This window comes from Alosa sapidissima, chromosome 7, assembly GCF_018492685.1.
Source record: "Alosa sapidissima isolate fAloSap1 chromosome 7, fAloSap1.pri, whole genome shotgun sequence".
Classification (NCBI taxonomy): domain Eukaryota; kingdom Metazoa; phylum Chordata; class Actinopteri; order Clupeiformes; family Clupeidae; genus Alosa; species Alosa sapidissima.
This window is the reverse complement of record NC_055963.1, coordinates 34422882-34480173: the sequence shown is the minus strand read 5'-3', so window position 1 is coordinate 34480173 and position 57292 is coordinate 34422882. Positions and strand designations below refer to the sequence as shown.

The window sequence follows — 57292 nt, the reverse complement described above, 5'->3', positions numbered from 1 at the left end:
CCCACCCTGGACTGACATTTGAACTCCAACCACAGTGACTTCAACCGTCACTTTTTGTCATGCATCCGACTGTGTAGCCTAAGCTGTACAAACTCTGCTGTCATCATATCCAAGGTAAGAAAGCCTTTAGTAAACGGGAATTAGTTATAAAATATTGTTTTTATAATGTAATGTTAACCAAATCTGTTTGTTAACAGTCTAACCATCATGTTAGAATTAGCTAAAGTTAATGTTATCAATTAGCTATCGATAATGTTAGCGAGCTAATATTGCTAACGTTAGCGATGTTAGCTGTTAATGTTAACTTTTCCATTAACTAACTTTACCATTAGGTGGAATATCTAGAATGGTAGTTAACATCATATCCAACAACAAGCCTGTCTGAGATGTCGTTATGAATATAAGTTTTAGTTTGAATGAAATATCAGGTGTAAGTTAGCTAACCTAGCTATAGCAGCTAACTTATATTTAAAGTGGCTGCTAATAATCATGCAGGCTAACGTGAATGTTAGTAGGCCTAAATGGATCTTTAGTTTGTGAAGGGTAGTGTTAAGCCATCCTTACAACAGAAGACTTTGAAGATTTGGGAAAGATTCTTGAAAGATAGTCTTTTGAGTAAAGCTTGAATGGGGGGCATTAGTTAAAAGACTCCAATCTTTCAAGAATCTTTCCCAAATCTTGTCAAAGTATTCTGATGTATGGATCATTAAACGTCCCACATACTCGACGCACCCGACCAGTAGCGCGACAATGTGACGTCACAGAAGCGCCGTAACCATTTATACTCGCGCGTGGTGGTCGCAACACTAGTTGCAATATTCTCCTGAACAGAGGTGTCGCTGTTGTGAAAAGACTAACATTAACTACTTACACAGCAGAAGAAGCTGCAGTAAGAAACACCAGTAGCTAGCCTCTGTGATGGTACTTCAGACTGGTTGCTACTATTCACAACTACCATCATCATTATCATGTAGTTTCCAAGGTGTGTGCACAGGTAGATAGATAGATAGATAGATAGATAGATGGATATATAGATAGGTACTTTAGTCATCCCGAGGGAAATTTTAATAATTTAAACAGTTTAGTTAGCTAGCTAGCTAGCTAGCAGCTGGCTGAGTTTGTGTAATTTCCTGAAGTGGAAAGAGATTTTGTTCAGGCCTTAATAGATATCCTTTGTTTGAAAATAAATCGTTTCTATTCTTTCCTCTTAATTCCATGTGTTGCAACTCTCACTGGTAACTTTGTTAACTTATCCAGCAAACTATTAAAAATTCACGACTGTAACAAAACACTGCAACTCGCTTGCCCTCGAACTAGTCCATCTTCCTGTTTCCGCCTTGTCGCGCTCGTCTGAAAAAAAATGAGTGGTGCGCTACCTCGCGCTACACGGCCAAAACCCTGGCGCGCCAGAGAGATCTACGTCATTTTGACGTCACATTGTCGCGCTACCGGTCGGGTGCGTCAGGTATGTAGAAGCCTTTAGGCTACATCAGAGCCATATAAAGGTAGAGTTGCGACAATGGGTGTTCAAAATTCGTTAAGGTCACGTGGTTCATGTAAACTTCAAAAAGTTCCCGGAAGTGATTGACAATGGATTAGAATGCATTAAATAAGCTACTGTTCAATGAGAGACAGAGCCACAATTTTGGGACAGACAATAAATGCATTGATATACAATATTTATAACAGTGTAATTATTGTGTAAACTGTGTAGTTATCCTACCATTACAACAATATTAAATTAAATCCCAGACCGTAGCCTGCTAAATATCGGAAGGTGACCTTTTTTTCTCGCTTTTACGTATGTTAATTTCTGTACAAAACCAAGACGAGAGATTCTTTAGAAAACGCAGTAGCACCCACCCTATGAGTGTAGCCTAGGCCTTTCTAAATTATCGTTATAAAAAAAATGACCTAGTACGTGACTCAAGAGCTGTAAACAGTGTTTTTGAGACTGCGTGTAGCCTACAAAAGCGCATGGAATTTTTAATTTTGCAACGAGAAACTGTAACACAGCTAGTCTAAGTCTAACATTAACTTGTTTGAGTTTTCTCTGGTAGTTCTTCACTGATCTGAGATAATGAGCGAACTACCTTAACTAGCTAGCGTCTCGGGAGAATAAAAAAAAAAAGTTTAAAAGTTTTCTAACATCTCTCCAGTGTAATGGTGGGCATGTTAAGTTAACCGTAGCATTACCTACACAGTAAGCCCATGGTAATGCGAAAGTGATCATAATAACATAGAACGTGATATAGTCCTTGATAAATAACCAGCTATGAATTCATAAACAACAGCATTTTGTCACCGTTTGTCATTCACCGTGCTGTGAATACAGCATTAAGATGCTAGGCTAAAGAATTGAGATTCAGAGAACTTGGTTGTGCTCATCCTGTCAGAAAATAGCAATTTGATCAGTGATCATGCATCATATCAGCGCAAGCTTGGTTTGAAACTGGTTTCTGTGGATGGGCTTACACGATCCTTCACTGGGCTAGTGCCTGCTGTGTTAATATGACCGTGCTGATGCTAAGCTGCAGCTCCTTCAAATCTATATAGGTTCTCATGCATATTAGGCTAGCTTTTGCCAATGAAAATGAATGCAACATGTAAGCAGAAATATTGTTGTGCTGAGTTCTAAGAACAGAGAGTTCAAGTTAAATGTTGTTGTGCTGAGTTCTAAGAACAGAGAGTACAAGTTAAGTGTGCAGACAGACAGGAACTGCACCCATCTCATTCATCTAGCCCGCTTCCTTACGACGAGAATCAGGCTGCACCCACTTCCTTATTTGGGTTGCCAGGTTTTAGCCTGACAAAACGGTTGAAATTGAAACTAAGTGATCGTGTATGTGTAGGGTGTATTTCATACACAATCTGGCAACCTGAATGCATCAATGATTTTAAAATGAAGTTTGATGGCGGGAGTGTGCCCGGGAGATGACCTTGAAATACGGGAGAAACACGGGAAAAACGGGGGTGTTGACAGGTATGCCCTTGAGATTTCTCCTCGGAGTTTTCCGGGAGAAATAACAAAACGGGAGTGTGCTGGGAGATGACCTTGAAATACGGGAGAAACACGGGAAAAACGGGGGTGTTGACAGGTATGCCCTGTCTGTGTGTGTGGGTGGGTGAGATAAGAGTATGTCACAATGAAGTCGCTATGCCTTGCTTTCTATTTTCTGTGTGCATCTGTACAATAAAAGACACAGCTTTTGGGCTGCAGAGTCAGAGACTGATGGTGTGAGGAATTCTTCCTTACATTAGCAGGCTCTCCTCTTGGTACCAGAGTTTGTGGGCAAAGCCATACTACGTGTTGTGGTTCTTGTATGTTGGGGTTAAATTCCCTGACAGTTACCAACAATGTTAACAACAAACTCAGCTTCACTGCTGCAAACAAAGTTGGCTATATGCTTCGCCATATAATGAACCAGCTAGCCTTGTGATAACAAAATCTTTACGTTTTGTTTAGTCCACTGAAAGTTATCCACATATCAAACGATTAAATACACAGTTATGGAGGAATTGTTTTGGGGAAGCAGTTGCACTTTTGCTGCCTTTAAGCCACTTAAATCCATAGCTATGAGCGTTACAACTTCTTCTTCTTCTGTCAGGTTTTATGGCAGTTTACAGGCAAAGTGTATTAAACATAAAACATAACATGAACATAAAAAAATGCGTTGGTCTCGAGGACTCGGTTTGAAATTACGAGTCCTTCTCCTCCCACTGTGGTCCGAGACCGAGTCAAGACCGAGTCTTTGAAGGAACAAGTCCGAGTCGAGTCCGAGAAAGCAGAAATCGGTCTCGAGACCGGACTCGAGTAGCCTACTACATCACTGGCCTTTGCTGCATATCAAATAGGAAGCGCACGCTTAAAACGTCCATGTTAAACAACGAACAAATGAGTGAGGCGGTTCAAACATGGCCAGGCCCAGGCAGACTAGCCTTAAAAGTTTTTTTCAGAGGCCAGACGCAATGGATGATAAATTGGTAACGTCTGAAGCCTCAGATGTCCGGTCAACTCCACCACCACCAGATAAAAAGCAGAAGTGTCGGGCGTATCTTTCGGAATCAGTGACATTGGAAGTGGAGTTGCGGGGGGTGCGGCCGCTCCAAGACACTCATTCTCCGTGTACACTGACTGGACATGCAAAGTGTTCTTTACCCAAAGCATACAGTAGGCCTATGCGTTCTCTGTCGACGAGACGAGATTACTGGTCCGCGGATAATTTCTGCCACAATTAAACGGTATCATTGAACCGCGGCCGAAAGAAAAAGAAACTAAACATCCCAGAATAGGAAACATTTCTTAATTTATTGTTATCAAATAAAGAGTCATAGCATTAGGGGGTATAGTGGTGTGAGCGCTCATTCTTGTGTGTGCGCATAAGTGGAGACAACGTGGGTAGCAGCAACAAACAACTTGGCCTTTTTAAAACAACGAACGAAGCGGACTCTTCTGTCCATGAAAAGATACTGGCTAGATCTTGTTTAAGTTAGGCTAATGAACATGTTGCATTCTATACAGCCTGATTATGTCATTCTTTAAGCTACATAGCCTGTCTCCAGTTTTCCTCAATTTGACTAATTAAGAAGCGATAGCCTAATAGGATATTTGACCGGCATATCATCAAAATGTCCGGTAAAAAACGAAACCTCTGCCCGTCACTTTGACCGGCACCATTTTTTTCTAGCGGAAACTCTGGTATAAACCTTAGTTCACCTAAACTTAAAAAGGCAGTTTGGTACAGCAGGTATTCCAAGTATGTGGTTTAGACCAGTGGTTCTCAAACTGTGGTACGGGTACCACTGGTGGTACGCAAATTCCTTCTAGTGGTACTCTAGGAGTCTCCAAGATTGTTTTTTTTATAAAGATCACATAATAACTTCAACATTTGATCAAAATATATAATTCAAAAGTCCTTAACCACACAATCACTGAAGTTAAATTTAAACTATTTTAGCCTATATTCATTTTTATATCAGTCAGTAGGAGCCAATAGGCTAGTTTAACTGTATGGTGCATTAGCAAATGGTTGCTAAAGCTAAACTGTGATGGCAAGCAAAGAAAAAGGAAGCAAACATTATGGATCAAAAAGATTCATGCAATCATGCCTCCAAACTGGGAGTATTACAAAGAGAAGTGTGGTGAATATGTCAAGTACCCTTGAGCAAGGCACCTTACCCCTCACTGCTCCCCGAGCGCCACTGTAGCAAGGCACACTGCTCCGGGTTAGTGTGTGCTTCACCTCACTGTGTGTTCACTAATTCACGGATAGGATAAATGCAGAGACCAAATTCCTTGTATATGCAAGTATACAGTACTTGGCCTAGAAACCTGATTTACACATTTTTTAATGTCCTAACCGGAGGTGGTGCAACACAGAGCTCTGCAGCGCGATGAGCAGAACTTTTGTCGGAGCACCCCTTTCTATTTCCTTTTTGTCACTCACGTTGTTATTTTGAAAGAGGAAAATGACGCAGCGTCAAAATATAACAGCGTGTTTAACGGATTCTGTGTGGACAGCGAGCACTCAATGCTACACCCGAGTCAGACACTGGCATGCAGTTAGGACAACACCATGCTTGGATTACCTCCGTCAGCAAAAAAAGAATACAAACAAAAACTTAAACAACAAAAAACTTTATTACAAGGAATGTCCAGGGAATAGCAGGGAAGATGGTTACTTTAGATTGTAGTGAGGATGGTACAGGAAAAGGGTGGCCTTGTGTTAAATTAGTATATATAGTATATAACCGTTAGTTAAATAAAAGCCAGAGTTTACTAGAAAAGCTGTTAGAAAAACATCCGCACAATGATGAGCAGAAATCCCCTTCCCTGGTTTTGCTGATCATGGAGAGCCAAGACTGAATAAAACAAAACAAACAAACAAACAAAAATATGACGAATTTCTCGACTTTCAAATTTGTATAAACTTTCAAACATTCCATTATGGAATAATTTGAACACTCCCGTCTGCCTCTCCAGTTTTTGATATGAGAGAGAGAATCCGATCCAAAGGCCTGGAAAGGGACCCATTTTAGGGGTGTGTAAGAGAATGCTATGAGTAACTGGTGACGCTTAAGGCCCAAAGGGAGGTGAACGCACAAACACACACAATCAAAATTTCATACACAAGCAAACGTATTCACACCCACAAATAGATAAACATAAACACACACACACAACAAAGACAATACAAATACACACACATATATACACAGACACACACACACACACACACACACAAGCCCAGGTATACAAAGACACATACATACAAAGAGACACATACACACAGACACACACAAACAAATAAACGCACGCACACACGCAAAAGCCTGTGAATACAAACAGACACACACACATTTATTTACACACACACAACCCCGTGTATACAAACAGACAAACACATACACACAGACATACACACACACACAAACAGATAAACACGCACGCACGCACGCACGCACGCACGCACGCACGCACACACACACACACACACACACACACACACACACACACACACACACACGCCTGTGTATACAAACAGACACACACATACATACACACACACACACACACATCACTCCAGAGTGACTCCCTCAGGGAGCTCCACCACCACTGGGGCACAGTCGTCAAGGTCAGCCTCAAAGTCCCAGCGGAACTTCTTGGTCAGATGAACTTTGAACTTCTCCGCCCTCTTCCGAAGCGTGCTGTCCATCCCAGGCCCAGTGGCGAACTGGAAAAAGTCCTAAAGAAGGGCCAGAGAGGGGGGAGGGGGGGGGGGGGGGGGGGGGGGGTTGCCAGGGTTTAGACACACTGATAATGAAAACAGGAAAATAATAAACCATTTGCCCAGTAAATGAACTCATGCATTTTTATCATCAAAGTTATACTGAGACACGCTTGCCAATGCAGTGCAAGACATGGATGTGGTCAATTGAAACAACACAAGGGACATCGCATTACAAGATAACTGTTTGTGGTTTGTGTCAGTATTCTTTTGCAGACATGGCCCTCTAGTGGCCATTGTGGAAACTGACCACACTAACATGGAGGCGCCAGCTTGCCATAACAACATGGATCACTACTACATCTACGTTCCTTTTTCTTGTCTCCAACACAGCTTCCATTGTCTTCTATATCGGATATCTGTGTTTTCCAGCATCTTTCAAATCATTCCACTGTATGTTGATTTTACTGATGATATCATTACTACCAGAAGTAAATCAGAACTGTACCAGTATAAGTATACAGTGCTGGCCAAAAGTATTGGTACCCATGCTAAAGTTGACTGAAAAGAAAAAAAAAATCATCTTTTGGAAATTGATCTTAATGCCTTAAGTGAAAAATGAGGAAATATCTAACCTTTAAGGACACCAATTTTCTTAGTGAATGAATAATGTATCATAAATAAATAAATGTTCTTCCTTAAAATACAGGGTGTAAAATGCATGGGTGTTATTTCAGTTAGCCTATTAGCTGGTTTGATGCTCATTGAGCTCAATGCCAATCAAACCAGCTAATAGGCTAACTGAAATAACACCCATGCCAATCTCTAGGTATGGTGAAGGGTATGTGATGATGTGGGGCTATTTTAATTCCAAAGGCCAAGGTAACTTTATCAGGATGCACAGTATTCTGGATCCATGAAAAAACTGGCCTTTAAAAATAAAAATCTGCCTGTCTCTATGGGAATTTAACATAGGGGTGAGGTGAAGCACACACTAACCCCGGCGCAGTGAGCTGCCTGCTACAACAGCGGCGCTCGGGGAGCAGTGAGGGGTAAGGTGCCTTGCTCAAGGGCACATCAGTCGTTCCTACTGGTCGGGGTTCGAACCGGCAACCCTCCGGTTACAAGTCCGAAGCGCTAACCAGTAGGCCACGGTTGCCCCATAAGTAACTGACTCAATCAAATGTGTGCAGATTGGTGTACCTGCAGGGTGGTCGTGAGGAAGTTATTCTGGGAGACAATGTCCACAAAGAAGTCTGGAGGGATCTCTCCGAGCTGGTGGTACAGCACGCTGATGAGACCCAGGAACAGCTCCTTGTGCGTGCGCATGGCCTCCTCGGAGCGGCACAGCACCGACAGCAAACTCTTCCAGTGCTCGAAAGCGTCATACACGTTCCCAAGGAGGAAGCAGGCGAAAGCAAACTGCAGCTCACCTGAGGCAGAGCACAGTGGAAGAGAGATGACATGATTAATAAGATCATCGCGGCATGGTCAAACCAAATAAATGAAGCTAGCAGCTGCGGAAAACCTCCAGCAAAGGGCCACTGTTCCTTCAGTGCTCTTTGAACACACAACACCAATGATAGATATGCCCAGGGAAGGTTCCTGTGTCTCTATAGTCATTCTAAGCAGGACAATGTCAGGACTGACTGCAGTGTAGAGGAGAGACCAAGACTCATGTCACTCACTTTTACATCATCCATCTTAGTGAATGCTTTCAAAAAGTATACAGATTAGTTTAAGTGCTGTAAAACCACATTATTTAAGTTGTGCCAATTTCTTAGCAAGAAAACAGCAGAGTAGATGACATACGAGTCTTGTTTAAGATGGAGATAGATAGATAGATAGCTAGATACATACTTTATTCATCCCGAGGGAAATTTTAGGCATCCAGTAGCTTACAACCATAACACAACATACACTATACATCTCACATACATAAAAATCGCTCACAGAAATGTAAAAATTACGGAGCATGTGAAGTGATTACCAAGGTCTGGTATGGACTGACCTGCATTGACCATGATAAGGTGCTATATGGTAGAGTGTGTGCAATGATGGTAGTGCAAAAGTGAACAGTGCAGAGGGGTATTTCACAAAGGCAGAATTAAGACATCCAAGATAAGTGATAAAGCGAGGTTTGACATAGCGTTGTCTGGTCATCCTAGCTCAACTCGTTTCACTAATGCCAATCCAGGATGAGTAGGAGCGACTATGTCAAGCCAGGTGTAAGTAATTCAGGATGTGTGCGAGTTCTCGTTTCTGCTCCAAAATAGCGTCATTTAAAATAGCGTCTCGTTTCTGCGGAAAATAGCGTCATTCACACAAAGTGAACAACCGCTTTTGATATAGACTAACAATGAAGTAAAGTTATCCTTTTTGGAATGGGGAATCATGGCTATTTCTGTAAAACAGCAGAAGTAGGCGTGGTAGACCAACTGAATGCAAATTTACGTATGCACCCACGTGTGAGTGCTTCCTTGTCTCGGCACGCAACATCAGTAAGAAAGCGCTTGCCACTGCAAAGATGCACATAGTATGATATACCTTAATATTATAGTTGAAAATACCTTCGAAAACTTGCCCCTCCACTTCCAATCAACTACAGTAGGCTATTCATCAAACGTCTATCAATAAAATAAGCAAACAATGAGTAGCCTACCTAGGCCTATGTTAATAATTATAAGGCGATCACAATTAAAACTAGACTGCATTTCCGGCGGGAACTGCGAAAGTGTGCTTGCCCTGGTCCGGTCACCAACGTGAGCAGACAGTGACATACGCTATGCTGAACCTGGCTTGATCCAAGCATTCTAACAGTGCCTTTCAGTGTTGGAGCAGTGGCAATACCTCAAAAGCTCTATTCAACTATTGCCTTGCGGGGTGAATGCAGTTCGTTGGATTTTACCTGTGGCCTGCCTTCGAATTTAGCTTCTATGACTAAAATCAAATCAATAAAATAAAACAACAGCAGTGATTGGCTGCAAAAATAAATAATGTCACGCGTCTTGCACCTCTCAAACTGGGCTATCAGGTAACCTAGAGAAAAATGTGAAATTATGAAATATGACTAAGGCATTAAAATGCTGCTTGTTTGTCAGGATACTTTTTCACTGATTTATTTAAAAAATATGAGCTATGAGTGTGAATGTTATATATTCCATCCCCTAATTCTGTTTTACTGGTTTATTTGACAAATAATCTATATAGATTTGCTCTATAAAGACCTTATGTCTGTTTGGGATTGTTTTGAGAGCCTATTGATGTATCTCAGAATAAAGGAATGTCCACAACATTAGTGATGTTTTTTTTGTGTGTGCGCATGTCTCCAATAGCCACAATAGGAATAATTTTAGCAACACCGTATTTTGTGTGGCCCAAAACGACCCAGTGGATCATGAAAATGTGCCAAAATTCACATTCCTTGCTTGTTGTTGGTACATTAATCCCATTCAGATTGCCACTTATCTGAGATGTAAGAGTTCAGTATAGGTTTAAGGTCTGGGGCAGGGATTTGACATTCTGTGACTTCTTCATTGAGGGCTTGCTTAGCAGTACTGTCCGCTTTCTCATTTCCCCTCAGACCAACATGGCCTGGGACCCAGCAAAAAACTACACTCAAGTTCTGGTTCTTTAGACGTTCTAGTTGATCAAGCTCAGCTTTGGTTGTACTTTTTGCGTGACATTAAAGCCTACTGGAAAGATTTTTAATTGCAATTTAATTGAATGCAATTTACTTTTACGATTAAATAAAATTAATTTATCCCTCTCACCCATAGTTTTCTATTTATTTACAAATGTACATAGGCCTACTGTAATTACATTTATACATAGTTATTCTACTGATCTTTATACTATTCATCCTGCACATAAACTTATTCTTACTACTCTTATAATGTTGTTTCTGCACTACAATGACACTGTTTCCACACTGCACATAGCTGTATGTTATGTACATATCTGTTATATATTTGTCATATTGAATATCCATATGTATTCTGTTTTATTATATTCTGTTAATACACTGCATATATCTATATTATTATTTCTACTATTATAATGTTACTACTACATACATTATTCTACTTATTGTATGAGATAACTGCTATATATATATATTTATATTTAATTCATATTACTCTAAACCACCTTCTGTAAATCAACTGTATACTACTGTCTACATTGCACTATATTTCTTGACCTGTCTCTGTATATTTCATCACCTTTCTATACTTTGCATCACATTGTATGCATACTGTAGCTACATGAATCACAGCTAAGATCCTTGGTTGCTATGAAGGCCAGTCGTTCTAAATGGATGGTTGAATGCTATGGCCAAAGGCCAGTTATCTCTGCCGTTGTCAAGCGGGCATATCCTAACTTTATCTTATTTTAAACATCTCTATTTTACTTAGCCTACTTCCATACAGTGACTCCTATTAAGAAGTGGCCACTTCATTCGCGCTTACCGTGATTCACGCAGCAACATTATTAAACTAGAAATGCAATTCCAAGGAATTACCAGTGCATGAAAATGCTAAAGTTGTGATGTAAAATATCATGTATAGTTAAAACAGATAATACAGAGATGGTTACTACGGTGATGCTAGGATAGACATGGTGGTTGCATAGCTTAATAAAAGTTGATAGTTTAAAAGTAGACTGTTTAAAAGCTGAATGTAGATAGTTTAAAAGTTGTTGATAGACAGTAGATAGTTTAAAAGTTGTTGATAGACAGCTAGTTTAATAGATAGTTTAATGATAGTTTAAAAGTAGACCGTTTAAAAGTTGAAGGTAAATAGTTTAAAAGTTGTTGACAGACTGGAAGTTGAATGAATGTTGATATTCAAATAGTTTAATGGCTGTGTATAGGTAGATATTTGACGATAACTGAAAGTTGGAATGGCTCTAATGTTTGCTAGCAGTTATGCTAAGATTTTTAACTATGCTAACCATGGTACTTAGCTAATGTTTTATAGCAGTGCTAGCAATGCTAACCTGCTAACCATGCTACTTAGCTAACGTTTTCTAGCAGTTTAATGAATGTTGATATTCAAATAGTTTAATGGCTGTGTATAGGTAGATATTTGACGATAACTGAAAGTTGGAATGGCTCTAATGTTTGCTAGCAGTTATGCTAAGATTTGAAATTCTGCTAACCATGCTACTTAGCTAATGTTTTATAGTAGTGCTAGCAATGCTAACATGCTAACCATGCTACTTAGCTAACTTAACTAACATGTTCTAGCAGTTTTGCTAAACATTTTCTAGCAGTTTTGCTAAACATGCTAACTATGCTAGCAATGCTAACTATGTTAACCATGTGACTTAGTTAACCAAGCTTATCATTTTTAATAGTTATGCTAACTATGCTAACTATGTTAACCATGTTACTTAGCTAACTTAGCTAATCATTTTTAGTAGTTATGCTAAATATGCTAACCATGTTACTTAGCTAATCATTTTTAGCAGTTTTGCTAAAAATGCTAACTAACATGCTAACTATGCTAACCATGTTACTTAGCTAACTTAGCTAATCATTTTTAGCAGTTTTGCTAAAAATGCTAACTAGCATGTTAACTATGCTAACCATGTGACTTAGCTAACCTAGCTAATCATTTTTAGCAGTTTTGCTAAAAATGCTAACAATGCTAGCAATGCTAACATGCTAACTTTATTAACCATGCTAACTAGCTACAGTGGGTAGGAGTCATAGTTGATGAAAAGTGTTGACAGTTGATGACAAGTTAAAAGTTGTTGATAGACAGCTAGTTTAATAGATAGATAGTTTAATGATAGTTTAAAAGTAGACCGTTTAAAAGTTGAATGTAAAAAGTTCAGTAGTTTAATGGGTTACATTGTTTAACAGTGGATTATTGTAGTGAGGACTTTTATTTTGAAACAGTTTTGGGCAGAGGAAACAGTTGAATAGGATGTGTAGTCTTAATTGACCCAGATTGTATGCTTAAAGCCTGAGGCTGCAGGTGGCCTGAACACCTGCCATAGGATTCTAATTGCTTAACGGCCGTATTATGATGTCACAATAGGCAATGTTAAGTCTATGGGGATTTTTAAAAAGTTTTTCTTTAATAGTTTAAAAAGTATAAAAGTTGAAAAGTTGAAAAGACATAGCAGCTTGGTCCGTTTGAAGACCTACGTTACAAAGTTTGAATGAAGTTTCTAAGTTAAACTGTTCAAGAGAAATTGCATACGGAAAAAGTGGTAAGCGGAAGAAGTTGTTGAAGTTGCCTAGGAAGAACAGTACAGTGCATTTTCATGCACTGTAATTAATCTGTCACCATATGCCTATGCCAACGTTTGCAAAGAGGAGAATCTTTTAATTTGATTCACAATGAAACGTTACATTTAATGTACATGTAAACAATGAGTAGGCTAGTTTTGGTTGTTGTTGGTGGTGTTACTGCATCCCTTAGTTATGCCTACAATGCAAAATTGTTCCCTCGTGATTGTTAGACGCATTTCAAAACATTGCGACGTGAAATGCCACCACAAAACATTGTTTGTGAATCGGTCTTATTAGGAGTCCTCGCTTAAGCTGTCACAGACTCAGGCGCTACTTTTAGGGCTAAAATGCTTCCTGAATTACTCTTAGAAAAAAAATAGGAGTCCTAAAGTTACGAGTGACGAAGTTACGAGTACAAGCATCTCATCAAATGACCATGGCATTACGCTAAGCAACATAAATCTCATAACGTTACAGCAACATCTCCTCCCTATGACCTAACTAGCTAGAAGCTAGCTTCTAGCCACACAAGAAATGAATGATGTTAAAATCTCCGCTTAGCATTCTAATAACAGAAGGGGCACATTTATGTGGACCACTACAACATGACTCATTATGTCTGTAACGTTAACTGTATAAAACACTTACTTTCATAAAGGAAGCACACCATCCGGCACATACACATGGAAACCGATAGGTAGCCTACTTGGCCACGAACTCAAAACGTGTCTCTCTGAAGCTCTGTTCTAGAATCTTTGCTCTGAAGTCTGTCCCCGTTGCTAAGCAACATCAAATAAACGAATAGACAGTCTTCCAGTATTAAATGTGTACATGTGATTACGAATGGATGTGTGTGGTTTGCAATTAGAATAAACAAGAAATAACATTTCCAATAATTTCCCATGATAAATTACATAATATTTGCACCTTCCTTCCTTGTGAAGCTCACACTAATTCCACCGCATTTAGTGAAATGTAATACAACGTTGCCACCTAGCGTTCAGTAGGCTATTTAAGATAAACGTGGCATTTCCTGCTTATTCTTTTGTCAACACCATGCTTTTAGGAAAACAATCTTTTTATCATAGTTCCCTCTTCAATGAGCGATTACCAGCTCGTTTTTGTAACAGAGATAGCTGTTTATTGTCCCTAGGTTTACAGAAACACCTATTCATATTAATACGTAGCCTATGGAGTGCTGCTGACCACTGTTCATTACATGGCCCAGAATGCCTTGCATGTCTTTACAACAAAACAACACAGTAAAACCTAAATGCCCGTAAACATATGCATTTGCATACTTGTAACATTTTTAATAATACTCTCCCATCATGATATTTAACAATAATGAAAAATTTAATTTGAATACCGTCAATGTGAAAACAACTCTATTATGTAAGCTATATATAGCTACTGTTCTCCTTGTTATTTCAGTTCGTAAGTCCATACTATCCCATGGCAGAGCAAGGATTTCATGAGTGGGTAAGGTTGCCCGGAGACATTGTGGCTGCCCAGAGGCATTGAGCATACTTGGAAGGCATTGTGATAGAAGGTGAATGGTGCGAAGGTGAATGGTGCGAGTTACCAAATACCTGTGGGTGGTTTGGAAAAATGATGGAAACTTTTGGAATATTTCTTTTTTTTTTTTAGCTTATGCACCCTCACATTGGAGTCCCCAGATGTGGTATCGATATGAGACAGTGTTCCTGAGATATGGACGACTTCCTGTTTCGGAGATTCGCCGCCGATTTCGTTTGGCTGTGACGGGCAAACGCTTTCAAAAATCAAAAATCCTTCCGGTAACTTTTGTGAGGCTTGGTCCAAGGATAATGTACGTCAAGTTTCGTGGCATTCGGACCAAATTTGTGACCTGTGAAAATTTAGTTTCGCTTTCTGTTCAATCCAATATGACGGACGAACGACACGCCCACCTGACGTCATCTTCGCGACCAACTTACACCGGTACACTTAAATAATTAAGAAGAACTTAAGAAAAACTTAAGAAGAACAATAAGTGTGCTGCTTTGCAAGCACACTTAATAATAAAACTTAAGAAGAACAATAAGTGTGCTTGCAAGCACACTTAATAATATCCATATGGTCGTAGGCAGACAATCGGTTTTGTTTTGCGAGCAAATACATTTAGCAAATAGTTTATAAATGGAATAAAGCTCCTTAAAATTAGCACGGAGGTCTGATGTGAATGACAGCTAACTGAACCAATAAGACCACATAATTAACATTAGAATTAACTTAGCTTGGCAGTTAGGCTAGGTGCAGAGAATAAATCCCCATGGTAATTTATGTGCCATCTCTTTTGTGAAACCAAGTCAAGGCTAAATTCATCCAGGATAACATAAAAATCCCAGCTTAATCCCTTATCTAGGTTTTGTGAAATACCCCTCAGGGATTGAACAGTGGCAATAACTTTGCTTGTTATTAAATATTAAAACAGAGAGCTAGCTCGCTACTACCTCCCCCTCCTTTCCGTGCAATTAAAATTCCTGAACGCGCATCTCGTCGGTTATTGGTTGGAACACATTATTTACCCTTTGAGTGGTTGGCAACACTTGTTGTTAGCAATTGTTTTTGTGTGCAGATCTCAGAGCCTAGGCTGCCTACAGAGACGCGTTTTTTGACGCCTGCTTATGGTGCGGGCAGCTAGCGGATCGTTACAAAAGATTAGATGAATGTGATCATTTATGTTTGGGCCTGCAATCGCTGATACAACCTTTAACTATGACAATACACAGAGGGTGACAAAAAGTAAGCAGACATCCGCATGGCTGTCCCTCATATGTAGGCCACCTTTAAGAAACTGTTTAAAGGGCAGGTGCTACAACTTACCTAGTACGTTAAGCGGCTGCTGAGGGTAGTGCTGCTCCAGAAGGCAGCTGAGGGCGTAGCTGAGATCCATGCTACACTGGGTGATCTGAGCAGGCGTTGCCCCGGGAGGATACATTTGTTTGGGTATGTGAGAGAAGCGCAGCTCGGTACCCTCCCTCTGTTTCATTCGGGGCAGCCTGTCCAACCCTTCTTTCATGTTCTGACAAGCGGTGTCGTTGCGGGGCAGGTTCTGCTCAGCGCGGTCCCGAGTGTGGGTCAACTGCAACTCGGGCACCACGTCGCAAAAGGCGCACACGCGGCCGTTCAAGGGCTGGAGCGCTTCTGCGACCTCCTGGGTGACGCGGTCCGTCAGGGACACCCACTTGCGCAAGGTGTCGTACGGATATGGTCCCAGGAAAGGGTCAAGTTCCCGAAGCCCTGCCTTTACGCGCTCCACTTCCTCCACATTCTGAGTAGCAGAAAAGTCCAAATCCTCCTCATTTCTGTCCCAGTGGGCCAGAACAAGTTCCCGGGGCTTTAAGGAAAGGAAGAGACCCATCTTGGGACCTATTTCACCGCCCATGCTCTTGGGATTTGAGGAGCTGTAATGGAGAAAGTGAAGCCCTGGAGGAATCATCTTTATGCCACGGAAGCGAGGGCCAACCTGCCAACTCTTGTAGTCGATACCCAACTCTGTTCCTTCGGGCACGTCAAGCAGGACAAGTGTAGCCCCCTCTTCAAACAAACCCCGTGCAACCTCCGGGTCCATGTCCACTTCAGCCATATCTGAAATAATTTAAAGTTAACATATCCACACGCAAAACTCATTGAGGCAAATAATCCGTTGTTTCAGGAGTTATAATCCAACAGTAAAAAATATGTTTGTTTTTTTTTCTACATGACGTTACCCACTGACATTTTTCATACGCTTATGGCTACCACACTCCACTACAACAGTCGCCAAATTATTTAAACTAATTATTAAAAACAGCTTAACACAATGAACACTGATTCACTGACATAGTTGCATATTTACCAGGGTATTTCTTAAGACACAATTTGTGTATTTCACGTTGGTGTTGCGTTCATCCCAGACAGTAAAATTCCCCAAGTACCTGACTAATTTTCTTCCGTTGTGAAACGATGCCCATCACAAAGGTTCCGGGTATGCATAATAGGTCACAACCGTTACAATTCACTGTATAGTCCAATTATAATTCTAAACTGAGTAATATAATATATTATATTCTGAAGTTGGTTTTTAAAATATTTATTAAGAAATACAACATATTTTTATGATGCATCAATGCACATTGTGCCAATGCTCTTATTTGGTTTATGCATGCACTTTCGGATAATGGGACACTTTTGAATAGAATGAATAGAGATTGAATACACAGTTCAGCAGATGACATATGAGCAAATACAAGTAGCCTATACAAGTCATATTAGGTCTATGTGTAAATGGTATATGTTGATTTGGTACAAACATATAGGGAATAAAGTAAGCACCCAGCTGATTTTATAAGGCTTCATAGTCATATGTGTGACAAAAAGAATATTGTAAAAACAACATTTATTCAAATACTGACACATTGAATCTAAGATAAATAGGAACCAAGCATCATGGACAGACATGTGTAATGATGGCTTTTACATTCAGTGAGCGGATATAACTGTCAGAGACAGTGTTTCAATTCCCTTCCCCTCACCCTTCCTCAGGGTGTGGCACTCTGCAGTTTTTGCCAGCAAAAAACAAGCATTTGAACCAACTTCATTTTCTCCTCCCTACGGCAATGGTCCCTTCTTCTCTTCTTTCGTTTTAGACACTTTTCTTTTAACTTTTGTAGTTTTGCATCTTTACACGTTGCAGTCCTCTGCTTTACCTGCAAGCACAACATATTTGTGTCAGGAGAGAGAGGAGGCTTAAAGATACAAAAAGGTCTTCATTGAGCGCGGTTCCATGCAACCAATAAACGGTTTCGAATCAGTTTATTGGGAATAAACCGAATATGCGCTTGTAAACACCTTATTCTGTATAAATAAACCGAAAAAGCCATATTCGGCTAACTAATAAACCGTTTGCACACCCTAGCATATGCCTGTTTTAAACGGAATATTGGGTCATTAAAAAAACAACGGAATATGGTCCGTGTAACGCTTTGCAGTGCTATGTTCTATTTGCAGAATTCACATGAAAAAATATAAAAATAGGCTTAAAAATCCGTTATCCATTCTTTAGGACGGCACAGTAAATGGGTTATTGTTGCTTATTTTGATTTTCAATTGAGCACAGTTACGGTTTTCTGTTCAGAAGTTAAAAATTGAAATGATGCGTCAATTTTCTAATTTTCCTTTTTTGCCCTTGTGGTTGGACTGAACCACGAACACCGGGGGGAGAACACCATCTAGCTGGGCCAGGCCGGGGGGAGAACAGCATCTAGCTGGGCCAGGCTAGATGGTGGAAGGGAGCGCCGCCTGAAGTTGTTTGTGATTTTGACTCATTACTTTAGAGATGAATGACAAACTTTTTGGGAGAAGGCACGTTAAACATAAGCCTATGTTGAACATATCTACAGTAGCCTATATTTGAATACCATGGCCATAGCAAATAATTCCCCAAAGCAGAATGCTTTGCCATCGACGTCAGTCTTGGCTATACCGGACTATACAGGCTACCCCGAGCACTGTTTGACATGGTATTTTTGCTTATTTAACGCTTTACGCTAGGTTTCATTAGGCTAAACGAAGACACAACGGTGAGCCTAATTTATCCGTTTATCCATTTATTAATTTCAACAGCAAATAGCCTACATTGGCCTGTAGGCTACTGGGGCTCACGTAGGCCTACTCATAAGTGTCAGGACGCAGCAATGTCTCCCTCTGCATCTGAAGTTCTGATCTCGAGCTGACATTATCAATCGCTTGGCACCTTGATGCAAGCGGAACTGTGTTTGATAGCCCTCCATCTCTACATCTATTTTTTACAGTCTATGCTCTACATCCGCTGATAAAATGTGATCACCAACATCGCGCGCCAATATCAGGTCACCCACCCCTACGCGTGGTTCAGCCCAACAAAAACAGTAAAAAAAGGGGCCAAAATCCAATATTAACTGAATTTTACTTTTGTTTCCAATCCAGTTTCTGTTTTCTTTATCTTGCGTGACTAATGACACATTTAGAAAATAGCAGCAATTATCTATTTGCTGACCAGTTAAAACAAATTGAAAATTGGATTATCGAACACATTTTTTATTTGGACCAGATGGATGGAACAAATAGAACAAAGCACTGCAAAGCGTTACACGGACCGAATATGCTCCCAGAAGGAAGAGTGTTGTAGGCCTCCGCATGCTCAATTCGCACAATTAGCGACGTTTTAAAAAATATTTGTAAACAACTTAATGAGGCTGGCTATGGACATACGCCTGAACAAGTGAAATACAGGTGGAAGACCCTGAAGGCGCTGTATTATTCAACCAAAAGAGGGAATTCCACCAGCGGAGATTTACGTCATGACGTTGAGAGCCTTTTGTGGGCTGCGTCGCTTATTTCGGAATAATGTCTATTGCTATACAGGAATATGCTCAAAACGTGACATTCTTCTTGCATGTAAACAGGTTAAACGGAATATTGACATTAACGGAATTTGGGCAGTAAACTGATTCAAAACGGTTTGCATGAACACACAGAGACACTGACACAGACACAGACATACTGCTGGCATGCTTTTCCATTTTTGTAAGTTACATTTAATTTACTGGATCTTTTGGTTGTCTTAGAATATAAGATTAATTCCAAAGTCATTCCTGAGAGTCTCACCATGCCAACCTTTTTGCACCGTTCCGTGATCAGAAACTCCATCTTCTGCACCACCCGTCCAATTTCTCCCTGCTGCCCTGTATTGTTCAGGTACTGCTTGGTCATCCCACAGATTGAGCGAAATATACGATGCACCTGTAGAGAAAGTGCTCTTGAGTACTTCTGTCTGGCTATACCCGCCATACACACTTCAAAAATGATCATAAGTTGTGAAGATAAAAGTGGCCTAAAAGGGATTTGCACCTTTTCAGAAGGACAGCAATCTTTTCCCTCGGATGCAAAAGAGGCACCGGTTAGATTCTAAAGATACAAAATATGTTTAACGAACAAGTCCCAAAGGAAAAACAGACAACAGTGCAGAATGGCCAACAAGTGACATTTTTGGGAGTTCTTGTTGGAGAAGGCAATTTCACCAGAGGGTGGCAGACTGACTTGACAAAACAGTTGACAGGGTGTTTAACGTACTAGTTGTTGAAGCTCTGGAACAATCAGGTTTCTGTATGTGCTTAAAATGTTGGCGTAGTCGAACCGCCGTTTACTGTAGGCTACTGCACAGAGCAGCGTCACCACAACGATGCAAACAGATGGCCTGTTAACACACTGACAAGTAAAACAAGTGACTAGTAAATGAACGTGACATTATTCACTATTAACGGGTGCACATGTACATTTCCAAATCCCATACTCAATATGTCTTGACTATTTCAGCGTTAGGCCTATCATAAAAACAATTAATAAACAGTTCCAACGAGCTTTCAAGAAGACACTACCTACCATTTATCATAGTATGCTGAATGACCCTTGTGAATCCCATTCTGTCAACCCCAGCCAAGCCAGTGTTCACATACTGCTCGTAGTACGTATCTCACATTTTCCTGGAATAGAATTTTGTTGAATCTCAGGAACACTAGCAAAGACACCAATCGTCTTATATGGCATTCATCGACTTTAAATAGATGTTCGTGAATCAAGCAGCAGATCTGATGTGCTGACACCCAGTGCCCAGTGACACTCTGTTGCGTGCCTTCCACGATCCCCGCATTACCGTCCACGGCTCCAATTTCCTTCGTCATGGACTACTGGCGGTGGGCTTTGGATTACAGGAGCTCGGTTAAAGTAAAAAAACTTCCGCGATCAATCACTTTTTGGTTGCTTTCGGTTTCGATACAAGAGCACGGGTGGATTTGGCGAGGACGCCAAACGCAGACTGTGCGCGCATTTGTTTAAGCTCGTCTTCCAACTTTTAAGAAATGTCTGTAAAAATACATAACACGGTAACAATAACTGTACGTACACACATCTGCAATTTGGACGCGATTTGGACGCGTCTGTAGTTCCTTATAATGAATTATGGGGTCATGACGCATACTGCCAGTCAATGATTGGGCCATGCCTTATACACTGATCCACGTTCATTCAGATTTTCTGTTGAATATTCACAAAAGACCAGTCGTTGAGGAAGCTTAATTGGTTACTTCTCTTACTCAATTTATTGACATTTTCAAGGTTTACAGAACAAGTATCAGCCTTACACAGGGAGGCAAAAGCAGCCGGTGCATTGAGGGGAAACAAAATTCAAAGTCAAATCTTAGAATATATTTCCACAACAAATAGAAAAACAGGTTTTGTCCAATACATCAAACAATTTCTGCAGTCCAATGAAGAGCAAGTATTTAACAGTCCTTGTGAAGCACAGGCAGCTAGATGGATTAAAAGCCTTGGGAGTACCAATTATAATAAAAAAAAAACCATACTGACACTCTTGTTGGTCACAATCCAACAGTCTAAAAAAATACAAGTATAAAGGAACAAATATGATGTGCTGTGGGTCTAACACACATGAATGGATGAATGACTGGATGAATGAATGGATGTATGTTTGCGTCGTCACATTTTTGTCCAGGCGTGGCGTTCGTGCTCAGAAGGTGTTCTTGATCTTAGAGGCCACCAGCACGAGGATCTCCCCGATCTTCTTCTGCCAGTGGAGCACGTGTTTGGAGTCGGCGCACCAGAGCTCCCCGTGCCGCGGCTCAGCGTTCTCGCAGCGCTTCCGCACCTCCTGCTGCTGCTCCTGAGGCACACACACACAGACCACCCAGCAGAGCACACAGTCAGGCTCACACAGCAGCACAAGAAATGTGTGTCTGGGAGTCTCTGTCTCTTTCTGTGTGTGTGTGTGTGTGTGTGTGTGTGTGTGTGTGTGTGTGTGTGTGTGTGTGTGTGTGTGTGTGTGGCCTACTATGTGCAATTTGTTTTACAAACAGCGCATAGATTCAGGGCTGTGTGGCCGGTCAAAATAGTACTGACAGATGCAGTAGTAATTCTAGCTAAGGTCTCCTCTGCACTATAGCTTGAATGCTACGCTTTGGATAGAAGTGTCTGCTAAATGAATCAAAGTGATAAATGTAAATGTTATGGAAACGCTTTTTTTTTTAATGTGTGTGTTTGTGTGACAGTAATAATGCTTGTGTGTAAATGAGCGATTACATGACCTGGTGTGTAAAAGCAGTTTCAGGCAAATATCATTAAAATGCAATTTCAGGCATAATTTCACCACTATCTATTTGACAGACGCTAAATATATTGCCTCCAATTATATATAAATCAAAACCAACAGTGTAGAATCACTACATCAGTATCTCTGCTAATGAGCCATGCGGATTGAATTGGGCTGCTTTGGGAGGGTAAATAGATTTACAGAGGTAGGGACTTTTAAGAGTGTGTTTTGGTTCTGATGATGCTGTGCATGATGCCGTACCTCTGTTCCGTGCTGCAGCTCAAATTTGTAGAAGAGCGCCCAAGCGTCTCCCAGGTCAGGTTCAATCTTTACGGTCCTCAGGAACCACTCTCTGGCCTTCGTTATTTTACGCTCACTCCAAAACAATCTGAAGGCAACACACACACAAAGTCATTAGCCAACACTTAATACACCAATCAATATCAACCACCACACCTTTACTTCCTCAGGTTTATCCAGAGCTAATTTGAACTCTAGCGTGTAGGAGAGAAAAAAAAATTAAAAATAAGACTCTGTGGTCTGAGCTGGGGACTGTTTTTTACACAGTATGAATCCCTTTATCAACCTCAACTGAAAGCTGCCGAAATGAACACAGGGCTTCAAGCAAGCAAATGTTCTGTGCCTGAAGTGATCAGAAACCTAGTATCTGTTATCCGAATATTTATCTTTTTATCAAATCTTAAATGGCCTGGCCTATGAGAATCACACGCCCTGTGAATGGCATGTGGACACAGAGCAAGGCACAGACTTACTTCGCCACAGCCAGAAGAACGTGGGGGTCGTGCTCGCACTTCTTCAGCGCGTCCACACTCTTGGTCTTGCGCTGGGGACGGGCCTCCAGGAAAATGGCCTCAGCCCACAGGATGCCTGGGGAGGGAGAGGGCCAGAGTGGGCAGGATGAGGAGGAGCTTAACCACCCAGTCAGAAGACCACCACAATGAACATGAATAAACAAACACGCTGTAAAGCGATCTTGAGTTTTAGAAAGGTTCTATGTAAATAAAACTTATGAAATTGTGAAAATGCCATAAGCCCTGTTAATATGTATGAAGACTTGCTGGTCGTTCGTCACCCGTGACCTTAAAAGTTGAGCTGTCGCGCAACATTTTGCGCCACCACTGGTTATTTCACTTGGAATTGCTGGATTACGTCAACGTTACATGGTTTCATGTCGTTAGTCACTGTGTGTATGAATGGGGCTATTTCTCTATTACAGATATGTGTGAGTGTGTGTATGTGCCCCCTTCAGCTGTTGTGATTCATTATAATCCTTTGTCAGTATGACGTGGCTTTAAAAACCCTGATACAATAATTTGTATTTAGTTGACAATACCACTATAAATTAAGTGGACTTTCTTCAGCATGGTTCAAACATTATGATAACAAAGCGTTATGGTTTGTATATGTTTTTTTTTTTTTTTTTTGTTAGGCTGTTGATTAATTTGACATTGCATTGTTGTTTATAATTGATATTCTCCTTAATGTAGTCTTACCATGCTATTGTTATGTGCTAATGTTATTAAATAATTTATTGAATGGACATAACCGAAGGGTTGCTGGTTCGATACCCGGCCCAGTAGGAAAACAGGGTGGGCGGTGGAAGTGGTTGAACACTGCTCTCCCATGCCCACACCCACAGCTGAAGTGTCCTTGAGCAAGGCACCTAACCCCTCACTGTTCCTCTAGCGCCGCTGTAGCAGGCAACTCACTGCTCCGGGTTAATGTGTGCTTCACCTCACTCTGTGTTCACTGTGTGCTCTGTGTGTTCACTAATTCACAGATTGGGATAAATGCAGAGACCAAATTTCCCTCACGGGATCAAAAGAGTATACTTATTATTGTTTATTATTGCCATTTCCTTCATTTTCATTGTTTATTTCATTAGGCTTTTGACTGAATTGACATTGTTGTTATTATTGCTGTTCTCCTTAATGTAGTCTAAACTATTATATTGTTGTGTATTTGTATAACGCTTTGGACAAAGGCGTCTGCTAAATCCCATATCCATAACCATAAAAGAGATATCCAGCGATTTTTCACATAGACCTTCATTTCTCGAGGTCTTCGAGTACTGTCGGTACGAAACGTTTCGAGTTCCTGCAGCCGAAAACTAAAGCAACTGGGCTACACTCTGGGGGCATGTTCATGAGCCCTCACGTTCATGCCTCCAGAGTGTAGCGCTGTAGCTGCCCAGCTGCTTTAGTTTTTGGCTGCAGCAACTCGAGCTGTGTGAACCGATTGTTTTCGTGTTTTTTTCATAACGACGGTACTTGGTGACCTTGAGAAATGGAAATGTATGTGAAAAAGCACCAATTTTTTCCTTTAAAAGGAAAAATGCTACTTAGCTACTACTACTTAGCTTACTAGGCTGACACCAGACATAATTTCACTGCATTTCTTACTTCCAGTAACTATATGCATGTGACAATAAACTTCCTTGTATCCTTGTATCCTTGTAGCTAAGTAAATTTCTAGCACAGGCTTTTACGATACTTCTAAGCAAAATGAGCTTGGCATAGCCCCAGTCACAGAGTGCTGAATCAGTTGCACACCTGTGCCAACACCTATCTGATCATTTCTAAATCTTTCAGCTAAAATTTTAATAGTTTCTATGTTTTTTTTTTTTTTATTATTAATTTTTAAACACTTTTTATGCTTTTATGTACTATCACCTTGTGTGTTTTATGTTTTCTTCTTATTATTATTTTATTATTATTCTTTACTTTTTAAACTATTCTTTGACTATTGCCCTTCTATGCTTTTATCAACTATTCCTGTTTGCTTTTGTTTATGTAAAGCACATTGAATGACCTCTGTGTATGAAATGCGCTATATAAATAAAGTTGATTTGACTTGACAAGTGTGTCGTACTCCATCACTGACAAATGGACCACCACTCTGTTTCCAAAAATAAACCTGAATCGGCAACTGCGACGTGGTGACAAAGTTTGGTGCTGGTGTACACTGAATGGAAACTAAGCAATCACGCAAACGAAACAAATGGAAACTAAGTAATCAAACAAACACAACAAATAGAAATGAAGTTATCGAATGTTGTGGTGGAGTGCACCGGACCCATGTTGGTGCCAGCAGTGTGTGGTTGGCTTTAGGGTGGTTAACTGACCTGAGTTGGGGCACTCCTGCAAAGCTTTGGCCATCAGTGTGTTGGCGATGTTCTTCAGTCCAGCTCTGTATTCCAGTCTCACCGACTCCAACCTGAGAGGAGACACACCTTACTGTGTGATTCAAGCCAGGGCTGCACCCATGTATGCGTGTTAGTGTCCCCATCACGTGTGTGGTGTGTGTGTGTGTGAGTACACAAGTAGTAAAGCAATGTCTCTAAACAGCAAGCCAGTGTTTTCCTGTCTTAAGGTATCTCTCTATCTGGCTCCAGTAGCAAGCTCTGGTGTGGAGAGATTAGAAAGTAAAAGAGCCATGCGCTGCTCTGCGCTGCACCGCGGCCATGCCAAACCACGCCAGTGTGGCCGTCTTACCACAACTCCGGCGTCTGGGAATTCTTGAGGCGGGACTTTTCCAGGATGGCGCGGGCTCGAGTCAGCTGACCCACACGTTCCTCCAGCCGGGAGAGGAGGAGCCATAGGGGCATGGAGTGTGGACACTTTTTCAGCTGACACACACACACACAGACACACACACACACACACAGTGAGAGAAGCATTAAAAGAAGGTAAAATCAACAGTACAACGTCCAAAACATGTACACAAACGTGTTTTGCCTGAAAAAAAGAAGACTAATCAATTAAGAGACCTAACATAAAAAGCCTGTAGAGGGGCTGTAAATTATACGCAAATGGCACATGACACTGCAATCCAAGTTGTGCAGTACAATAACATCTAAATGTAACATCTGAAATGCCCCCATTATGCCTGCAGGCGACCTTTTCATACTCCCCTCAGATCTTCACATCTTCTCTTGCAAGAGTGCTTTTAGAAATGGCACCAGCTGAACAACTGAATGCAAACGTGACTGTTAAATGGCGTGCTTGCGTGCCCTACCCCCTGGTTGTAGGCCTCTCTGGCCTTGTCCGTATTCTCCGACTGCTCCTCGATCTGGCCCCTCATCATCCACAGCTTGGGGAAGTCCTCATAGTGCTTCAGCGCCTCAGTGCACAGCTCCTGTGCTGCCTCGATGTTCCCCAGCACCCACTCCAGCTTCACCGACTTCATGAATACCTACAAAGGGATAGAAGACAACGAAGGGTTAATGCTAAAAGGTAAGACTGGTGACAGCCAGCTGATGCCAGGGCTTAGAGCAAGGAAATTGTATGTGCCTGAAGTGTCAGAAAAAATGGAAGCCATGATATAATTATCTATTCTCAAATCGTAAACAAGCAGACCCAACACTGAATTACAGTTAGGTGTGAATTTCCCAAATGTGGGACATTTTTTGCTTTTCGGACTTCAGTAGTAGTGCTAGGCTATATTAGGCTACAATGTGAGGGCAACACATTAAATCCACATCCAATCTTGATCACAGGACTCTACAACGTTGGCTTTCCCATAGTTTAACTCACATTCATTAGTTTGGGGAAGAGCCACACCCACTGGAGCTTAAGTGTCCCACATTAGGCAGTGTCCCACATTAGGACAATTTAGTATAGCAACTGAGAATTGTAAGCCCTGCAATACCCTTGTCAGCAACATCTTGCATCTCGTCTTGATTCGATTGCCCAAACCACCAACACTGTGTGCAGACATACACTTCTATCCAATTAATCCACAACAACAAACAACAGACCTTAAACCGTATCATTTATTTATCATGGTCGCCCTAACAACACACACCTGCTGTCATGTATCCCTAGTATTTGTTAGGGAAATACCTTCAGGTGGCACGATCCAGGCCTCAGCACAACCTGTCAAGGCACCTAAGTCTTTAAGCAATGGTGACCTTTACATGGACCCAAAATCTGTGTGTGAACACCTAGTGAACGCATAGTGCTTGTTCTGAGACCGAGCGTGGGAGTCCTTGGTGGTGATCCGAAATGAGCTTAATAGTGGCTGTGGCAATCACACTCTCGAGACCTGTATCAATGAAATGCCTTTGCCCTAGTCAGTTCTGTGTAAATTCCGGTGGTGACTCATTAGGCATTAAAACACACATTCACACACGCACACACACACACTCTCACATATTAGTCAGATGATTGATGGCTTTACTGATGCTAATCTCACTTTCGTGCCATGCAGCCAACCCTGGCGGGGACACTTGATAGCTTGATTTGGGCTTTGATGAAGAGGGTTAATTTGCGAGGCCTGGCATGTCGCAACAAAGAAGCAGAGCGCTTTCCCAAACCTACGCCTCACTGACTGCCCGGATTGAGAAAGGGAGAGAGAGAGATAGATGGACAGAAAGAGAGAGTGATAGAGAGAAACGTGTGTCTATCTGTGCATCTGGGAGAGCCGTTTCCCGAAAAGCACTTTGCCCGTGCTAGAAAGTGACTGGATGGGTGAAGGGAGTTTTGTGGGAGGAATGCAAGCAGACACCACCGCTCTCGGTAGTCAGCGTCACTTGAAATCACTTAGCGGCACATCTGGGTGTAGCTACATGAGTATGTGTATGTGTGCAGGTCTCTCTCTCTCTGTGTGTGTGTGTGTGTGTGTGTGTGTGTGTGTGTGTGTGTGTGTGTGTGTGTATGTAGGCCATTAAGTCTGTTTCCCATTCTGACAGACATTAGTACTCTGCTTACCTCCGACCCTTTACCTACATGAGCAGCTTGTAAACAGATAGAAGACACTCTCACGAAATCTCATGACCCATCTGTTCAAATATGAGAAGCAGGTCAGAGTGTGTGAGAGAGATAGAGAGAGATAGAGATAGAGATAGAGATAGAGATAGATAGAGACAGGGGCCAAAGAAGGAGAGAGGAGACTAAAGACTAAATAAAGCTCATCACTGACTAAACAAATTCATGTACGAGTCAGAGTGAAAAATGTCTCTGACTTGATGAGTAAACAAACCACAATCAAAACATTCTGTTTAGCACAATAAATTCCACCTTTAATCGCAGTATCCAAGTTATGAAGCATCTGTAAACTGTGATTCCGAGTTCTGTCTTGACCAACAAATCAGTTCTGTTGCTAATCTCCTTTTATAGTTTAGATTTCTAAAACCAGCAGCAGTTAGGAATCATTTTCAATCTCAAGCCTGTTCTGATCTGTTCGTGATGAGGAGACATCATTCATGCCTTCATTACATCTCATCTAGACCAAGGGTCACCCCAGAGCCAGCCTCTCCTCATTGGTTCCCCTGCTACAATTTCACCGAAGACCCTGCTGATTGCTGCCACTCCCCATCTTAAATCACAGCACTTATCAACTCAGTCACTATGTCACTTAAATCTGACTGCAAATTTCTCCAGAATGTCCTACAGTCACGACTAATGCAAAAAGAGTCTTTTGTGTTGTTGTTTCACAATGGTGGAAACAGATCTGTAATTAATGCAAGATTAATGTACAGACACATTTTCTAATTTACTGGCCAATTTGGTTTATCTTTTGATCTGTTGTCATGTCTACAAGTCTTTGTTGGTCTATTGTTGTCATGATGAGTTATTTTATGCTATTTATAAACTTATATTTTCATGTCCTTTGGACCTACACTTTAGTCTGCTGTGTTTCAATGTGCCCTAGACAATAAACATACTTTGTATAAGTGTGTGTGCGTGTATGCATCTATGTATGTGTATGGGCTGGGGGTCATAAAAAGACAGAACAAAATTAAGGGTGACATTAAGAGTGTGTGTGTGTAAAAAGGTTGAACATGGTAAGAGGGTGTACAGACAGAGAGAGGCCATACATTTTACACGGATGGTGAAAAGCTCTTTTTCTTAGTCACGTCTCTTCTGGCACATCACCGGGTGTACAGTGTTGCGACATCTCCCCCCCCGGGGCCAAAATCTCTCTCTCTCTCTCTCTCTCTCTCTCTCTCTCTCTCTCTCTCTCTCTCTCACTGGCATTCACAGGTCTGGCGTTAGTGAGCCCTACACTGGATCTGATATCCCTGATCCTGCTGTCAGGCTATCCCACCCTAGCCAACCCACCCGCTCACACTTACCCTGGCGGTGGGGGCACTGCTGCGGGCTTTGGCCAGTAGTCTCCGGGCTCGCTCATACTCGTTGTTCTCAGACTCCAGCTTTACGGCAGCCAGCCAGATCTCCTCACTGTTGGGGTTCGCCTGCAAGGACAAGGACAAGGACAAGGACACACACACACACACACACACACACACACACACACACACACACACACACACACACACACACACACACACACACACACACACACACACACACACACACACACACACACACACAGAGAGAGACAAACAGGCATGTAGACAAACACACACACACACGCCATGACAAATGTAAGCAAACATTACAAAAACTGACATAAGGAGGATTCAAACATTCCATTTTCTTGTACTGACATAGCAGTAAGATTAACAAAAAAACAGTTACGTTTAGACCAGAATTGACTCTGTAACGACTTGAAGCCTTTGACAGGCCCTCTTAAAATAGCCCGCAGGTATGCCTGCTTTAAAAATAGGATGATAGGCAATTACGGCTAAGCATTCAATAATGAACACTAAATATTCTAATATATTAGCCTATAATTAATGTGCTGTTGGGCTACATGTGACCTTTCTACAGATCAGAATGACATAAGCCTAACAGCTGTTTTTGAGTTAAGGCTTTATGTTTATTGTTAAACTTATTGAATAACTACCTGATACTGAAGACAACCCATTTTGTGGAATGATGCATCCTCGTTTGAAATTTGCAATGATGTGACTCAATCTCTGGTAGGCTAGCCTAGGCCTATAAGTGACATCATGCTCTGTCTGCCACTCGTTGTCTGTAGCTGATCGAAATGACATAAGCCTAAAGCTTTGATGTAAGGCTATATGTTTAGCCTACTGAATATCTTAACGATATAGAAGAGAAACCATTTTGTAGAGAGATTTGCCACAATGTGACTCAAAAACAGTCTTTGATAACATAAGTGACGTCGCTCTGTCTGCCACTTGTTGTCTAGCTGTATGGCACGTCTTCTGAAACGTTGTTAAATTCGAGACCAGCCTATTGCTCGTTTCAATTTGGAAACCTTGCATTTGGAATCAAAATTGCACCTTGGAGCCGGAATTGTCGTTTGTTTATTCAAAGTCTCAAGTCCAAAGTAGCCTGGGCTATTCGAAGCGTCAGTTTATTGCACATATTTTTTTATGTAATTTTGAATAGCTACTGCATACCCGTATATTGTATATTCACAAAATAGTCTTGTGTATGCCTGCTGCCGTCGAGCTTACCTGGAAGGCCAGGGCGAGAATGCTCCTGGCAGCGGGCACGTCTCCGGCCAGCCACTTGGACTTGGCTCCCATCAGCCACAGCACCTCGGCCTTGGGGCAGTGAGCAACGGCCCTCTGCAGCAGTGCCTCCAGTGACTCACTGTGGTCAGAGGAGCGAGAGTAAAGGGGAGAAGGGGAGAAGGGGAGAAGGAGAGAGAGACAGAGAGAGAGGGAGGGAGGGAGAGTAAAGGAGAAAAGGAGAGAGAGAGAGAGGGGTAGAGTAAAGGAGAGAAGGGGAGAGAGGGGGGTAAAGGAGAGTGAGGGAGGCAGGGAGAGTAAAGGAGAGAAGGAGAGAGAGAGGGGGAGAAAGAGAAAGAGAGGGAGGGAGGGAGAGTAAAGAAGGAGAGAGAGAGAGAGGGAGGGAGGGTAAAGGAAAGGGGGGGGGGCGAAAGGTCGAGGAGAGGAGGAGATGGAAAAGGAAGTAGAGAGGGAGAGAGAGAGAGAGAAAGAAAAGATTTTGGACATTGGAAACATTATTCCCACCGACTGCAAATCAAATCAATAAAAAGAAACATAGTCCTGGTGGAAAAAGGATAGAGGACCCTATAGCTAACACTATTGTCCAAAGTGACTTATAATATCAATAAATATTAATTAATACATATAATTCATCAATTAAAGATGAGTGATATGTCGGCTTTAGGACCCTGGGGTTGGCTGGAAGTCTGTGCTGGCAGGTTGTCAGCGCATGTTCTGGTTCTCTTACCGCGTGCCGTGGTTCTTCTCAAAGTAGGCAGCCCTGAGCCACACGCTCTTCTTGCTGGGGAACACCTGCAGGGCGTGAGCGTAGATGGCACGGGCGCACTCCAGAGCACCATGGGCCACACACTGGTGAACACACCCCACAGACGGACAGAGAGAGAGAGAGAGAGAGAGAGAGAGAGAGAGAGAGAGAGAGGAGGGAGTCAATTATAGTTTGTACTTAGTGCTACACAGTGTAGAGCTGTTATGCTACATGTACATGTCTGTACATGTAGAAATGTTCCCAGGTTAGCCCCAAGTTATTCCAAAAATAATCCCTTAGTCCATGTACTATTAACATGTGACTGTGATTAATAAAATAAGATAAAATTAGCAAAACAGAATCACTGAAACACTGTCACTGTTCAAGAATTTGAAATCAGTTTCAGGGCCCACCCCCCAAAAAAAAAAAAAAACACCTAAGATGATGTGGAAAAAGTGAGGTGCCAAAAACCGTGCTGTTTGCATCCCTGCAGTTTACAGAGACTACACTATATCTAAAAGGAGACTAGATGAGACTACTCAATCCTACATTAGACTATTTGAAGATTCAAAGAAACAGTGAGGCACATTTAAACATTTCCAAGAATCTCAAGTCCTTCAACTTGTTTGTCTCAATCTGAAGGACCTTTTGGGAACTCCTAGGTAAAAGCAACGAGTGCGTATGTGTGTCTATCTGTCTAGATGTTTGTGTGTGTGTGTGTTTGAGAGAGAGAGTGTGTATGTGTGTCTATTTGTCTAGATCTTTGTGTGTGTGTGTTTGAGAGAGAGACCTACACTCTCAGAGTCCTCCATCCACGTGTGTTTGCAGTCCTCCTCCTCGATGCCGATGCCAATCACTGCCCGGATGACGGCCTGGCACGTTGCCACACTGCCCGCCTTGTCACACTCCTCAGCATCCTACAAACACACACACACACACACACACACACACACACACACACACACACACACACACACACACACACACACACACACACACACACACACACAAAGAAAAAGATTTGATTGTATATAAGACACAATAAGAGATGATAAAAATCAGTGCCTTTTGGAAGGAGGCAGTGAAAGGTCCCTGAAAGAGGCAAGCGGTCTTGAAATAGCATTTGGGGAGAAGAGAATTTATTAGTCTTGATGACTTTGCGACCTTTTGTACGAAAATACGGTTGTGTTTTGCTGACCGGTTTACACAGCTAGGTCAAAGAAAGTCCAGCATTTGTGCAGAAATAAGCATGTGTTTTCTTTTTACGCAACAGCTTTACTTACTTACAATATATAAAAGGGAATCACTCCGGTTTAGATGGACTTTGACACTGAACACTGGTCACCCAGCTATCTGCCTTAACAACTCCAGTTTATAATCACTTGAGTTGGTCACAGTGCGGTCATTTGGGCCATCTACAGCCCCTCCATTGCTCAGTGAGGGGAAACGTGTCTCCTGGGCCATGGTGCTACACAAAGTCACATGATCCTTACGCAGATCACCACACACAGACATACACAGGACTACATCAAGTGCACATGTGCAAGCTTGTGCAAACTTACAACTTGAATTGTTGTTTTATGCAACACTTTTGTTTATGGGACACAAAAGGGTCAATTTAAGGTTCCTTCAAAGTTAAAGGGGGGATGGGGAGGGGTCCCTGGATTAAGCCTAACCCTAAGCTAACAGAGAACTTCGATTAAGATTTCTGCTGATAAAGAGAGCACCAGGACTCATGTGGGATTTGGTGGTCTAGTCCTGGGCCCCAATCAGACCGAGAGCCCCTCCCCTCCAGAGGCCTGTGGGGGCCTGTGCAAGTCGGGTCAAGCCAAAGCCAACAGCCAGGACAAGGGCACTGAAACAGAGGACAACAGCCAAAGGGAAAGTAAAAAGACAAAGAAGAAAGAGAGAGGAAGAGAGAGAGAGAAAAAAGAGAGCAGGAAAAAAAGAGAGAGAGAAAGAGCAAAACTAGAACAAATAGAAAAATCTACTTAAAAAAAACAAAATTATGAATTGGAACCATATTTAACAAATATCAAATATTATAAAAGTGTATGGGTGAATTTGAACTGCAGGCTCCACCAATGATGAATGCCTTACGCAGCACAGAAGTATATCACTAGCTTGGTTACACAACAGAGGCATTAGAGATGCACTGAGATAGAACAGAGCTGCTCGGCAAAGATGAGTTTACTTTAATTTGTAATATCTCGGCTACTGAATGAGTTGGAATGTTGGAATTGTAATTGCTAAACCCACACTGTCAGGGTTAGGGAATCCAATGGTACTAGCTACAAAGCTACTTTAACCCATTAATCTATAGATGCAATATCATTGTAATGAAAAGTTCTTAACATTTAATATTCCATGTTCCCAAAAAACATGTTTTTTATCATCCCATTGAAATGCATCCACAATATAGGTAAAAAACACTGACAATTAAAAAAAACAATAAGGGCTTAATAGAAGTCAGTGGTGCCAAACATACTACAAATGCAAAGTATCTGAATCTTCTTGGCTTGCCTTCCTCACAAAATCTGAATGTTCTTGGCTTGCCTTCCTCACAAGACCGCCTGTTTGGAGATAGGCCAATATGTTGTATTACTTACATAACCCCAATGTGGTTATTTTCCATCTCCTTATTTTTGCATTTTACTGCCTCACTCTTTCTACTTTTAGGTTTTAAAACCTAGGGTCATGAGATCCTGTGTTTATTGATTGTGTTACGTCTCGATCAAGGTCATTATTCCCCAAACATGCCACAACTGCTAATCCAAATTCATGGCTGCATGTATATGTATCACTGTAATCCTTGACCATGAAAACATGGGGGTAGGCATCATCCTTTCTGTTTTGTTCAGGAGATATCATGCAAATACATCATCTGGCAATGGCGCAGAGTAAAATGGCCGCTGTGGCTGACATGAGGGTATTTTGCGATGGCTAACATACTTTTTTGAAAGAGCAAAACCAAAGTCCTTTTAGGCAAGTCCCTCCACTCTGCGGCCATATACCAACGTTTTATGGGCACTCATCGGGCACAGTCTTTGGGTCGAACTGCGCGTGCGCAAGGCTTCACGACACCAATCTTGCTCCAGCGGCGAGATCACAACACATGATTGGCACGATGTATTCACATGTCGACGTTCTGCCGAGGAAGGGGTGGGATATGTGTAGACAACGGCCATATTGGCGTGACAAACTAGCCCCATGCATTTCTATGGAGTATTTTTTGAGTGCTGTGTCTCCTCATTAGAAAGTCTCTGGCAAAACCCACTGGGTAATTGGGACAATTTTGGTGCTTGTATCAACATGTGAACGATTTCCCTAAAAAATGGCACTTATCTGCTCCACTAAACTTTTAACCGTCACTTCACAAGTTATTAGCATAACATATTTATGGCTGCTGGATTTTGATTGGCCGTTGGCAGCCATTCTCTGAGTGAGCCAAATGTGGCCAAGTGTAAGTACACCAAAATCAATAATGCCTGAAGTAATTCTTGAGATATAGAAATGTAAATTCCAGTGCCCCCATTGACGGAATTTCACAAAATTTGGTGTGTGTCCAAAGTCTGTGGTAGTGATACTAATATGTCAAATTCTGAGCATACACCCTTTTGCAGATTCTTTTTACTAGGTGTCACTACGCACACAGCGGTTGTTGGCTTGGTTGGCAAGTTGTTCTGCGAAAACTGCTTTTAGGAGTGGAAAGGGTGTGTTTTGGAATGTTTTGGTGTGTGTGCATGTGCTTGTCTGACCTGGATCCACTGTTCTCGGTTGATCTCCACGCCGTTGGCACGTAGTGATGTGATGGCTCTGTCGATGATTTTCTCTACCATCTGTGTGTTGCCGTTGGCCTCCTCCAGTTTGGCGGCGGTGATCCAGATGTGCCGGTCAGTGGGGATGTTCTCACGGGCCTTGTTGAGCACACGCCGGGCGTTCTCATACGTTTCCAGTCGGGCAAGGGCCAACCACAGCTACATAGGGACAGAAATGGGGAGGAAGGAAACTCATGAGTGTAGCTTCATATGTATAGATCATGGACTATGCATCAATATTGCATTAGAATCCCATCAGGGTTCCCACTCTTAGGGCTGAGCTACACCAGGCGCGGAACTGAAGCGTTCCGTTCGCGTTGCGTCTGCTGCAACAATTAGCTTCCATTATAATCAATGGAAGTAGCTACACCAGACGTGACAGTGGGGCGTACTTTCGAAAAAAATAGACCATTCATCTAAAGTGGATTTTACGCGTCGCGAACGGAACGCTTCAGTTACGCGCCTGGTGTAGCTCATACCTTAGTCAAATGTAAAATTCCATGAATTTTCTCTGACTTTACTTGACCAAAAACCTGAATTTCCATGACTTACTATATAATGAATTGTATAATATACCGACCAATGAGATCAGAGCAGCCACATAGTGCTCAAGAATCTTTTACTTGGGGGGATGAATAAATGGCCATTAAATAAACAAAGTTGGGCTACTCAAGCAAGCAGTAAAGCTAATAATCAGATATACACCAATTCTGCATGGAAATATCTGTATTAATGTATTATCTTTGGCAAGTACATTTTAAACTGCTACAACAAAATTCACTGATTTTCCATGACTTTGCCCCAAAGATGATACAATTCCATTCCTGACTTTCCATGTCTGGAATAGACTTTCCAACATTCCATGATATTCCAGAAGTTCCATGATCCGTGGGAGCCCTGTCCTATATATGCTTATACGTGTCTTTAGTGTGCACATATCGCTGTGTTTATGAATGCATCCAATAGGCATGTTTGCCTGTATCAGCCCCTACTTCCTTTGTTTGTATGTGTGTATGTATGTATGTATGTATGTATGTATGTATGTATGTATGTATGTGTGTATGTATGCCTATGTGTGTTGATGAATAGATCTGTGTATGTGCATGTTAGTCTGTGTGTGTGTGGGTGTGTACCTCTACACTGGTGGGGCAGCACTCCACTGCTCTGCTCAGCATAATCCTTGCGTCCTCTGGCTCCTCCAACTCCACTGCAGTCTTCCACAGACGCACAGACTTGGAGACATTCTCCAGGGCTACACACACACACAAATACACACACGATATCACTCAAGAAAACACCCAACACGGTGGCACCCATGGTAGTAAAAACAGATAAGCACCGTGCCCTTGGCATTTTAGATTACCAAGTGCCTATTTACGATGCCAAATACCCAGCATGAAGGAGTCATGAATTTGATGCGTTGAGGGAGCAACCACCTGTTTACTATGGTTACGCTTTGCTACAGTTCAAGTACAGTATGATAAAACCATCCCAATCGCACGTTGGCAACAGCTGGAGGGTCTGTCTGAACCAATAACATAAATGTCTGAACCAATAACATAATAACTTTTTGCCAATAATGTAGTAAGCTATTACTACATTATTGGCTGGTTATTACATTATCGGCTGGGTTAAGAAAAAAACGTTAAAAATGTAATAACTGCAGCCAATAATGTAATAATCACCTTATTGGAGGCCAAGAGGTGAAGGCACCCATAGTGTTTCAACCTTTTCTTTCTATTAGTAGTAGTAGTAGTATGATTCTGTCATGGGAGTCTATGACAGCCCATAGAACTGTATGGTAGAAAGTTTTAAAATTTGGCACACTTATTCGAGACAGTCACATGATTCTTTTCTTGCTTCACATGTCCGATAAAATAGTATCGAGATGCCATGGCAACTCTAGCCTGTATGGCCCCCAAATTCTGCCTGTAGCTTTATTTTATTGGATATAAAGTTTCACACTTCCATGGCTCATGGCTATTATTGTCTATTAGCTGCTAAAAGACCTGACAGCACACATAAAATCACCCCTACTCTCTACAACAACTATTTTTTTGATTTGATGGCTAGAATTATCTCTGACCTGCATTTTGCTCCGCACTGAAGTTGAACACATCTATGTTTGCACATAGTTACTCAAATGTTGTATGTATGAATTCAAGGTCTCTTTGAGGATGGTGCATTCACAGAGAAAATTACTTTTTTCCATTAAAAATGTAATATTTCATTAAACTGAGGGTTGTGCAACTCTGAACTGTATATGTCAACATATAACACTTCCATAATGTTGGTACATAATCTTTTAGCTTCATAATTATAAGAAAGGCTAGGTTGTTGTCCCTATTACAAAACTAAATATTCTCAAAATACTGTATGGTACATTTATCAGAACAGAACACTGAATAAAAGTGGAAAAAAAATACAACATGGTAATTACTTCCAGTATTTTGTTCAGTATTCAGTAATTTTGTGTCCATTCCCAAGACGCTGACAGACCTAGCTGCACAAATAACACACTCACACATTAGCGCACACAACAGACACACATTTCTTGGCGGAAGAATGATTATCTAGGAATAACTTGTTATATTTCTAGTTGTTGTACCTTTACTTTATGAAACTGTGCCAGGTAGTAACAGTTTTAGAAAAGCAATAAGCCCCGAGAGGCCGTAGGTTACCGGTACACTGATTCTACAACAGCTAAGGGGGGTTTTAGCTCCGCTAGCGTGTCGAGCCTAACAATGCCCCTTAGCTGTTGTAGAATCAGTGTAACCTACGGCCTTATTGCTTAAATAAACCCCAGTGTTGTATGCAGTGTGTTGTATTTATGTATTGACCGTATCCATGTATTTATTACATTACTTTATAATAAATCAGTAATTTAATAAGAAATGCTCACAAGATGGCGGTGCGGAGACATCGCAACGCTCTGTGTCTTTCCAGATTTTGCAAATTAGTGGTAATATGCTTATTTATTTCAAGTATTTTCGGTAAAAACAGTTTAGCGTACATATCGCACAACCGACAGGAACTTTTAGACATCGGTTCCTGCAATCCCGACATCTATAAGCGTAATCCCAGAGATTGCTAAATCACTGAGACCTACGAACTCCGCCACACCGACCAGAGGTGGGAGGTGATGTACGGACACCACCATCACCAAGAGTCACTGCTCAGCTAACCTAGAGTATCTCATCTATCTGCCCAGAGATATACCATCGGATGCTAATGCTAAGCTTGCCATGAAAGAACTGCATTCTGCTATCAGTAAACAACAAACTCTGCATCCAGAGGCAGCCTTCATTGTCGCGGGTGACTTCAACCACTCAATTTAAAAACTGTACTGCCCAAATTTCATCAAAATGTATCATGCCCCACAAGAGGAGATAATATTTTAGACCATGTCTACACAAACATTGCTGATGTCTACAAAGCCGCTCCCCTTCCCCACCTAGGACACTCAGATCACCTCTCATTGTTTCTACTGCCCAAGTATTCAGCACTCATCAAACGTGTGAAACCAACAGTAAGAACAGTCAGAGTCAGAGTGCGGTCAGAGGGAGCTGACTCAGCACTTCAGCAGCGTTTTGAAAACACTGACTGGAGAGTGTTCGCAACTCAGGCCACTAATGACATCCACACGGACATTGATTTATATGCCTCTGCCGTTTTGGACTGTATCAACTCCGACATCAACAGTGTCACCACCCTCAAACGGATTACGACTTTCCCTAACCAGAAGCCATGGATGAACAGTGAGGTCAGACTCCTGCTGAAGGCACGAGACATCACAATCAGATCTGGTGGTGCTCAAGCCTATAGCTCATCCAGGGCTAATCTGAAAAGGGGCATCAAAAAGGCCAAGCACAACCACAAGCTAAAGATTGAGGATCATTTCAAGAACAACTCTGACCCCCGACGCATGTGGCATCCAGGCCGTCACAGATTACAAAACTACTAACTCCACCCCCCCTGTCACGACACCTCCCTGGCTGAACCACTTCTATGGCCGCTTTGATAGGGACAATAAGGAGGTGGCCATCAAGGCTCCACCACTAATGTGTGTGCAGCACTGAGCAGGACTAATGCACGTAAGGCTGCTGGTCCTGATGGGATCCCCGGACGCGTATTCAGGGCCTGTGCTGTGCAGCTGACTGAGGTTTGGACTGACATATTTAACCCGTCACTAGCCTAGGCAGCTGTCCCCGCATGCTTTAAAACCACCTCCATCTACCGGTGCTAAAACACCCCACTGCAACAAGCCTTAATGATTTCCATCCAGTTGCACTCACCCCCATCATCATGAAGTGCTTTGAGAGGCTGGTCCTGGTCCACCTCAAGACCTGCTTACCACCCTCACTGGACCCCTTCCAATTACCTAAATTACAATTACAGCACCTAAAATCATGGTGCACTGATAACAACCTGGCTCTCACCACCAAGAAGACCAAAGAGCTCATTGTGGACTTCAGGAGGTCTAAAGCTAGCACACACACACCCATTCTCATCAACGGGACTGAGGTGGAGCATGTCACCAGCTTGGGTGTCCACATCTCTGAGGACCTCTCTTGGACCCTCAACACCTCTACCCTGATCAAAAAGGCTCACCAGCATCTCTTCTTTCTGAGGAGACTAAAGAAGGTCCACTTGTCTCCTCAGATCCTGGTGAACTTCTACCGCTGCACCATCGAAAGCATCCTCACCAACTGTGTCACAGTTTGGTATGGCAACTGCTCTGCCCATAACCGGAAAGCACTGCAGAGGGTGGTGAAAACTGCCCAACACATCACCGGTTCCTCACTCCCCTCCATCGAGGCCATCCAGGGCAAGCGATGCTTGCGTAAGGCGCGCAGCATCATCAAAGACTGTTCTCACCCCAACCACAGACTGTTCACCCCACTCCCCTGCGGGAGGCGTTACAGGTCTCTCCGCACCCAAACCAGCAGGTTCAGAGGAAGCTTCTTCCCTGCGGCTGTCACCCTACTGAACTCTAGCTCTGCATCCTGGTGACATCCAACGAACTAGCCCCCATCACCCCCTGCCCCGCCCCCGCCTGATGCCTCCTTGCCCCTGTGCCTGTTGAGGTGTCCTGACCATGGCAACCTTGACAGGGACAACAACAAGTGCACTACCCTATCCCACCCATAGTGTCTATTCATTTACAAATGTACATACTATAATTAACTTATACATAGTTTCTGCACTACAATGGTACTGCTACCACACTGCACATAGCTGTGCATACTGTACATATCTGTCTATATGGTTCATACTAAATATCCATATTTATTCCGTTTTTCTGTAATCTAATCTAATCTAATCGAAGAAAGAAGAATGAGGAAAATAAATATATACAGCCCACCACTGTGTATTAACCTAGCTGAATAAATTGTGATATATTCATATAAACTTTGGGTAGAGCCAATAAATAAAGACAGAGAGGGTGTTTATGGTCATGATTTCAAGCTATTTGGAAGAGCTAAGTACTGTGCCATGGAAGTGTGACACTTTATATCCAGTAAATAAACCTTAAATGAAGTGATATCAGTATGTTATTACATTATTGGCTGCAGTTATTACATTTTTATAGTGTTTTCCCCCAACCAATCCGATAACGTAATAACCAGCCAATAATGTAATAACTTATTACATTATTGGCAAAACGTTATTACATTATTGGTTCAGAAATGTTATTACATTATTGGCAAATTATTACATTATTGGCTTTATTACAATGAAATTATTACGTTATTGGTCGTTATTACGCACATTTTCAGAGCTGATCCACATATAGAAGTGTGGATGTGTGGAGTATGTGGCGGTCAGCACACAAGGAGTATGAGTGTGCATTTTCACGTATACCATTTCCGTGTGTGTGTGTGTGTGTGTGTGTGTGTGTGTGTGTGTGTGTGTGTGTGTGTGTGTGTGTGTGTGTGTGTGTGTGTGTGTGTGTGTGTGTGTGTGTGTGTGTGTGCGCTACGAGTGTAAGTGAGAGCAGTGAACTGCGATCTAGTGAGCGAGCAGGTCCAAAAACTTGGCTGGGACTAGGAATGAGAATACAGTGTGTGTGAACATGCTGAGGCGGATAAGGTGGAAATAATGTCTATCCGTCTCTGACAGCGAGGTACTGGGAATGGCTGCTACAGGGTGTCTGGGGTGGAAGGTGGATGGGAGTGGGGTGGAGGGGACAGCCTTGGCAGTAGGGGCTGTTTTGGGGCGGGTGGGGGTGGGTTGTGGGTTAGGGGTCCACATGAGGGGTGGTATGTGGTATGCAACTGAGACACAGAGACAGAGACAAAAAATAGGATCGAAAACAAAGGCATGCTACATTTGTATGTATGTAAGTTTGTATGCATGCATGCATGTATGCCCATGCACAGTTAGGTGTGAGAGTATTCTAACCATTACAATTAGTCTGATAAGATTGTTATGATCTGACAAAGAGTTTGGTGCATGGGTATACGTGGTCACTGACAAACGAGATAATTAGGGTCATTGTGAGTGTGCACTGCTGTTATGAATATACAGTCTCTCTGTGTGAAAAATACAGAGGTGTGCTTTTGCATCTTTGACAACAGTCTGAGCTGGCCTGGCACCTACCCATATCTGGATCAGATACAATGAAATATGTGTGTGCATGAGTGCTATGTAAGCTGTGTGTGTGAGTGTGTGCATGCAAGAGAGAGACAGGGTTCCCACACCTTGGTTAAGATCAAATTCAAGGACTTTCCAGGCCCAATATCCTCAAATTCAAGGACCTAATGTGTCGATAAATTTCAAGCGCGGGCATGGTTAGAGAGAGAGAGAGAGAGAGAGAGAGAGAGAGAGAGAGAGAGAGCGAGAGAGAGAGAGAGAGAGAAAATGAGTGTGCGTAGACGCACCTTTCCTGAGGACGCGTTTCTTGGCCCTGACGTCCGTCTCGAGCTCAGCCGCTCGGATGTAAATACGCACTGACCCGGGCAGGTGGCGCACTGCCTGGGCCACCACAGCCTTGGCTGTGTCTCCAGGCTGCAGTCGAGCCGCCTCCAGCCACACGTCCTCACTCTGCACTCCACACACACACACACACACACACACACACACACACACACACACACAAGAGACACAAGAGACACAAAATCATGAGCACGCACACATAGAGTATGACCATACACAGACACCAACACACAATATTACACTTCAACAGAAAGTTTAGTTCTTAGAATAAAATCTTTACAAAAGTTGTCTTTTGTCTCTAGTTTATAACAAGCTCAACTATGCTACCCAGTTAACTACCAATTAACCTCAACTACCTGATTATACATGCCTGTGTATGTGCATGTGGGAAAGTGGGACTGTAATGGGGTGTGTTGCCTTGTTTCCGGCCCAGTTCAGTACAGCACGGTATGCATTTATTTCTCCACTGTCAACATATTGTTAACCATGCCAAAACAACCAAACTTTTTGGCATCCAAACGTTTTGGTCTTGGCACAGTAGGGAATATGCAGTTGATTGGGCGACAGAAAATTGTCATGTGACCTTTAGGGGGAAGCCAAGTTTCACAGAAGCAGTTTGTTTGTCTATGGAGTCTGTATGGGAGTATGTGCCTTTGCATGCTCTTATTAATGTTGCCACACATACTGGATTTTTCTCTTATTTGAGTGACCGTCCCAGATAATTCCCAGTTTCTGGTGACAATGAGTTTCTGATTATAATTTCGGCTGAAACAGCTATTCGTTTTTCTTGATTTGTTTATCGGACATCAAATCCTGTGTAGCCTACACAGACATAAAAGGCATGCTTTTTGTTGACTGGCAGAAGAAAGACCATTTACCTTATTACCTAGCAACTGCCGAGCAACCACAGCTATGACCCCAGACCCCACTTTGTAGCTATGTAGCTTTGTTTTCTATATATTTATTATTGTATTTATCTTTTTAATAGTGTTTTTACCCCATAGAGTGTTGACTCTGAGAGCACAGCACAAGAATTCCAATGTGGAAAATATATGATCATTTTGAATGTCAGCAACATGTTTCAAAAATGTTGGGACAGGAAATGTTTACCACTGTGCTGCTTCACCTCTTTTCATTTAACAAAATTCTGTGAATGTTTAGGAACTGAGAAGACCAGTTGCTAAAGTTTTGAGAATTAAATAAATGTTGTCCCATTGCCGCCCAATATAGGATTTCAGTTGCTCAACAGTATACCAGTAAGATATTCTTAATCATGTTTTTATTCCATGATGCACCCAATTTGACAGGTCTGGACTTTTGCAGACAGGCCATTTTAGCACCTGGATTCTTCCTCTATGGAGAAATACTGGTTTAAAATATATGCAGAATTTATTTTAGCATTGATTTCCTGAAATATTCAAGGTCTTCCCTGGAAAAAGGCATTGCCTGGATGGCAGTATATGTTGCCCAAAACCTGTATATATCATTCCGAATTGATTTTGCCTTGCCAGATGTACAAGATGCCCATGCTGTAGGCACTAATGCACCTTCACACAATCATAGATGTTGAGTTTCGAATTGAGGACCAAAAGAAATTGGAAAGGTCGGATGCTTGGATAGGCCCTCTCCTCTTTAGCCCAGATGAGTCCATGATTTCCAAAAAGAATGGCAAATTTTGATTGGTCTAAATACAGGACCTTTTTCCATGTTACCTCAGTCCATTTTAAACAAGCTCATTTTCTGTATCATGTCTCAATAGAATTTTGGCTGCAGTTATTGAATTGAGTATCAAACTGTGCACATAGACAATGGTTATCAGAGGTTTTCCTGAGCCCATACAATGACAGGTCTGCCATCTAAGGGCCAAAAGACTACGGCCATCCAATTTGTTTTCAGCTCTTTCCCTTATTTGCAAAGATGTCTCTGGATTCTCTCAATGTTTTAATAATATTATGTCCCGTAGATGATGAACTCCCCAAATACTTTACAATTTGATGTTAAGAAGAATTACAATTACCGGTACAGTGTTCATCATTTGTGCACACAGGTTTACAGAGTGATGAATACCTCTACATGTAAGAGACCCTGCCTCTCTGGGATGCTCTTTTTCATGCCCAATCGTGTTGCCAGTTACCCTAATTAGTTGTGAAACATTCCTCCTTTTGTTTTCTTTTTAGACTGCGCATGAGCAAAACTGAACTGCTGTAAACATGCCCCTCCATATGGTGGAGCGCATAGAAAAACGCTTAAAACCAGTAAACCAATGCAGAAGAAGACTTGTTTGGTTACGGTTACCATAGCGACAATATTCACATGGATGTGAAGGAAGAAAGACTTTTGGAGGTCGTTACCCTCAATTTGTAATTCTACCTTTCGTAGATGCTTGGCATGGAAGAACTGGAATTTCGCCAGTGTTGGAAGCTTTTGCGGGACAAGTTCGTAAAGGCGAAGAAAAAGTGTCCTGTGGAACGCTAAGTTCAGTGTTGCAGCTCTGCCAGCGCAGGACCAGAGACAGAGAGGGTAAGCAGAGTTTTGGCAGCACTGAATCAGGGCACACCGTGAGGTCAAGATGCAAGATGTTTGGATGTTACTGTGATCTTCGGTACGTGAAGACGACACACTTTGATCTTTGCTACACCAGAGCTAACCTACAATACAACTTGCCATAGGTAGTTAGCTTCAATAACAGCCGGATATCCTTATATGTGCAAAGATGGCAGCTTTGGTTCCTTTTTGTAGGCAAGCTTCAGAGGTCTATGATGGTCAGTTTTTTGCCAGTTTCAAATTATCTAAAAGAAAAATGTTGGGTTTTTCTTTTTTTTTGAGGAAGGTATAAACAATTTCAACCACGAGTGCATATTGCATTTGTGTGTGTGTGTACCATCCTCTCACCTTGGGACACATCTCTGTGCCCTTCATGATGAGGTTCCTGGCCACCTGAAGCTTCCCGGTCACCTCTTCCAGGCGGGCGGAAGCGATCCAAGCCGGAGGGTGGTGCGGGTTGGTCTCCCTCACCGACTTCAACAGCAGACGGGCTTTCTTGATGTCACTGCACGCGCACGCACACACACACACACACACACAAATCATTAAATCAGACAATACAAGAAGGCTCAAGCTCAAGGCTTATTTAGCAGGCTTAATTCAAAATTTTGTTTGGTAAACAAAATATTCATTATCAGCACACCAAAATAAACTATTTACCCACTTTTCCTCAACATTTTCACACAAACATTTTTATTTTTTTTGTATAAAATAGGTCCTAGTCTACAAGGCTAAAGCCAGAGTGGGTTATTTTAGTAATGACATGAAACAGCAGAAGCTGCAGATTAAATATACAAAGCAAATATTTAACACAATATGAGAATTATTGTGTATTGAGTATTATTAATTATATATACTCTTTTGATCCCGTGAGGGAAATTTGGTCTCTGCATTTACCCCAATCCATGAATTAGTGAAACACACTCAGTGAACACACAGTGAGGTGAAGCACACACTAATCCCGGCGCAGTGAGCTGCCTGCACTAACAGCGGCGCTCGGGGAGCAGTGAGGGGTTAGGTGCCTTGCTCAAGGGCACTTCAGCTGTGCCTACTGGTCGGGGTTCAAACCACTAACCAGAAGGCCACAGCTGCCCACAATAATAATAAGCTTAATTAAAGGAAGTTCATTGTTGTTGCAACTTTACTGACAAGGAATGTCTCCTCATGCACGTCTGTATTAAGAAACAAAGCTGTGGAACATCCTGCTTGGCTCCCTGCCTTCTTTTCACCATTAAGATTATCTTATCTGTGCCCAGCAATGATGTTTTGTTTCCATTCTGTTCCATGTTCTGTTCACATTGTGCGGGTGGGATACTAAGTGTGTAGGGTGAAAACAAATCGGGAGTAGCATTCCACCGAGAACACCCTGCATTCTGCACTTTGCAAACACCTTTGATGTGAATGCTTCTTGAAGCACAGTCAGACTTATCCTGTACAGACGGTGAGTGTTGCAGCTTACCTAATGTCTCCACCATGGGTTGGGATCATCGAGTTGAGATCAGTTAGGTAGCCTTTAGGGTCCACCACTGTCTGTCCAGTGACTGAATCAGACACCTATGGGCAAAAAGAGAGAGAGAGAGAGAGAGAGAGAGAGAGAGAGAGAGAGAGAGAGAGAGAGAGAATCATTAAGCACGACTACTCTAGATGGGACAAACACCCAATAGAAGCCCTGCATGCTGAATTCTGTAGAAATTTGTTACATATCCAAAGAAAAGTACCCACAAATGCTAGCAGGGCAGAATTAGGCCGATTTCCACTATTGATTAATATCCAAAAACGATCACTAAAATTCTGGATTCATCTAAAATTAAGCCCTCAAAATTCACTACATTTTAAAGCACTTAAATCCCAAGAGCTCAGCCCTAAGACCAGTCCCCTATGTCAGTTGGTCTCGGATTTAACTAACCCAATAACCCCTAACCCACAAATTGTCCAGACCAGCACTGCTTCCCAACCACCAATCAGAATGAACCAAATTAACAAGAACAACAAGAATTCTTATTTGGAACACTGGAAGAAAGAAACAAAATTACAACACAAACTTGAATGTTACATTGGCATACGAAAAGACTATCAATTGGCAGAGTATCTCCACACTGTCAGAGATACGAAGCAGAGACAGATCCTCACCAAGTACAGGCTGAGTGACCACAGTCTAGCCATAGAGAAAGGCAGGCACAAGAAGTCATGGCTGCCAAAAGAGCAAAGGACATGTGGTCACTGTATGACAGGGGAGGTGGAGTCAGAGGTGCACTTTCTGCTACACTGTGACAAATATCGGTCCCAAAGAGACAAATATTTCACCATTTTGAATAACATCATTCCCAACTTCACAAAACTGGACAAACAGAAAAAACTTGCTGTAGTTTTGGGTGAGGACACCAGCACATGCATACTGGCAGCAAGTTATGTGTCCTCACTCCATAACCTGAGAGAAGGCATTACTTAAGATAATCACCCCACTACCTCCACCCTTCAACACAACACTGCTCCCCAGCCCCAGTCTGTTACACCATGTCTCCTGCTTGTTTTGTTTTGTTTTGTCCTGTCTTGGTTTTCCTATGCACGTGTACAGACAATGGTCTTGCATGGTTGTGACGTGCTGTGTGTGTGTGTGTGTGTGTGTGTGTGCGTGTGTGACGAAGTGTAACAATGTTTGTACATGTTTATATCATTTTGTATTTGTATTTTCTTTAATTATTATTATTCCTGTGAACGCTTTGGCAATGCATCATATGGTTTGTCATGCCAATAAAGCATATTTGAATTTGAATTTGAGAGAGAGAGAGAGAGAGAGAGAGAGAGAGAGAGAGAGAGAGAGAGAGAGAGAGAGAGAGAGAGAGAGAGAGAGAGAGAGAGAGAGAGAGAGAGAGAGAGAGAGAGGCCATCAGTGCAGCTCAGCGCCTGGTTTCTTCCACACATGCTGTTGGGAATTGTGGCTAAATAGTTCAATCTTCGTCTCTTCAGATCAGAGGATTTTACTTCTCATAGTCTGAGAGTCATTCAAGTGCTTTTTGGCAAACTCCTGGCAAAAAAATGGCTTCCGACTGGCCACTCTACCATAAAGGCTTGATTGGAGTTGTCCTTCTATACGCTTCTCTCATCATAATAAAGGGTCTGAATACTTATGTAAATGGTATATTTCAGCCTTTATATTTTTTATACATTTACAAAACATTCTAAACACCTGCTTTTTTTGTCGAGTATGGGAGTATTGTGTGTAGATTGATAAGAAAACAAAATTAATTGAATGCATTTAAAGATAAGTGAAACATAACAAAATGTGGAAAACTTGAAAGGGTCTGAAAACCCTTTCAAGTCTGAAACTCTGTTATACCAGACATGTGGACTCGAGTCACATGACTTGGACTTGAGTCATGATTTTAATGACTTCAGACTTGACTTGATAAAATTCGGCATGACTTGTGACTCGACTTGGACTTGAATACTATTCACTCGAGACTTGACTCGGACTTTGCCTCTTTGACTTGTGACGACTTGACATGTCTCGAGTCAAAAACTAAATTTCCTGATCGTGGACCAGTCACCCCAGAGATGCTTTTTAAAAAAAAATAAATAATAGCGGAGACAAGCGGCCAGTCCAGAACACAGTTCAGTGCTGCCGCTACCCCCACATGCGTTACGCACTGTGTGAAGGGCACCAAGAGACAGAGAAACGACCAACATTTAGCCAATAACTAGTAGCTTTACTGCAAACTGATTTGCAGTCTAGTTAGAGAACAATGTCAAAATGCACCAACGGCATGTTACATAAAGATGATACTTTTCGAGTCCTCTCCATTAAGATCCAACTTGAACTATATGCTACCCTACTGCATTTAATTGAGAACCCCATCTAAGAAAACGAGTGGCAGGTTCCAGCTGGCTTGTCATTGTTGATGATGATTGATATTTTCTTTTAAATATAAGAAACGTATAAAAGGAAATCATGAAGGCAACAAATACGAGATTAGGGGAAATTGCGGATTTATCCGGTTCTCACTACTGTTATAAACTATGAGATCCAGGTCACTATGACATAGGCTGCACTCACTGTGATTTGGAAAGTGGACAAGAATATGAAGAGTTGTCTTTGCCTTTGTTTAATGGAAATGGTGAGTCTTGAAGTAGGCCTATTCAATAATTTGTTTACATGAAGCACATTGATATGCCGATTGAAACGCATTCCACTCAGCTAGCTAGGTGGCTACTGGCTACCAGGCTCATAATTCAAATTTAATTGCAAACAGAAAATGTCAAGCAAGCATCATGTCATACATGCATCTATTTCCAAAGGAATGAAAGCTGTTTGTGCCAACTTAATATCATGCTTATCATTGTTAATATTGTGCTATACATGTGGCACAAACAATGTTTGAGTTTGTCGACTAGCCATAGAAATGGAGCTGGTAAAAAAAAGATCATTATGAGAACGTGTGGACAGTGGCGCACAATGGGCTTAAAGTGACAGTGCACCATTTACAAATGAGATAAACAGCATCAAATGTGTAGTATTTCTTAAGAAATGAATACTTTAAAACAAAATTACTGTGTCATTATTATCTTTTAAATAATATAAAAGTGTTGACCTTGGCTTCCCTTATGAGTCGCCACTGGCAGACAGCCTAATAAATTGTTTGCAGGCAAATCTGTGGCCTAGCGCAGTGAAATGCCATCAGTCAAATTATTACTCATCCTTACAGTGGACACCGCAATTTGGAAAAACAATATATTTGTCATGTAGCTATCTGTTTTGTACAGCATGCATATCTTAAATCAGTGATTCTTAACCATAGGGCCAAAACTTGGGCCGCCAGCGCCCCCGAGAGGGCTGCAAAAACGTTCAGTTTTGCACCTGTGGGCCGCAAGGGCCGTGGGACTGCGTGCAGCTCTCGACCACGTGGTGGCGGTAATGAATCACTCAGTTGTTTTTATTAATTTAAAGTAAAATCCTAATATTGGTCCCATTTCATTATTATTAAAAAGCCTGACTTGATCCTTGAATTGTTTTTCTTGTCACAGCTTGATTTGGCCCAGGAGTTATCAGCCTGTTTTGGTGTCTTGATACAGTATGTGTGCACATTTACACACATGTTTAATACAAGTCTTTGTGATGATACCATTTTATCATGTAATTTTATTTGACAAGGTTTTTGCTTGTTAAGCAGTAAGTGGATTTGGTTTATTATTGAATACAAATCAAACTGAGAGTGAGGTGAATTAAACCTATACAGTGTTAATACTTAATGGGCCCCGGGCCACTTTGTACTATAAAAATTGGGCCTCAAGGTCAAAAAGGTTAAGAACCCCTGTCTTACATGACATCAATAATAACACACACAATACAAAAACAATTAGTGAGTTGTTGAATCAACACAGTGAAACAAATTGCATATGGTGAGCATCACCTGACTGAGCCTCATGTCCATCAGGGTGTTCCTGGCCTGTCCGATCTTCCTCATGTCCAGGTCTCCAGTGCCCGGCGTCATTAGGCCTGGGGTCATACCCCCTGGGTACGGGGAGTTCAAGCCGCCAGGGAAGGGTGTGTTCAGGCCTCCAAATTGCTAATTTTAATTCACACATAACAGCATAGGTGAGAAATGAAATCAACAACATTCATAGAATTCATGACTTATTTTTGACAGAAACACAACTTCTCTGAAAAAAGCCTGTTCAGCCTTGTACACATCAAACTGAATTGCTAATACATGTGCTTCTAAGAATTCTAAAGTTACCTTACCTACTTTGGGTTTCAGCTCAAATATATTTTTAAAAAAAACTTGAAGACAAGCTGACCCCTACTGGATATCATCAGAATCACAACTTGTTAACAGAAATCTACCTGCACATTTATTAATTTGACAGATGCTTCATCCCAAGTGATGCACAATCCCCAGAAATACACAAAGAGAGTAACAGTCTTAAGTTTTAGTACAAGAGTTCTAAGCTGCCCTTTTCAACATTAGGAAACTGGTCTCTTCATTCTCTTTCTGTATGGGTGTTAGTGTGTGTGTCTGAATGCAAAATTCACTGTGTGTGTGTGTGTGTGTGTGTGTGTGTGTGTGTGTCCTACCGCTTGCAGTGGATCCACGCTGGTGTGATTCTCTCCCCCCTGCAGGTGTTTGGAGAAGAAGCTGTCGGGGACGGGCGTGAGCTTCTCGTAGCGCGGGTTCCTCTGGCGCTTGTTCCTGGCGTCTCCCACCTCAGGGATGCTGAGCCACTCTTCCTCTGACACTTCGGCCAGTTTCCTCTACAAAAAATGAGAGAAAAGAAACACACAAACAAAACAAGTTGTCATTGCGTGGACTAATTGCTTTGATTGTAATACATACCAGAGAAATTAGAAACTTTCAATCATCAATGTCAAATCAACTAGAATTGATCACCATTAAAACTGTGCTAAACACTGTGATGCTTTAAGCACTGTGTTCTTGAATGTCCAGGTAACAGTGTGCATATCTGAACACAAAGGGCTCCAGTATTGCTATCTGAAATTGGTGGTTTATATACGTTTAAGGTGTGGCCAGTCCAAAATCGCTATCTTGATAGGGTAATAAGTTTGCCAGATGCCAGGCACATTGCTTCTAAGGGTTGTTTCTTAATCATTGGAGTGTTTTGAGTGTAACATCCTTTAAACCAATGAGAGTGACATCAGTCATTCGCTTTAAGAGTAAGCGGCAACATCAAACAGCACGTCGGTATTTTAACCGAGTCAGTGCATCTGAAGGAATCTGCTTGCTGTGTATGCAACACCAGGATTCCACTAAACCTTGCTTTACTAAAACACATGTGACTAGCAGAGTATGGTGTACATGCATCTGTACTCATCTGTAAACACCTTCACGGTCCACGTCAGAAAAGGTGTGCGCATGTCAGGGTCAGAAAGCTTCCCATCCCATTGTCAACCAGATAGCCGTATATGTCGGGCTAATGAATCCGACGTTCCGTGCAAAACTGGTGGTGCTCCCTTGGCTTAACTGTAGCCAATACTTTTACGACTTATTCATAATGAAGGTCCTCGATTAATTCTCATTCATGATAGACTAGCACTACTAATCATCATTATTGATTAATAGCCTGTATTGTGCGTCATACCACAAATATATATTGTGCGTCAACCCTGGCTCCTCGTTTACTGCAGGTATGAACAACTCTCATCCGTGCAATGTCAACTCTGTTTGAGACCTAATTGCTCGGACATCACCGGAGATCATGTATGAAAGCAGCTAGCAGGACATGTCAGAACAGTAACTTGCAATACAAGTAGCCATACCAACATCTTCGACTGAGAAGAGGGTGAGTACAGTAGTGTCTGAGATACTGTTTAATTCACAAACTCTGATACAAACCTTAAGATCTGAAAACTGCTGTTGGATTTTTGGCCTCTCCATACGGTATTTTTCAATCTCCTCCTTCTCCCTCAGTTCCCTGTAGTGAAGATTAGGTTTGTGTTATCAAGAGGGCAGATGGGTGGAAACAGACAGATTTCCAGACACTTCTATAGAGGGAAAGATGCCCCACCTTCTCTCCTTGCGCCTCTCGTCCATCCTCTTATCCAGGGCTGCATAGATGGCATCAGCCTCTTCATCATCTTTCTCATAGGGGCCGCTGGAAAACAAGCTTCCTGCATAGCCATTGAACTGTAAAACAAACAGTTTTGATTCGTTTAAGTTTAGTTAATCAATCAATCTGAAGCTCTACTGATCCATGAAACAAAACAGATCTGCCAGCCGGCCTGCCTGTTTCAGTGTGGGTCCTCCACATATTCTACCTGCCTGTGCATCAGCGGCTTCCCCCACAGTACTAATATTATTGGAAAAGCCCAAGCTCATAGCAGCTGGCTTGTCTAATGTCCTATATATTCACATTAAGTCATTTCCTCTAGTTCTGAAGTTGCAAAGAACTGTCCAACACATCACCGGTTCCTCGCTCCCCTCCATCGAGGCCATCCAGCGCAAGCGATGCTTGCGTAAGGCGCGCAGCATCATCAAAGACTGTTCTCACCCCAACCACAGACTGTTCACCCCACTCCCCTGCGGGAGGCGTTACAGGTCTCTCCACACCCAAACCAGCAGGTTCAGAGGAAGCTTCTTCCCTGCGGCTGTCACCCTACTGAACTCTAGCTCTGCATCCCCGTGACCCAACCACCCCCCAACACACACACACACACACACACACACACACACTCTGCTTTTTTACACTTCTGGTTAGCCGCAAAGTGCATTTTGTTGTCTCTGTAATTCTACTATGCAGAATGACAATACATTTGAATCTAATTTAATCTAAAAAGTAAAAACATGTACATACACTAGTGCAACTATTAGTGTTGATAACATGTCTCCCAACGACTTTCACCGAGTACTAGATGGATTTATCATTGAACTAAAATTGTGAGACACACTACACACACCTCATCGTAGTTGGTATCGTTCAGATCTTCGTCATCATCATCTTGATTCTTCTTCATCTGATCCCCCACGGTTCTTTTCCCTGGGGGAGCATGACGGTCGTCCACGGGGTCGTTGGCATCACGAGCTGGACCGATATCGGAACGTGTTGTAAAACCAGTGGCTCTGAGGACAGAGAGACGTGCAGCAGGTCAGTTTTGAGTTAAACTTCATTGAATCAAAGCATACATTACAAAACACTATTAGCTTGCCATCTACTTACTTATTGCAGTAGTTTATCCTATTCTTCCACGTTTTGTAATAGATATCATAAGCCAACAGTGTTCGGCATTTAATCTAATAGTATGTACATGCGCAGAACAACGTCAACAAGATCATTCAGCTGCTACCTTTAGCCTTTGTAAGCTATACAGTTAGCTATAGCTGCTGACCTTAATCTGTCAACAAATGCATAGAAATATGAATCGATATGCAATGATGATATCCAGGTTGAACGACCAAATGACGATTAGATATTGATGGCAGGACATAACATTCAAAACAACGGTGGTTGATTGTTATTGGTCAGCATGCTGCCCATTAGCTTCTTACCCTCTTCCCAAACCAGGTACGTAACCCAAGGGTGCAGGCATGCCCAAGAAGGGCTTTTTCTTTTTGTTTAGCCCCCCCATCAAGGGGGACGCCAGTGGAAGGACTGGAGCATTGTTGTTGGCCGCTCCAGGTCCACCTGGAGCCCCAGTCGCCAATTTAGAACCAGATTTGTTGGGCTGCTTTGCCGAGACGTTAGCCATCGTTGCTTGGCCGACACCACGGTTCACTTCCTGAACAACAACTGTCGTGTTTCCTGTATTGAGTGACCTGTATGAACCTTTGAAGGAAATTTCACAGCGCCCCTAGAGGTTAGGGGTGTTAGGTCACGCACATGCTTTTTTGAGTCACTGGAGACATGATCAGCTGACAATTTCTCATCAATTTCATCAAGCACATCCTTAGCTAATCAGATTGTATTTTGATTCTCATGATTCTCTCCATTCTGATACAGATGCTGAGACGTTTATGGAATATGTGTGCTGGTTTTACTTATTCATAACTCATTCACATATATTCATGATAGTTCATGATGTTGCCTATAGCCTAACTGTGAAATTATCTAGCACTTTCTTTAAAATAATATTTACACAGATTTTTATTTATTTATTTTTTTAGGCTAATCAATGTAGTTTCACACCAAACAAAATCTAGATTATCTTGGCATTCAAAACATTTCCAAGGGCCATGGAATAATAGATTCAGTGACGTTAACTTACAACAGCACATTTGACATAAAAAGCTTATTGAATTGAGAACAAAGAAACACATGAATAAATACAGACGTGTGTCATTGCAAGCAGACATTATTGGGCATTTGGTCAGTATTTCATGGGCAACTTAATCCATTGAGCTGTCTTCAGTCTTCTTGACCTACAAGGGAAGCCAAAGTAGAGTATGCTACTATAACAGCAGAGGGCACCAACGTGTCTGTGATGAGCTGTGGATGCCTCTTCAAGGCTGTGAAGTACCAAGACACTGTACATTACTTCTGCCACAACATGTTCAAACTAGTACCCAGAGAGGGTTTGCTTTACCCTCGTTGGTCTGCTAGTCTGCAGTATCAGCATCTGTCTAGATTTGCACTTGTCTGCAAGGTACCACTACGGTGAACTGTGTTGACCAGTTTCATGCCCATCAGGTAGAGAGACCCCACAAAAATGCCCAAAAGAAGGGGGGCCCAATTATGTCATTTGTATTCAGAGGGTGTCAGATTCCTAGCAAAGTTCCTGGGTCTGGCATTCTATATTCCAAAGGGTAAGCGGGTTCATGACAGGGGTCTGCAAATACAAATGAAGACTGACACTGAATCGTCCATTATATCCTCTATGAAAGAGCGCTCATCTGTTTGCCCTGAATAGTCACACACAAAACACACACACACACACACACACACACACACACACACACACACACAAACACACACAAACACATATTTTTTTCGAGGCTGTCAAAAAACCCAATTAATGAGAGCGGACAACGTCACTTCTCCTGCTGGATATTTTCAGCAGTCGATTTTAAAAAAGAATTTGATTGACCCCAGAAATCCCAAACGTGTTGTCAGCTGTTCTGTCAGATTAATTGGTTAATATCTGCAGATCCCTATTCGGACACAAAATGCACTCATGTGGACAGGCCTTAGTATATGTAATTGGATTTGTACGTGGCATGGAATGAGGTTCTTTTGCACTCACATCAGTCTCTTGATGTGAAGTTTAACTTAACTGAAGCTGATACTGGATACTGCTGCAGTCAGCACTCTTTCCATTGGCCATGCCTTGAATGGGGGAGGTCTTTTTGTTTCCCTTGAGGGCCGGCCAACTGAATGGTAGTAAAGGGATGTCCATTGCTGGTCCTTCCAGTTTTCTAATTTTGTGGACAACGACATAGGCCTACAAATCAAGGCAGGCTTTCATTTGGCAGACCCCTGTTGTGTAGGCTATCTAAAGCACATTTACAGTAACCTTACTGAGTATGGGTTCATGAGAATGCTGTTTTTAGCCAATTAGGACCAGGAAGCAGAACCATGGAGAAAACAATCTTATTTGTGCTACTGATCTATAGACCCTTTCAAGAGAGTTCCATTATCAGCATCATAGTTCAATGGCCCCACAAGACTTCCTTTTTAACATTCCATATGTTATCTTAAAGGAGAATTCCGGTGTGATATTGACCTAAAGTGTATCGAAACATGATACCGAGTGTGAACGTATGTCTCATAGCCCATCTCGGCTTGTCCCCTGCACTCCAAAATCTGGCGCTAGTTAGCCGATGCTACCAACATCTTTTTCAATAGTGGTGCTTCGGCATCGGGCTAGCCATGCAAATAAATCACTGTTTTACACCCATTTACGAGGCTCAATGTATCTCCACACTTCATTGGTAGACTTCCGAGGGCCCTGACATTTAAAACGAGACATTGAGAACTTTGAAAAAGAACTGGTAGTTTACTTACAAGACGATTTATACAGACAGTATCTTCACAAAGTTTAGCGTTTGCAGCCATCTTGAATTTAGTCACGATAAGTCGAGCAACGAGTAAGAATGAACAGCTATGATAAGGGATCAGATTCAAAAAATAATTCAGTGGAAATGCATGGATTCCAGTTGCTGCTACTGGAAGAAACTGGAATCCATGCATTTCCACTGAATTATTTTTGGAATCTGATCCCTTATCATACCTGTTCATTCTTACTCGTTGCTCGACTTATCGTGACTAAATTCAAGATGGCTGCAAACGTTAAACTTTGTGAAGATACTGTCTGTATAAATCGTCTTGTAAGTAAACTACCAGTGCTTTTTCAAAGTTCTCAATGTCTCATTTTAAATGTCAGGGCCCTAGGAAGTCTACCAATGAAGTGTGGAGATACATTGAGCCTCGTAAATGGGTGTAAAACAGTGATTTATTTGCATGGCTAGCCCGATGCCGAAGCACCACTACTGAAAAAGTTGTTGGTAGCATCGGCTAACTAGCGCCAGATTTTGGAGTGCAGGGGACAAGTCGAGATGGGCTATGAGACATAAGTTCACACTCGGTATCATGTTTCAATACACTTTAGGTCAATATCACACCGGAATTCTCCTTTAATGCAGAGGAAGTAGATTGGGGCCCAAATAGAACGTTCAAGCATTGTTTTTGTTTTTATTGTTGAAAGGGTCTATAGAGAGAGAGAGAGAGAGAGAGAGAGAGAATGATTTACAGAACTGGAATGTTCTTCATCTGATTCTGAACACACCCACAAGCAAAGCCACATACGACTACCAGTCATGCTGAAAATAACAACAGTTGTGGATTTAGAGATACCCCATCCATACTGTGCTCTCCACATGCCCCACACAGCAGGGGGAGCAGTCAGCTGTACGACAAAACACTAATCCTCTCTGTACTGATCTCAGCCCCAACTGCCCCTGTGTAAAGTGAACCCACCCAAAGTCACATATAAGTACACATCAGTAATACCCTCCTGTCGCACTGGTGAACTCATCACTTGCTTAACTTTCATTTTGCTCTCAGGTAAGCACTGAGCTGTTACTCATCAGACTAGACACCACAGACTATAACATACTTTTCACAGGGAGTAGGCCTAAGCTCATCCCCCGAAGCTTCAGTGACTGGGGCGGTGTACAAAATAAACCTGAGACATTTATCAGCATGCCATCCAAGACGCCGGCATATATTTAGCAGGGCCTCTGGAATTAAGCTAACATTGTGAGTGCCTCTACCTACCTTTTTATGCTAATTGTCTGTCTCTCTTAGGA

General features: G+C 42.0%; 2 protein-coding genes and 2 long non-coding RNA genes across 7 annotated transcripts; 1 reads left to right on the top strand and 3 right to left on the bottom strand.

The window, feature by feature from the left end:
• Positions 1-6466: 6466 nt before the first annotated feature.
• LOC121714049 (protein AAR2 homolog) lies at positions 6467-16956 on the bottom strand. Of its 3 annotated transcripts, none has more exons than XM_042099197.1 (4): positions 16914-16950; positions 15820-16584; positions 7932-8161; positions 6467-6746 (listed from the first exon to the last, which is right to left on the bottom strand). In XM_042099197.1, exons 2-4 carry the CDS (start codon positions 16580-16582, stop codon positions 6579-6581), a joined length of 1161 nt encoding a protein of 386 aa, XP_041955131.1. In that variant the 5' UTR covers positions 16583-16584; positions 16914-16950; the 3' UTR covers positions 6467-6578. The 3 variants fall into 3 exon arrangements, with proteins under 3 accessions (XP_041955131.1, XP_041955129.1, XP_041955130.1); XM_042099195.1 differs by lacking the exon at positions 16914-16950 and adding an exon at positions 16819-16884; XM_042099196.1 differs by having other exon boundaries at positions 6470-6746; positions 16835-16956.
• A 96-nt stretch (positions 16957-17052) lies between these two features.
• LOC121713318 lies at positions 17053-20897 on the bottom strand. 2 transcript variants are annotated; one of them, XR_006032796.1, is made up of 5 exons: positions 20398-20897; positions 20089-20212; positions 19867-19923; positions 19624-19758; positions 17053-17684 (listed from the first exon to the last, which is right to left on the bottom strand). It is a non-coding gene; the product is annotated as an uncharacterized LOC121713318 (long non-coding RNA). The 2 variants fall into 2 exon arrangements; XR_006032795.1 differs by having other exon boundaries at positions 20089-20223; positions 20398-20895.
• Positions 20898-21090: 193 nt separating this feature from the next.
• prpf6 (PRP6 pre-mRNA processing factor 6 homolog (S. cerevisiae)) lies at positions 21091-53800 on the bottom strand. Its single transcript, XM_042097764.1, has 21 exons — positions 53537-53800; positions 52948-53110; positions 52059-52177; positions 51887-51965; positions 50611-50787; positions 49946-50101; positions 45997-46091; positions 44886-45042; positions 41939-42101; positions 36188-36306; positions 34995-35213; positions 32031-32153; positions 31219-31340; positions 30474-30612; positions 29220-29339; positions 26159-26335; positions 25636-25769; positions 25266-25357; positions 22894-23008; positions 22382-22508; positions 21091-21694 (listed from the first exon to the last, which is right to left on the bottom strand). Exons 1-21 carry the CDS (start codon positions 53734-53736, stop codon positions 21542-21544), a joined length of 2949 nt encoding a protein of 982 aa, XP_041953698.1. The 5' UTR covers positions 53737-53800; the 3' UTR covers positions 21091-21541.
• Positions 35861-45578, top strand: LOC121713256. Its single transcript, XR_006032771.1, has 3 exons — positions 35861-35953; positions 39819-39821; positions 45556-45578. It is a non-coding gene; the product is annotated as an uncharacterized LOC121713256 (long non-coding RNA).
• Positions 53801-57292: the final 3492 nt, after the last annotated feature.

Excerpts from the sequence above, each read along its gene's own strand:
- prpf6 (XM_042097764.1), bottom strand. The coding sequence starts at position 53,736 with ATGGCTAACGTCTCGGCAAAGCAGCCCAACAAATCTGGTTCTAAATTG. Across the intron at positions 45,043-45,996 it reads ACCCATGGTGGAGACATTAG|TGACATCAAGAAAGCCCGTC; the intron begins GTAAGCTGCAAC and ends GTGCGCGTGCAG. Across the intron at positions 23,009-25,265 it reads GCAGGAGTGCCCCAACTCAG|GCATCCTGTGGGCTGAGGCC; the intron begins GTCAGTTAACCA and ends CTCCCTCCCCAG.
- LOC121714049 (XM_042099195.1), bottom strand. Across the intron at positions 8,162-15,819 it reads GCAGCCGCTTAACGTACTAG|GTGAGCTGCAGTTTGCTTTC; the intron begins GTAAGTTGTAGC and ends GCTCTGCCTCAG. Across the intron at positions 6,747-7,931 it reads TCCTCACGACCACCCTGCAG|GACTTTTTCCAGTTCGCCAC; the intron begins GTACACCAATCT and ends GCCCTTCTTTAG.